This window comes from Panthera tigris, chromosome F3 (genome assembly GCF_018350195.1).
Source record: "Panthera tigris isolate Pti1 chromosome F3, P.tigris_Pti1_mat1.1, whole genome shotgun sequence".
NCBI lineage: Eukaryota > Metazoa > Chordata > Mammalia > Carnivora > Felidae > Panthera > Panthera tigris.
This window is the reverse complement of record NC_056678.1, coordinates 58795542-58867126: the sequence shown is the minus strand read 5'-3', so window position 1 is coordinate 58867126 and position 71585 is coordinate 58795542. Positions and strand designations below refer to the sequence as shown.

General features: G+C 46.2%; 1 protein-coding gene across 1 annotated transcript; it reads left to right on the top strand.

Moving 5' to 3' along the window:
* Window positions 1-29892: 29892 nt before the first annotated feature.
* On the top strand, window positions 29893-68678 carry DUSP10 (dual specificity phosphatase 10). The gene is made up of 4 exons (XM_007078119.3): window positions 29893-30392; window positions 32599-33437; window positions 64178-64549; window positions 68126-68678. Exons 2-4 carry the CDS (start codon window positions 32642-32644, stop codon window positions 68389-68391), a joined length of 1434 nt encoding a protein of 477 aa, XP_007078181.1. The 5' UTR covers window positions 29893-30392; window positions 32599-32641; the 3' UTR covers window positions 68392-68678.
* The last annotated feature ends 2907 nt before the right edge of the window (window positions 68679-71585 follow it).

Here is a 71585-nt window from a genome sequence, read left to right as displayed (position 1 = left end):
GGTTGGACAAGTGTGCATTATACAAGATGCATGCATATATATGTGCGAAGCAAATTCTTTCTAGGTCTCATTTGATATATATAGGCTATAAATCCACATTCAGAATAATGGGAGATTAATAATTACTTCTGCAATGTTGATATTTGCAAAGTGACCTGCTGTTATTTATTACCTGGTTCCTTTACATAGAGCAGTATTTTTCCTAGTGAAGGGAGCACAGGAAATGAATAATGGGCTGTTTTAAAGGTTTAGAAAGATGTCTTTCTCATCTTCTGTTGTGTGTCCACTGTGGAGCTGTCTCTGAAAGAGACCACGGTGTAAAGAAAGCCACATTCTCTTTGGTGTCTCTGGCTAAGCACGTATGAAATAGATAGGACAAGCTGTTGCAAAGTTTTCATTGCATAGCTATGAGGCAGGTCTTCTTTCTTGACACAATAATAAAGATTTGGAGTTGGGGAGACCTAGGTCCTGGCTCTACGGCCTTACTAACTTGATCTTAGTCAAGCCATTTTGCTATTCTTGGTCTCTGAGTTCTTTATTTATCACACTGGAGTGACAGCATCCGACGTATCAGGGTATAACAAGGTCTGTTGCGAGATTAAAATGATGGGTACGAAAGTACTTTAAACATATTGAAAGCCCCCAAGGTGATGTTAGCTTTACTGTTCTTCACACAAAATCTTCTCCCTATCCCCTTCCTATCTGAAAATTGAAATTCCTTGGTCTGCATCCCTGATCTAGATTTTAATGATGCACTTTGTCCTACCCCACTATTTATAGGTTTCAACTTCTTTTGCCTTATACTAAGAGGCAAAATTGCACAGGGCTGAGATGACTACTTCTGGATTCAGATGGACAAGGATTTAAACTCAAGGATTTTTTTTTTTTTTTTTTTTATTATTAAACTCAAGGATTTAATTTCTTTTTGAATGTTTATTTACTTATTGAGAGAAAGAGAGAAAGCGCGTACAGGTGAGGGAGGGGCAGAGTGAGGGGCAGAGAGAGAATCCCAAGCAGGCTCCCTGCCAACAGCACAGATCCCGACGCGGGGCTCGATCTCGTGAACTGTGAGATCACAACCAAGGCCGGAATCAAGAGGCGGTCACTTAACTGACTGAACGACCCATGTGCCCCATAAATTCAAGGATTTCCTTTAATCAAGACATCTAACTCTGGCCACGTTAAATTAACCATTACCGGACTAGTTCTCCTCCCATAAATAAATATTCAACAGAACAAAATATGTGAGACATTTTTTCAGCCATTGAGCAGCAGACGGCCCCAGACTATGATCCCCGAGAAGAGGGAAACTCACAAGGTCACATTTGCCCCAGCAATCTTCTTGTGGAAAACGTCTCCAGTGCAGCACAGAGACCTGGAGTAAAAACAGACCACGGAGGAGTCTGTCAGCTAACGATCAGCCTCTGAAACTGTTAAAAGGACTAGCATCTGTGGGACAGGACCCAGGAGAGGAGGGGGCTATGAAGAGAGGGTCGCAACTCTATTTGGGGGTTTCCCATGAGTGAGGAATGGTTGAGCCTGCACATGGTTGAGCCTGCACAGAAAGAGACAAAAGGAAACTTACCAGATAGCAGCTGATGGAGGGCTGTAAGCAGAACAAACATACTTGAGGTCTAGCTGTGCTGGAAGGTATTGGAGTACGAGGTGCCTTGCTGACTCCCCTACATCCCCAGCTGAGATACTAGGAAAAACAAATATTGGAGCTAAGGGGCACAACCTAAAATTTTTTAAATTTTTAAAAATATTCATTCATTTGTTTTGAGTGACAGTATGAACGGGGCAGGGACAGAGAGAGAGGGAGACACAGAATCCAAAGCAGGCTCCAACCTCTGAGCTGTCAGCACAGAGCCTGACATGGGGCTCGAACTCACGAGCTGTAAGATCATGACCTGCGCTGAAGTCAGACGCTTCACCGACTGAGCCACCCCGGTGCCCTGAGTGAGACCTATTCTATTTCATCAAATCTCAAATACAAATCTCAAAACGAAGCCTTGGCAAGATCTGCATGGGGAGCTGAGTCAGTAGTTTGAAATGCACCAAGCTAAAAAAGGTTGGGAAACAACTTGATCTCTCCATAGACCTTCCCTAACAAAGCCTAAAATAAAGCTTAAACAAGTTCAAAGTTATTAGCTGGTGATTCAATGTCTGCCAGGAAGAAAAGCTCAACCTTCAGAGAATGACAGAATCCAGAATCTCTACAATAGGTAATTAACAGTGTATGGCATATGATACAAAATACTAAACATGAAAGGAAATAGGAAACTGTGATCTATGATCAATAGAAACTGAAACTGACATCAGGATTGCCCAATGTTGGCTTTGGCAGTCAGATATTTTAAAGCATTTACTTATAACGTAACCAAGAATTAAAGGAAAATATGCTCTTAATGAGTAAACAGATAGAAAATACTAGCAGAGGAAAAAAAACTATAACATAGAAAAAAATTAGATTCATTTAGAAGTGAAAAATAAAATAATTGAAATGAAAAATTACCTGAAGATCTTAACATGAAATTAAAGATAACAGAAAAAAGGGACTGACTTGAAGTATAGATATAAAATGTTCAATTAGCATAACAAAAGGAGGGAAATGGTGAAAGAAAAAGGAACAGAGCCTAGAACCTGTAATACAATATGAAATACTATAGAAGACATGTAATGGCAGTTTCAGAATGAGAAAGGAGGGATAAAGAAGCAGAAAAAAACATTTTAAGAAAGAGTGGCTGCAAAATGTGCAAATTTAGAGAAAAATATCACCTATAAACGTGAGAAGCTTGAGAAACCTTAAGCATAATTAACACAAAGGAAACCGCATACAGGCACATCATAGTTACATTGTTGTAAGCTAAAACTAAAGAGAAAATCTTTAAAGCAAAGAGGAAAAGGAAAGGAAGGGAAAAGAAAGGGAAGGGAAGGGAAGGGAAGGGAAGGGAAGGGAAGGGAAGGGGAGGGGAGAGGGGAGGAGGGGAGGAAAGAGAGGAGAGGAAAGCAGAGGAGAGGAGAGCAGAGGAGAGGAAAGAAGAGAGCTATCAAGCCCAACAAAGATAAGGAGGAAACTTAAATTCATTCTGCTTACAGAAATCAGCCTAGAAAGGCTGAATACTGTATGATTCTGCAGGGAAAGGTATAATTATGGGGATAGTAAAAAAAGATCAGCGATTGCCAAGGGTTTGAGGGGAGGTGAAAAAGGATGGGTGGGTTGAACAAGGGATTTTTAAGGCAGTGAAGCTATTCTATATAATACTGTAACAGAGGATACATGACATTGTGCATTTGTCAAAACACGTAGAATATAAACAGGAAGAGTGGACCCTAATGTGGACTATGGATTTAGTTAATAATAATGTATTGGTATAGATTCACCAACTGTAATAAGTGTGTCAGGTCAATGCAAGATATCAATAATGAGGTAGGGGTGAGCAGAAAAGGGAAGGGATATACAGGAACTCTACGTACTATCTGTTCATTTCTCAGCTACTCTAAAAATTAAACTCTTAGATTTTTAAAACGATGTGCTATATACAAGAGAAAACAAGAAATTTATACTACTCTTCAGAAACAACGGAGGCCAGAAGGCACCAGAATAATGCCTTTAAAGTGGTACAAGGAGGGGCGCCTAGGTGGCTCAGTTAGGTAAGCGTCCACCTCTTGGTTTCAGCTCAGATCACGATCTCACAGTTTGTGAATCTGAGCCCCACGTCGGGCTCTGTGCTGGCAGTGAGGAGCCTGCTTGGGATTCTCTCTCTCCCTCCCTCTTTGCCTCTCCCCCACTTGCACTGTATCTCTCTCAAAATAAATGAATAAATAAATAAATAAATAAATTGTGCTACAAGAAAAATAAAAATCCTATAAACCAAGATTTCTATATCCCAAAGAAAAATATCTTTCATAAAAGAGAATATAAAAATGAGGATACTTTGTTCAAATAAACAAAAGGTGACACATAGACTAAGAAGTTAACACTGGAAAGGAAATAGAGTATCAAAATTACTCAACTGAAAACAAATTAAAAAATAGGGAAGTAGAGAAACAAAAAAAAAAAAAGAAGGAAAAAATAGAAGTCAAAGAGCAAGATGGTAAACTCAATCATATCAATAATTTCATTCAATGTAAATGGACTGAACAGTTCAATTGAAAGAGTTATTTCCAGACTGAATAGAAAAAGTAATATCCAATTATATGCTGTTTAAATGCAACGAAGTATACAGTACAAAGAGGATGCATAAAAATTTGTGTGTCTATATTAATAACCAAAGTAGATTTCAGACAAAGTATTAATGTTAAAGATTGCACAATAAAAAAAGGGAAATTCATCAGGAAGAGATAACAATCTAAATATAAAAGTAACTAACAACAGAGCTGTTAAAGGTATAGGAAGCTAAAATGGATAGAATTAAAGGAAGAAATAGGTAAATTCATTACATTAGAGATTTTAACACACCCTGCATCAGTCAGGAATCTTCAAAGAAACGGAACGTATGTGTGTACGTGTGCATGTGTGTAAAGAGGTTTATTTTCAACGAACTTGACCTAAATGACAGCTATAGAACACAACACCCAACATCTTCAGAGTAAGCACACTTTTCAAGTGCCAGTTGAACACGTATCAAAATGGACCATATGCTGCTGTGAGTTCGAGCCCCGTGTCGGGCTCTGTGCTGACAGCTCAGAGCCCGGAGCCTGCTTCAGATTCTGTGTCTTTCTCTCTCTGCCCCTCCCCTGTTCATGCTCTGTCTCTCTCTGTCTCAAACGTAAATAAACATTAAAAAAATTTTTTTAAAAAAAATAGACCATATGCTGGACCATAAAATAAGTCTCAGTAATTTGCCAGACTACATGCTTGATCGCTTAATGGTTAACCACTTACTGACTGTGAACTTGGGCAAGTTAGTAGGCTTCTGTAAGTCATTTTTCCTCATCTGTAACATGGGCACAGCAAGAGACTCTACCGTACACGTTGTGCGGTTATGCAGTTGACAAGGATTAATTGAGTTAATTTATGACAAGCCCTTCTCAGAGTGTCAAGTAAATGCTCAATAAAGAGCATTGAAATGGCAACGATGATGATGATATGATGATGATGCAGATGCACTGGCCCAAAGTAAACATAGAATTCCATGGAAGCCAGCCTATAGTCGATGATTAATCCTAGTAATAATCCCTTTCATCAGCAAGTACTGTTGAAGTTTTAGTACATGCCAAGATCTCTGCAAGAGAAAAAGAATGGTGGTAAAAAGCATCCACTTGCCCCTGCTTTCGTGAGGCTCAACATCTTGCCGGGGAAAGAAATACTAATCAAATAATCGCTTTGAGGTGAGTGAGGTGAAGAAAAGATTAGGACTCCAAGCAGGGCAAAGGGGACTCAACACAGTTGGGGAGGAGAGGGTTGCAGGACATAATGAGTGAAGGCTCATCTGACGCACTGAGAGAAGCCCAGCGTGGCTTCAGTGAGCAGAGGCAGGGAGGCCTGTGCGTGATGAGGTCACGATGCATGGTGACCACAGGGCACGGACCATAGACTCCATTCCGGCCACTGTGCTTGAGTCCCTCCCGTCCGCTCTGAATAAACACTTGAGCGAAACTACTGGTTTGACTGTTTTCAGGAATAGGCAAGAATTTCCCTACAGCCAGGATGGATTAACCAGTAGAGTTTTTGTTCTTGCTGCTCAGTGACATGTCAAGAATCACGGAGGAGGCAATGATTTTGCCAAAACACAGAAAACGAAACCAGGCAAAACTTTAACAGAAGGTTTTTCCAAGCGAAAACATCTGTTTCACTTGTTCACATTCCTCCAAGTTCAAGGCCTGCCACAAATGCTTCCACCTGAACAGCAACAGCCCAAACTGGACCAACACCCTAGCTTACCTTAGAACGTTCTTCCACTCTCCTCCCAGTACAATTTTCTTTATTTTTATCCTCATGAGCAGTGCAGAAAAAAGACATAGAGGGGCGCCTGGGTGGCTCAGTCAGTTAAGTGTCCGACTTCAGCTCAGGTCACGATCTCATGGTTTGTGAGTTCGAGCCCCGCATCAGGTTCTGCACTGACAGTGCGGAGCCTGCGTGGGATTCTCTCTCTCTCCCCACTTGCTCCCTTTCTCTCTCTCAAAATAAATACATAAACTTTTTTTAAAAAAGAAAAGGAAATAGACTTTTCTTTTGGGGATGATTTTGAAAACACTGTGCGTTTGCACACGCATGTGCACACACACACACATGCACACACATACATACACATTTCTACCGAATGAAATGGAACAGTGTCAAGAGCTATTACTATGGAATAATAATAATAACAAAAAAAAAGACAGTAAAGCACATGCAAATCTGCAAATGTGAGTGTTAAAGTGTGGAAGAAGGGATATGGGTACAAATTAGAAATAAGAGGTGATATTATCATGAAAATCTACGATCTGCTGCTTCTCCCGGTGAGGAACAGGAACATGGCTACCAGCATCTCATCATAGAAAGTTCCAGAAAGCTGTGGTGGGGACATCAACCAAGTGGTCAGAAAGTGGCTGACATCATATGCTATGAGAAGGTATGTCTATTTATTTTTGTTTCTTCAAATTTTTAGGAGGATGAAAAAATGACATTTAAAACTACTTTGGAGAATGTAATTCTGTTCAGAAAGGAAGAAGATGACATTGGATGAAATGACGGAAATTGTGTAGAAAGTAATCCTGTCATCTTACCTTTGTAATGACCTGTAAAGGAAATTCTGAGAAAATATCATGTACCGACCCTAGGTTTTTGGAAATCAATTTTCAAGAAGTTCAAAGAAAAGACATTTATGATGTTATTTCCAGAGAAACTGAAAGGGAAGTCACCAGGGAGAGAGCCTTGACTGTTGACAATACAGTAGGGTCCTGGTGACCAGGAATGGGTGCAAGACAGATGGCATTCTGAGGGTAGGACAAAGCATGACATGTTGCCTACAAGGGGACCGTGATAATGGGGGTGGGGGGATAGGGATCTGGGTGGGTGTGAATGGAGAGGAGCCTATGGAAGCCACACGGGATGGTGGTGATGTTTCATGAATGTATACATATCCCTCAATTCATTGAGTTGTATATTTCAGACGATTTTTTTTAAAGAATGATACAGTCAGGTATAAAAGAAGAATGCCCATGTGGTATGAGAAATACTATATAAATAGGGGTAAACAACTGTCAAAAGATAGTAAGGTAGAGATGTCAGCAGGTGGAGACGGGAGGTTCTAGAAGGCAGGGAGGCAGTTGGGAAGTGAGGGGTTTGGGCAATCCCCAAACACCTGGGCTAAGGCTGCAAGCAGACCCACTGACCCGGAATAGGGGTCAAGGGCAACAGTTCTAGAGTCACATGGGCACCTCAGGTTTGTGGAGCTTGAAGCTTATACAGTTTGGGTCTTCAATTTAAGAAAAACAGTACAAAATTACATGCACGATGTTAAATACACAAGTGACTTCATTTAGAATGAGAAACCACAATGCATTATGTAACTGGAAAAGTTGGTGTTTGACGAAATAAAGAAAAATAATTCAATTTCACAACTATACTTGGCTCTCAACTCTATGATCTCTAAAACAAATGGCCTGATACATCTCTAAAATGCTTTCTTTTTATGTGTTTTGACTACACATTCTTTGATCACCTTTTCATATTACAATGACTCTGTAATATTATTTTTCTATAGAGTGAAAAGATAGTTCAGTCTTTCCTCTAACATGTCTGATCGAAATTTTTTAGAACAGATTTAGATTTGCAGAAACACTGTGTAGGTAGTTCCCCATACACATCGTACCCAGTTTCCCCTCTTACTAGCCTCTTACTTTAATATGGTACATTTGCTACAATTAATTTACGGATATTAATACATTGTGGTTAAGTGAAGTCAATACGTTACTCGGATTTCCTTAGATCGCCGAATGTTCTTTTTCTGTTCCAGGATCCCTTCCAAGACCCCACGTTGCCCTCGGTCGTCCTGTCTCTTTAGGCTCCTCTTGGCTGTGACAGTTTCCCAGACTTGTCTTGTTTTTGAGGGCCGTTTTTGAGGGGGACCGGTCAGGCATTTTGTAGAATGTCCTTTAACTGAGTTCTATCTAATGTTTGTCTCATGATTAGGCTGAGGTTGTAGGTTTGGGGGAGGAAAGCCACAGAGGTCAAGCGTTACTGTCCTCACATCTCCTCAGAGGCACAGATGGCTCTTCCCCTTCCTCCCTCTCCTCATTTTGTCTTCTTTGAAAGAAAACCATTATTCATGGCCCACGCTTAGGAAGCAGGGAGTTATGGTCCACCTTGGGGGCAGAGCGTCTCCATAAATCACTTTGAGATCCTCGGCATGAAAGACTTCTCTCCTTCCCTCCACTGATTTATTTACTCAATAATTTATTTATATCATTATAGATACATGGACATTTATTTCATACTTTGGATGATAATCCAATACTGTTTTCTTGATTTTGTTGCTCAAATCGTTTCCACCTGAACCATTAGGTGCTGTTTCAGTTGGCTTCTGTGCCTCTTTGAAATACTCCTGTCCATGTTTGTATGAGTATTAGTGTTAAATACCTCTTTGCTTTCTAACCCTATAGGATACACCAGGATCAGCGTGTGTATTTCCTTCCCCAGTTACTAAGATGCTGAGTTACTAAGATGCTACTAAGATGTAGCTGTTCTATAGAGTCTCTTGGATCATCATTCCAGCTTCTTCTCCATGCTTCTCTGTAACCTTCCACCTCACCAGTGAGAAAGCGGGTGCCCACCATCCACTATCCTTTGCTTACCTATCCAATTCCAGATATACATGTACAGTATGTAAGAATTGCTAACCCTTACCCCTGTGAGACACAACTTTATCGACTAGAGTATAGTGCTTACGTACAGCTTCTTTGGCCTTGAGTCTTATAGACTCCACCAATTTCCAAAGTTACTGAGGTCAGCACCTTTTCCCCCAGCCCCTTCAGGACGGTCATTTCATACTTCATACAGTTAGATTATTTTGTTGCATTCTGCGTTACATCCTTAGATCCCCTGACCACCTAAATGATTTTTAAAATTTTGTGTGCGTTAGAGCTCTCTCCGTGCTATAAAATGAACAGGATGATGAGTCCATGGTAACGGACTTTGTTTTGCCTAATAATGGTTCAGAGAGGTTTCTTTCAGATTTGTTACTCATTCTTAGCAATTTCAAATACAATTTTTAGGATTTACCAAAACTGGGAAAACTCTATCGAGGTTCCATCAATGAGCTGTAAGATTTGAAAGAACTTTCCACAGACTGCCAGCTCGTGCCATGCATTGCAAGCCCGGCGTCTTCCCCACACCCACATATTTCTGATGCCACAGCCCCGCGTATTTGTGTCACAGCACCAAGTGAGCCCACAGAGTGAGCAGTAGAAGTATTCTTGGAAACCAATCTTGCTAGTAGTGTCTTAACTATACATGGAAGTATTTAGAACCACATAAAACACCTCTGTGGTTGTAAATTATTGTAGCTCCAATATCTACTTTTACAAATTTTTCAAAAATATGTGACCATGTGGACATGATCCTATGACCCTTAGGAAATGAGGGACCCCAACGATTAAATTTATTGGCTTCATGGCAAATCTCCCTCTGAGTCAGACAGATCATGCATTCGACAAATATTTACCGAGCACCTAATATGTAAAGAGCTGTGTGTTCTGTGATAAATGAGACAGAGTCCCTGCCCTCCTGCCCTCATCATAAGCCCATGCCAGTACAAAGAAACAGTACAGCTTATCAACGAGTAAACAAGTAATTTCAAAGCCTTATTTGCCATGAAGAAAATCAACAGGGTGATCGGAGGCAGAATAAGACGAGTACCCGGTTTAGAAAAACTTCTAGGGAGGTGACATTTAAGCTCAGACGTGACGGAAGGAAAGGAGTCAGGAAGGCAAAGAGCTCGGGAAGAGCCTTCAGGAGGGGAAATGGCAGACTGAAATATATTACGGCCGGAAAGAGGACAAGCTCCTCCGGGAGTTGATGGGGCCAGAATTTAAAGACAGAAGAGAAAGGGCTACGATTGAGGCCGTACAATGAGATGGGTCGGACGCTACAGCACCTTCCTGTAGACCAAGAAAGAGTGAGTTTTATTCAAAAGGCAGAGATAGCGCTGAAGCCGTTTTAACAAGGGAGTGACTGGTTGAGACTTTATTCTTTTATTTATTTTTAAAATTTTTTAAATATTAAAACATTGAAACAAGACAGAGCGAGAGAGAGAGCGAGTGGGAAGGGGAAGAGAGCGAGGGAGACACAGACTCCGAAGTAGGCTCCAGGCACTGAGCTGTCAGCACAGAGCCCGACGTGGGGCTCGAACTCACGGACCACGAGATCGGGACCTGAACTGAAGTCGGATGCTTCACGGACTGAGCCACCCAGGCGCCCCTGAGACTCCTCTTTTAAAGAAAATGTCAGTGAGGGGAATAGATGGGCAGAGGAAATTATAAAGGAAGCAGGGAGACCAGTTCCCATTCCCAGCCGTTGGGGAAGTTATTTAACCTCTCTTAGACTCAGTGTCCTGATCTGTGAAATGGGCAGACACGGTTCCAGTGTCTATTTTTGTGAAGACTGGATGAAGCTATGTGAGCACAGCATTTGTGTAACACCATGGCCGGCATACTGTCAATGCTCGGAAACGGTTAGCTCTTACGACCCTTGGTATCGTAATTGTTAGGAGCAAAGCAGGGTGTAGCGCTAGGGGGGAACTGGGAGTTGAAGGGGCGAGCACTGAGGGGTAAGGGGCCAGAGCCCAAGCCGAGTTGTATGAAGGCAGCCTCCGCCGGGAAAGGACCCGTGTTCTGGGCAGCGTGGGTGATGGGGGGCCGGCGTGCAGTGGGGTCAGTAACTCCTGCTCGAGGTCAGATTTATGCCAGGAACAGTGCTCACGGCATCGCAGCCGATGGCCTGGGGGCCGAGTTGGGGTGCAGCAAGAAGCCGGGTCTCTCGGCCCGCCCTCTGTCGGCCCAGGGAGTCCCCTGATGAGGCACACACCACCTGGGACACAAAAGAGTGACTGGAACTTGGGGACCCGAAGGGGACAGCGTCAGCCCTAAGCGTTCTCTCTCGCCGAGCCAGGCGCGCCGTTGAGCGGACCCACGGACAGGAGGCCAACATCCCAAATGAACTGAAGTTGAGGAAGATACACATTCAGCTTTGACTTCATTTATTTCATTTGCTGTGTTTACGGCAAGGGCAGCGAGGGAAGGAAGGAAGCCCTGGAGCCTCTGGGGTTATCGTTTCTGAGTCAGGGATTTGAGGCTCCAACTTTGGCAGAAGATGGCAAGGGACCCCGGGCTGCTTCCTCTGCAGTGAGACGTCCCATCTGGAAGAGGCCAGACCCCGGGATCCACCCGTGAGCAAGACTGGAGAGTAGCTGCTGTCACAGAGTTTCCAGCCCTGGTGACAAATTATAAAGCGACAAGACAAGAGGAAGGCTGTACGTTCTCTTAGTCCAAGGGACAGGAACATACCCTTGTCCGGGGGATGATGAGGGCTGGCAGGGAAAGTTGCTGACGAAATGCAGAAAGTTCTCTTTCCTGGGAAGCTTGGTGCACCCCCTTCTTCTCTTATGCCTCCGAGACGCCCCTCTTCTCTCTCCAATTCCTCACCTTCCTTCCCTCCAAACCTGGCCAAACTCTCTCCTCCCTTTGCCTCCGCCTCATCCAGTCTCAAACCCGGCCCCACAGCCCGCTTGCTTCTCATACGGAGTGTCTGACCCTCCCTCAACTTCTCCAGCTCACACCTCCATCCTCTGGAAATAATATATTTTTTTTCCCCTCTCAGACAGAGAAACCATTTATTGAGCATTTCTCAGATGTACCACGCACCGAGCAAATTTTCACATTTACTTTTTCACTTCTACCTTATGAGATATGTTCCGGTATTTTCCTGATTTTACAAATAAGAAAGCTGAGTTGTAGGGAGATGAAGTCACTTGCCCAAGGTTACACAGGAAGTAGAAACTACCAGACTTGATCTGGGGTCGGTTGATTCCCAAGGCCACTCTCTTGACTGTTACACCATCCTGTCTTCAAGTGACTGTGATACACCCTGTAACTCTGGATGACCTTCACGTGGGGAAAGGGCATTTATGACTTAACAGGGGTCACAAGAGACTGAGCTGCACCCGCCCACACAGGGCAGCTCTGTCCCCTGGTGGGCTCGACAGGGCCAGGGTGCCTGCCCCCGGGAATGTGGTGCTTACACTCCTTGGTGATGGATGGGGATGTTCCCCCCAAGGTGAGGATGGCCTTAGGAAGAACGCACTTGGAGAAGACCTAGAAGGTGGTTCGAGGACCCACGGAGCATCGGAAGCAGGCCTCTGACCCACTGGGCTGGTGGACTGTTTGCTCAGGTCCGGAGAAGGAGAAGGCAAAGCCACGTTGTCTTAGGTGCCAGGGCGGAAGGGAAGGGGTCATCTGCAGTTTCGTAGCCACACTCCTCACAGGCAAGGGAGCGTCTGTGAAGGTAGATATGGTGACAGAAGTGAGCCAAGGCTAGACATTCCCTCTCTGAAAATTTATTTATTTACTTCAGTCATCAAATATGCATAGCGCTCCTCCTGTGTCCCAGGCTGAGGCTAAGTACTGGGTGTCCAGGACCGAACAGGAGAGACAAATGCCCCTGCCCGTAGAGGTTTAATTTGAGAGCCTCTTGCAGCACGTGAATGAATCAGCCACCAACAGGCACCAGATCGTGCTGGTGACGTGGGATGCCGGCTCTGAAGGTGAGCACTGTTCGAGCTGTCAAAGGAATGGATCCGACAGCAAATATTCACTGTAAGAAGCTTCTTGGCTACACAGCAGAAGTTTATTCGGAAGTCTTTTCAAAGGTGCACCAGAGAGAGATCCCTGAGAACCTGCAAAATAGAATCTAAATAATCAGAAGTGTATTTATGCCCAACGTTTCAGAACAGGATGTTCCAGTGAGCAGGTACTAATCAGGTGGCCTAATTTCCACAACTGACTCTATTAATACCTGGCGGAGTCACTAGTTCTGCAAGTCGTTTGATAGTAAGGTTATTCCAAACATTGCAATTAACGCGCATCTAGTGATGACAACCAGAAATTATAGTTTTTAATATTCACTTTGTAACTAACCTTTTTTGTGACCTTGAATAAGTCATTTAATTTAAAAAAAGTTTTAATGTTTATTTATTTTTGAGAGAGAGAGAGAGAGAGAGAGAGAGTGTGCGCGCGCGCGTGTGTGTGAGCGGGGGAGGGGCAGAGAGAGAGGGGGATACAGAATCCGTAGCAGGTTCCAGGCTCTGAACTGTCAGCACAGAGCCCGACGTGGGGATCGAACTTACGAACTGTGAGATCATGACCTGAGCCAAAGTCGGAAGCTTAACCGACAGAGCCACCCAGGTACCCCAAGTCATTTAATTTTTATAAATTCCATGTTCCTCTCCTGAAAGAAAGGAGGGGCGTGCATTACATAATTTGTATGTTGCCTTCCCACCTCACATAGTATCTCTGTAAGGTTTCATGAAAGAAATCATCACAGGGGATTATGGACCGGAATGGAACCGAGCGGATGCTGGCACGTTGCGTGCCAGGTGCACGAGAAAAGCACCCCATCAACCAGAGAGGGGGTCAGTGCTGACAGCCTGGACCTGGGCATCCTCTTGTATCGGGAGCCCTGGATGAGTGGTTATATAGACTATAGGCATCACTCACTCGGGAGATATTTTGTTCTTCTCCCCTTAGTTCACGGGCACGCTGTTCGTGACCATTTGTATAAATGCTGGAGGTGACTCAAAAGCAGCTGCACCCGGACGGGGCCCTCGGAGAAGGAGGCACTCTGCATGAGTGAAGTCCCAGAACACCCAAGCTTACTTCTGCAGGCATCCACACTCTTTTCTAGCATCTAACCTACTTCCTCAGGGCCAGCATGAGGAACACCTACTACTGTTCTGTGTTGAGCTTTTGCAACACGCTGTGGCTTTTGCACCGGGGTTAGGTCTGCCCCCCAGATCACTGGGCACTTTTTATCTTGAAAGCTTTTATGTGTCTGTTTGCTTGCTTGCTGATTTCTTTTCGTTCTTCCCTCTGCAACCCCCTCTCTTATCGCCCTTGATTTTTTTTTTTTTGTTTCATTTTGCGTTTCTTTTACATGTTATCTTTATTGCTTGTATGAGGTCCCCGAAGGCACTCTTGCTTCCCGAATGTTACCTGTTTCTCAGAATGAGGCTTTTTAAACTCTCTATCAGGGTGATCTACAAGGCTGATCTTCATGTGGTTACAGGGTATTAAAAAAAATGTATTTAGCGATAAAGACTTAATTCAGGAAATAAACAATCATTTGCTTTAATGAATCAGTTTTAAATACGGAGGATGTGGGCACTGGGGATAAGACCTGGAGGGAAAATCAGATGTTGTCAAGCCAGGACAAGCTCTTGCTCTGTGAAATGTGAAAGACTGCCTCCTTCCTTGCCTGTCACGCTTTTTTATCTGCAAAATGAGAATAGGAACGTGCACCGCAAGAGCTGTTGCAAAGTTCATATGTGGTAAAAGTGTCTGAAATCACTTTGCAAAGGACAACAGGAAATACAGTTGTAACCATTCTTATGAGACTGCATTACACTATCCTTGTTCCTGGGCATACCTCATCCTGTAAACTGTAAGCTATTTTAGGACAGAAAGTTTGCCTTATATCCAAGGGTGACATTCAAAATATTTAACAACTGGTGGGGCATCAGCCAATTAGACGCTGGCTATAAACAGCCAGAAAGCCTAAGCCGATGCTCAGACCAGCCCTACTCGCACGCATGGGAATCCCACGAAGGAACTGGTACAGTGCCTTAACATAAGGGATGCTCAGTGAATGAATTTAAAATATGTGAAACTTTGTGAAACTTTATTTCACTAGCAAAATTTTTAGAGGAACTTCAAAATAAAAATGAGCCACATCCTCTCCATTTCCCCCTGATTTCTTAGGGGCGTGTGATCTCCCCCTGCCCTACTTGACTCCCCAACAGAATTGTTTTTTTTTTTTTTTCCAAGTTCAGTTCCAGGTACTAATCCCTGAACACCTGAAGCCTCTTTTCTTTTACCTGAGTTACAGATTCATTAACCCAGACTTTTTAGAAATGTTATTATTAGAACTTTAATCACCCATGTCCTCCTTTTAAGGTCTTTCTAAAATTACTTTCTGGCAATAATAATTATGTCAATCAGGGGCCAGCCAAATATAGCTGTGGCCCTTGAGCCAAATCAAGACGGAGTTTCCAGCTATTATCTATTATTTGGCTCTGAAAGCTGTGCTAGTTTCCCTCCACCCCTTCTCTGTCCTACTATCATTCTTTTGGCATAAAATGACAATGTGACAGCATAACAAACAGAGTCCTGAAGACCAGGGTAGAATGTTCGACCTCAGCCTTCTTACCAGCTAGTGCTATGTTGGAATCTGGGGCCAGATTCTGCAAGCCATATATTACAGGAATGCAAAGGAGGCCATGGGATGTTAAGTAACAGGATCTAAGTCAAGGGCAAAAGCCCAAAGGTAGTGGTGTTGGTGGGGCTTGGGAGGAGGGTGCCACTTGGGTTGCAAGAGAAACCAGGAAGCCTAGACATGAAAAGTAGCCGATGATATGCACAGGGGGTAAGAATCTCATTGACAAAGAGATGGTACTTTTCAGAGGTCCAGGAGACTTTTCATGAATGTACCAGAGTCAGTGAGAGAAGCCACAGCCAGTGGCAGCATTGCGGGGAGAGCCCCCACCTCTACTGCTGGAGTTCTAGGACTCCATCTACATACAGGTTTAGTCCAGCCCCAGCTCTGAGACCACCTGGACCATAGTCAGGTAGCATTTCATGACCCCGCTTCCAGCACCTCTGCTCAGTACAAGGTCAACTAAGTTGTCCTTTTCTGCTTGATCCATTCGTTCATTCAACAAACATGTACGGGCTGTTTACTATTTTATGGGGACTGGGCTAAGTGTTGGTATTGCAAAGATTCTAAGGGACTGAGGTCACAGACACCCACGCCAATGATCACATGTGAAGGGAGCAGCATGCATGAAAACTTGGAGGTCAATCAAATGGCCAATGCCAGGGGTTCAGAATGCCTGGCTGAAGGGGAGGGGCCGTGAGCCACCCCAGGGTGTTCATGTGGGCTAGAAGGAGCCACTGGAGGGGTTAGCCAAGGGAGTGAAGGGTTTAGCTGTTGGTAGCGGTGTGGAGGATGGCTTGCCTAACACCTGCGGAGATATCCAGGCAAGATGTTCGTGGTCTCGACTGGATCCTTCCAACAAGGATGGAGAGAAAAGTGGATTTGAGAACTATGTGTATATGTAGGCGGAGGGGGGCGGGGGGAGCAGGTTCTACCCGGCTGATGAGTGACCATGACCGGTCAAGGTTGGAGAGGGAGATGTGAGATAAAATACCCTCCCTGACATTTCTGGCTTGGAGACCCGGTCGAGGGAGATACCGACTCACGGAGGACAATGAGGGAACAGGAGCAAGTTTGGAGCTAAAGGTGAATTCAGTGTGGTGAGAGGCGCCTGTGGGGCACGGAGACTGAACTGCCAGTAGGAGACTGCGCAGATCAGTGCTACCCAGGAGCACCTTCTCTGTGCACCGTGATGAGCAAAGGAGCCCAGCCAGAAGGTATAATAATGCTCTGCTTCATCCAGACAGAGGAAAACAATTCAGCTGAACTAAACAGCGTGCTCAGCGATGCTGTTTATTTGCATCCGAACACAAGCTCCTTCTCTGAATTCAGACCAGCAGCAAACAGCGTGTGGTCCGGCACTGGTCCTCAGACCAGACTTCTAGAAGCCTAGGTCTGGGTTGTAAGTTCAGGAGAGCCTGGGCTGGAAGTCCTCTGGGCTGGAACACCAACCTCTGATGCCCTCCTCACTCTCCCTAGAGGGTCCTGCCTCCTTCTTCACTTCATAACGGTCCTTCTCTCCCCTCAACATAGAACTGAATATTTATCACGCTCCCTTTTCATCTCAGAAGGAAAGGTGCCCCCTCACTTTCTAAGGCTACCGATCGCCCCTGTTCTGCTGACCCACTCGTCCCTCTCTCTTCTGCCAGGACTTGGGGCTCACAGCTGCTCTCGTCCTCTCTTGTACCTCTCTTGTACCTCTGCCTCCTTTTAACCAGCGGCTCAGCTCAGCTCAGCCTCCACTCCACTCTTGTCTTCGGTTCTAAAACAAAACAAACGGGCATTTGGGTGGCTCAGTCAGTTAAGCGTCAGACTCTTGGTTTCAGCTCAGGTCACAATCTCCCAGCTTCATGGATTCGAGCCCCACATGGAGCTCTGTGTGGGCACTGCAGAGCCTGCTTGGGATTCTCTCTCTCTCTCCCTCTCTCTCTCTCTCTCCCCCCCCCCCGCCCTTCCCCTACTTGTGCTGTCTCAGTCTCTCTCAAAGGAAATTAATAAACTTTCAGAAACAAGCCAACGAAAAGCTCCCTGGTGCTACTGCTTCCTCCGTGAGGCTCTTGGCTCCCTCCTTTTCTTAACCACAAAACATCCTGGAAGAAGAGTCCTTGACATTGTCTCCAGTTCCTCACCTCCACTGCCCCTGGGTCCCCACCTCCCGGCCTCTCTACAAGCTGCTCCCAGCTCTCCTCTGGCTCCAGGCACCTGCTCTCTTCTCCGTCTGCTTTTCCACAAACTCTCCTCCTCTCCTTCCACAAGAGCCTGGCAGGTGTGACCAGTGTGTTCTCTCCCAAGAGGGATTGTCGGAACTGTGTTCCCGGATAAGCTGCATCAACTCTGGCTTCTATCACCTTCTGCAGATGAGGAGGTTTGTGCCAGGACTCTTGGAAGGTCTGTTCCAGGTATAGTTGGACTCAAGAAATGTTGACTGAATGCTTCTTATGTGCAAAGAGTTGAGTTAGGAAATGTCGCCAAGAAGTTTGAATTCCATCGGGAGTCAAGATTCACCTACCATCTGCAATGTGACAACAGCCTACCCAGTTCCTACAGAACGCTTCGTAGAATGAGGCATCGTCCTACTCACGGTTCTCCAGAGAGACAGAATTGACAGGATATATACAGATATCCAGAAAAGGAGATTTACGTTTGTAATTGGCTCACATGGTTATGGAAGGGAGGCCGAAAAGTCCACGAAGTGCAAGCTGGAGAACCCAGGAAAGCCGGTGATATAGTACAATTGAGTCCAAGTTCAAAAGCCTGAGAACCCACCTGGCAGCGGGGATGGGGAGGTTGGGGAATCATCACTGGTGTAGGTCCTGGAGTTCTGAGGCCAGAGAATCAGAAGCTGTGATGTCTGAGAGCTTTTTCACCTGTTGGGTTCTGTTTGGACCCTCACTGGATTGGATGAGGCGTACCCATGATGCTGAGGGCTATCTTCTTTCCTATCTACTGATTCAAATCTAATCTCTTCTGGAAACAGCTCACAGACCACACCCAGACATAATGTTTATCAGCTATCTGGGCATCCCGTGTCTCAGTCGAATTGACACATGAACTTGCCCATCACAGGCTAGCATATAAATAAGCAAACAAATAAATATGATCTGGGCTGCTCAATTTTATTTAGCCAGCCAGCAACTGTTTGCTGAGCACCTACTCTGGGTCAGACGAATGCTAGCTATGCAAATGTAATCGCGATATCTAGTCCTCACAAAACCCTGGAAGGGGGTGCCTTATTCCCGATCCAAAAATCAAACTGAGGCTCAGAAAGGATAAGGAATGTTTCACATGAAAATGAGAGATGCTGGGATTGTATTTTGTCGTCTCTTTATTATATGCTTTCTAGCTTAATGTCTGTTTTCTCTTTTGAACGTTAAGCTCTTTGGGGGCAGAGAAGGTGATACTTTTGCATTGAATCCCTAGCACCTAAAAGACAAGCGTAGTATAGCTTATTGGATTAACTAATTAATAAATTGATCAAATTAAACTCCAGAGTCTCTTGGTTCTAAAGCCCAGGCTCTTTTTGCTAAGAGGCTCGGTCCCTTATAAAGAAAGTTTGTATGCCACAGACTTTTGGGGGAACACAAGAGAGCCCCATTAATGAATTTTTAAGAGTGTTTCCATGTCATTTTGGGCGAGGCCCTGCCAGAGAGCACTCACCCTGACTGATGGGACCCAAGATGGCCAAGCTGGCAGATGACCCAACTTTGAAAGGGGTGGGGAGCGGGGTGCCGGGGGAAACACTAGAGCAACAGTCCTGAGGCACCACAGAGACGGATCAAGAGATGAATTCAGTGCCTGGTGAAAAGGAACCAAAAGAGTAGGGGATTCACTCCCTCACACATGTCTCCAGGGCCGGCTCTGTTGATCTGGAGCTGTTCCCTCCGAAAGACACTCAATGCAAGCCACAAATGCAAGCAATGCATGTAATTGAAAATTTTCGAGTAACTCCATTTTTAAAAAGTAATTGGTATTGGGGCACCTGGGTGGCTGAGTCGGTTAAGCGGCCGACTTTGACTCAGGTCATGATCTCACGGTCCGTGAGTTCGAGCCCCACGTCAGGCTCTGTGCTGACAGCTCGGAGCCTGGAGCCTGCTTCCGATTCTGTGTCTCCCTCTCTCTCTGGCCCTCCCCCATTTGCGCTCTGTCTCTGTCTTTCAAAAATGAATAAATGTTTAAAAAAACTTTTCTTAAAAGTAATTGTTATTAAAGACAGTAAAAGTAGTTGTAATATGTTATTTAACCCCTTCTTTCTTTTTTTTTTTTAAACGTTTATTTCTGAGACAGAGAGAGACAGAGCATGAATGGGGGAGGGTCAGAGAGAGGGAGACACAGAATCCGAAACAGGCTCCAGGCTCTGAGCTGTCAGCACAGAGCCCGACGCGGGGCTCAAACTCACGGACCGCGAGATCATGACCTGAGCCGAAGTCGGCCGCCCAACCGACTGAGCCACCCAGGCGCCCCTTAACCCCTTATTTCTAAAATGTCATGTCAACATGTAACTATTATGAACATGAAACTATTAATTTGATATTTTGTCTTTTTTTTTGCTACTGAACCTTCAAAACCTGGTATGTGTTTTATATTTAGAGTAAATGTTAATGCAGACTAGCCCCAATTCAAATGCCCAAATGGCCACACGTGGCTGGTGGCTTCTGAATTGGATGGTCTGGGTCCAGATGTGTGATCTGTGGACCAGCTCCATCAAAATCAATGGGAAGAGTGTTAGGCAATGTAGACTCTTCAGTCCTAGCCTCGACCTGCTGAGTCAGAACCAGCATTTTAACAAGATACCCTGGTGATCTGTGGGTACTCAGAGTTGGAGAAGCTCTGGTCTAGAGAACGGGCTTCCAGTCGACTAGAAACCCGGGAGGGTGAGGCGGAGTCATAGATTCACAGCCCAGCTCCTCACACATTCCCGATAAAGAGCCAGGGAAACCGAAAACACGAGGCAGCTGCGAAAACAGAGTACATCTTTGTCTCCAAGGCGGTTTTGTAAACTGTGACCTCTTCGTGTTGAGAAGTCCACTCTTTAGACCCTTGCACTGAGATCTTATAATAACCTAATTGCATGTCGATTACCTTGGAAAAGCAAAAGTAACAAGAAATACGTAACTGCAACATTAAGTCTGCGATTTAAAGTGGTTCTTTCTTAACACATGATGGAAAATTGGGACTGCAATCTGTATTTACTATGGAAACTCCTGACAGGCTCTAAATTCAGGATGTTTAGCTAAAAGATTAAATATGCATTTGGGGGAAAGCAAACATATTCATATCTTTCTTCCTTCAGGCTAAATGGACACAAATAGGGGCTCAGAAACATGACTCGGGGTTATTTTTATCTTTCCAGTCTCTGGATTGCTTTAGAATCCCAAAGCCAGAAGACTCACTGGGATTTACTAGTTTTTCCTAATAAATTGTGGGGGGGGGGGGGGGTGAAGTGGGATATTTGTTTTCCTTCTGTATCAGTAATCTTATCTTAGATTAGATTTAAAAAGAATTTCTGTTTTTAGATTTATCTAGTGTATCCTCATCACCCTTTCACCAGTTTTAAACTCTTATACCTAGAGGCACTGAGACAAAGATGCTCTCAATTCAGTGTCTTGAGTAATTCAGGACAGGAATGGAGATGTGTTAACATGTGATACAATGTTTCATTTCCCAAGCTTTCCTCTGCTTTGTCCACAAAAGGAAAGAAAGATATATTGGTCAGGGTTCTCCAGAGAAACAGAACCAAAGGATGTGTGTGTGTGTGTGTGTGTGTGTGTGTGTGTATACCCAGAGATACAGAGCGATTTATTTTAAGGAATTGGCTCATGTAATTATGAAGGCTGGCAAGTCCAAATTCTTCAGGATGGGCAGGCAGGCTGGAGACCTAGAAAAAGCCGATGTTGCACTTCAAATGCAAAGGCCATCTGCTGGTGGCATTCTTTCTTGCCTGGGTGAGATCAATCTTTGTTCTATTGATGCCATCAACTGATTAGGTGAGGCCCACCCATGTTATGGAGAGCAATCTGCTTTACTCAAAGTCTATCAGTTTCAGGGTCAGTGTTATCCAAAAAACAACCCTCCTGGAAACATCCAGAATAATGTTTGACGAACCAGCTTGGCACCATGGCCCAGTCAAGTTGACACATGAAATTAACCAACAGAGACCAAGATCATAGTAGCTTAAACACACAGAGGGAAAAGCTCTGCGTCCTCTTAGGAGAGAGGCACCATCTGCTCCTCCTATTGTGGGATCAGAGAAACTTGCCTTTGGGGTTTCCCTGGGCTTCAATAGAGTGACTCTCCATTCCCTTCAACTTCACTGAGCTTCCCTTCGCTCAGCAAGGCAGGGACTGGCTTCTTTCATCTTTGAGGCCCCGTGGCCGGGCACAGCATCCGTCAGCTGCTGCCTGAGTCAGCATCTCAGAGAGATGCATCGAGACCAAAGCCCGACCGCCTCCTTGCCATCCCAGTGTCTGCTGGGGACAGCCAGGCTCAGCTTTGGTGCTGTGCGTGATCTGGCTGCACAGCATCCCACAACCCCTTGCAGCAGCCAGATTCTGTTTGCGTCTCTGTCTTGCTTATGAAAACAAAAATGTCTGGAACCAGCAACATTTCCTCTATTTGTCCACTCTTTGCTTTATCTCTCTCTCCAGGTGTACCCTTCCCGACCCTGTAGTCAAAAATACAAGCAGAAAAAAAAAATATATATGTATATATATATATATATATATATGTATATACATATATACACACACACACATATAGATACACACACACACACACACACACGCGCATATATATATGTATGTATATAATCTCTGTCTTCCTTTTGCCTTCTTTCTTTCCTTCTTTTGGTCCTTCCTTCTTTCTTCCACAACTGAGTTTGATGATTGGAGGGCAGGAAGAGGGAAGGCAAAAGTTTGACCTTTTGGAAAATAGTCACGAATGCTAGATGGGCTGGGAGCAACCCTCGGTGCAATGTGTTGGATGATCTTGGTGGGTAAAATGTCTAAGTCTCTATGCATATTCTGGAGAACGCATGTAATACATGAGGATTGGGACTGTGCATGGAAAAGGGAATCAGAGCCTGCCGGTGTTTCTGTTCTGTGAAGAATACAGAGGAAACACTTCAATGGACGGGTTGTTGTTACTCACCTAATTTAAAGTTCACAATAGCAATTTCAAGTAGTATCCATTTTCCTAGTTCCTAGGAATAGGAATTGCAAAAGGAAGCACTGGAGGAGGCTTAGAATTCCCTGCAAATTACACGTTAATGCGTTCCTTCGAAAGGGGACACAGTCGCTCAGCCGTGCGCACCTGCTACGTCCCACGCTCTGGGCTCTGGCAGGTGAGTGAGATGCAGCTCCGACTCTGTGTGGCTGCCTTCGGATCCAATCCATTTATCTTCCTTGAATTCTGAATTTTTGTGAACACTGGAAGTGTATGCATCGGTAACATTTTCTTCTTCTCTGAGATTCCTACTTGAACTAAAAATGTAGTCAACTTCAATAGGGATCTTACTCTGACCCATTGAATAACTTGAAGTGACATGACCTGACCTGACCTGCATTCATTTGGGCACCTATTATTATTATTATTCAGGGTGTTACAGTGGGCTCGGTCGTCAGCCCACAGTGGATGCTTCAATTCACCCAGAAGGGGACTTCTCCACCACATTTCTATATTCGTGGCACTCGGAAGCCAAGAGCGTAATTCTAAAGTGGTTGCTTTATGCACCACATAAATCAGGGGCAAAACTGAACACCCACCACCCGCCCCCTCTGGCAGGTGTCTAGGGGGACATGGGCCACATTATCACAGAACACTAGAACCAGGACTTTTCAGGTTGGAATAATGCCAGAATATCTTTTTTTCTTTCTTTTCTTTTCTTTTCTTTCTTTCTTTCTTTCTTTCTTTCTTTCTTTCTTTTTCTTATTTTTATTTATTTATTTTTTTCTGAGCACATCACCGACTCCCAGGAGAAGGCAAAGTGAGCCTCCAGGCACCGGTCTGGATGCAATGCCTCTTTCTGAAAAAAGCGATTCATCAGCATCAGTCACATGCTGGAAAATAAACACTGGCCAGGCGGCTGGTCCGGGAGAGGAGCACACAGAAACGGATGCCTTTGGATGCTAAAAAAGGGAAGATGTTGAAAGTGAAAAAGAACGTGCCTTCCTTCTGGTCAAACTCAAGCGAGCAGGAAGGGCGAAATTTTCCCGAGCGTGAAAGTATCACAACACACGGGGCGGCCACATATGAAAGTTTGAGGATGGACCAGAGTGAGATGTGTGCTAACGGAGATGTGCGCTATGGACCAGAGTGAGATGTGCACTCACGAGAAAGATGCTGATGTTTGCGTGGAGGCCAGGAGAAAAAGAAACTGAAGTCAAACTATGAATGGAAGACTGAGGAGCCAACGCGGCGATCCACAAGCAACGGGGCTCCCGTGGTTAATATCTGCGTTAAGTATTTCAAAAGAGGACTGAATTTAGGGACTTCACAGGGGCCTTGACTTCCCCCTACCGCGGAAGGCCCAGATTGGTAGCTTCAAAGGCGTCAGCCCAGCCAAGCTGCGCATCTAGGGAAAAAGAGTTCAAGGGGCTGAGTTAAGAAAAATGCGCAGTGGGGCCGTCCCCTCGCGTGGAACGTTCTGCGCTCCCGCTGCGCGCTAGCTCTGGGGCCAGGCGCTGGGATGGGAGCCTGAGCGAGACGCCGTCGGGGTGATGGAGTTGTCCTAGCCTCTTCCTGGACTCTGGCAGCATAGCCTGAAGCGGGGACCAAAACACTGACTGAGTTTAGAGCACTCTTTGGGAGGATTCTGGAAACACAGCGGAGGTTTTGATCCCGTCCCAAACGTGGCGGATCCAGCAGTGAGAGAGACCATGTGAGGACATAACGGCCTGCAAGCAGCGCAGGAGAAAGCAGGGGAAAAAACAGCGAAGTCTCACAAGCAGGCAATTAAAAGTACGCTGGCAGTCTGGAGGCTGAAGGGGATGTGATAGAAGTTTATAAAATCACAGAGAGAGTGAATTAAATCACACAGAGTGGTTAAAAGCAGATGTTGTGGCGCCCGGTTGTCTGGGTTCAAATGTTGCCTCTGCTGCTTTGTAGCTGTGTGACCTGGGGCAGATTCTTGCCCGGTCTGTATTTCTGTTGCCTTCTCTTCCAATTAAGGCTAATAAAAGCAGTGCTTCCTTATAGCTTCAGGGTGGATGGGAAGGTTTCAGCGAGTGGATGCGCGTAGATCACCGACAACAGCAGTGGGCCCAGAGCAAAAGGCTCCTTGCCTGTTAACCCGTTACGATTATGTTTCCAACTGCCAGATCCTGAAAGTCAGTGCGGTCAATGCTGAATCGTAAAGAAAAGCGAGGCGCATCGTGACACGTTGGGCAAAAGGGAAAGGAGTTTATTCTATCCAGGGGCGGTACTGTCCTCAGCCACAGAGGGTGTTAGATTAACGCCTTCTTCACTCGTTAGACCTGAGGCAAGCCGGGAGGGGCTCTAGGAACGCTGAGCGGGAGTGTTTGCCTTTCGTCTTTGCAGCCGGCACTCACAGCCTCCTGGGCTTGAGCCACTGTGGGTCCAAGAGCATTTTCTAATGAGAGAATGATTGCTCAGCCTGGCAAACGGGAAAACGGGAAGTCTTTGATGTAGCAGCTCATAATAATAATAGGCCATCCACTGCAGAGCAAGGCATTGCTGGAAACCTACCGCCAGTGAGTTTTTTGTTTGGTATTTTCAGAAGGAAAATTGTGTCAGTGATCCACACACTCGGGCCTAGCCAGAATTCTCTTTTGACAAAGAGCAGTAGACACCTCTGAGGTCACAAACAGAGGGACGAGCCGAGGGGGACGAACAGGTAACTGCTCGGGAAGGGGACCGGCTTGCCTCAGTTGACACAGGGAGTTTATTAATTCCCCCAACGGGGCACTCGCTGCCTGCACTGTAGAGACCACGCTGGACCTTCAAGTGATGTTGAGGTCAAGTCCTGAGGTCAAGCATGGCTTTGACTCGTTTATTGCCATTCGCCGGACCTCAGATTGCCTTACGGGCAAAGTGATGGGCCCTGAGTAAAACACAACAAAAGAAAACAAAACACCAGCCAGAATCCTTTCTTCAAAAGCAATCTGACTTTGGAGTCTCAGGAATAAAACAATACATCTCCAGTGTGTGAGGAAGGAGGAGTGGTCCCAGAGCTCCTTCAGCTCACCCCTCAGGACTTTTTCTTTTCTTTGTTTTTTCTTTTTAATATGTATATATTTTTTAACGTTTATTTATTATTGAGAGACAGAGAGAGATAGAGCATGAGAACGGGAGGGGCAGAGAGAGGTGGGGACACAGAATCCAAAGCAGGCTCCAGGCTCAGAGCTGTCAGCACAGAGCCCGACGCAGGGCTCGAACTCACAAACCACGAGCCGGTGACCTGAGCTGAAGCCGTAGGCTTAACCGACTGAGCCCCCCCAGGAGCCCCCCAGGGCTCTTTCTTTAATCTTCCCCTGGCCTGGGCGTCTCTATTCCATGTGGCTCATCCTCACAAGGTTTGAAAAACACCAGCCTAGATAAGCTCTAAGTCCAGTTCAGATCTAACACTGAGTGGTTCTGGTCCCTTTGGCCCCAAAGTGACCTTAAATCAAAGGAGAAATTGCAGGTTCTAGAACGGCACTGCCCACAAACCTATGTCAAGTGCATAAGTCTTTTTGAATTTTCTAATAGCTCTATTCGAAGAAGGAAAATAAACAAATACAAAAATAGGGAAAATTAATTTCATCAACATATTTTATTGAACCAAACATATCTGCACAGTTCCACATGTGGTTGATATAAAAATAATTGAGATATTTCACATTTTTACGTGAAATTTTCAAAATCCGGCTTGTATTTTGTTATTTTATTTGTAAAGTTTGTTTGGGAAAGAAGACAGAGAGAGAGAGCATGAGAGAGGGACAGGGAAGGGCAGAAAGAGAGGGAGAGAGAGAGAGAGAGAGAGAGAGAGAGAGAGAATCCCAAGCAGGCTCCATACTCAGCATGGAGCCTGACTTGGGGCTTGATCCCATGAACCATGAGATACTGACCTGAGCCAGAATCAAGAGTTGAAAACTTAGCCAACAGTGTCACCCAGGCACCCTCGGCATTTACTTTAAACGCACAGCACATTTTAATTCCTGTTTGCCACGTCGCCAGTGTTCAGTGGTCTCATGTGGCAAATGGCTACCCTACCGGAAAGCACAGAAGCACAGAATCTTAAATGGCTCGGGCATAGGTCCATCCTATCCATGACTTTACCGGGAAACATCTGCGGGCTCCCCGTTTCCAAACTCATGGAGAGAGACAAGCAGATGGTCCCGCTTGTGTTTCCACGGCCACACCAGATGCTGCGGGAGCCACTCTTCTTCTGGGCCTGGAAAGTGCTGCACAACGTTTCATCAGGCTGGCCTCGGTGACCTCAGCTGCTCGACACCTCACCTTTCTGTCACTCAGCTCATGCTCCACCTCTTGTGGATCCGCTGTCACCTTTACCCTGGGATTTATTACTTCTAAGTTTTCCTTAAGCCTTTCTCTACCTTCATTCTAGTACCTCCAGGAATCCACCTTGACCCGGAGGAGTATTTTGAAAACTCGGCTGTCACACCCATCCCTACCTTCTGCCGTCATCATCTCACACTCATCGCCATTTGAGTGCGCATTAAGGAAGTCGTTTAATTAGTACGTGTTTTTTTTCCCGACGTTATCCATATTATATCTTCTGTGTCAGTCTAAGTCATCTCCATCTTTTGGCTTTAACACATAGTGCTTTGCGCTGAAACAGTATTTTCCTTATGATGTTTGTCGGAACAAAGATATGGCTCAGCATAATCACGTTAGAACACTCAAATACGGCGAAGATGTTTTGCTGTTTCTTTGGTACTAAAACTGAACATTAAGGCTTTGCTGGTTATTTGTGTACGGATCAGGTTCATAGCCATCGACTGGCTGGTATTACAGATAGCGTTCTCACATTTATGACTCAAAACAAAAAATTAAAGGAACACAATCACCTCTGTTTGTACAAAAGAAGCTCAGAAGTGTAACGAGTGAAACAACATCCACCTGTAAACTGTTTCCTACCATTCTATAATTTGAACATAAGCTGTACCTTCAGAGATGCTTAGTTAAAAAAAAAATTACATGTTTGTGTGTGAATGATCTGGTAATTCTTCCATGTTTCATGTTTGATAAATGAGGAGGAATGTTGCCATTTTTCCTAATTTTGCAACTTGGATGGCTTCGATTCTTAGTCAACTAAATTATAATAATCCACTAGTTTGAAACTATAATAAAATAATCATCTCATTAAATGGGTTACATTTGTTTTTGAAGTGACATTCCCCTTCTGGGCCTGTGGGAGAAGCTGTTATAAACTCCTCTGTAATTGTATAAAGCCTACTTTGTTTGGGCTTAGATCGTGAGGCATTAGCAATGAATTCATAATCTAGAGATCACAAGTGCTTTGAAACAGAGGCACCCAGTTATCAGCACAAGTGTTCGGTTCCCCGGCCCCTCCCCACCAGGACTTTTCCTTCTTCCTTCTGGGCTGGGGTATTACCGTTTTACAGATAAACAAATGAACACAGTGACTCTGGATGAACAGACACAACAGATGTGTGTCAGAATCAGGACTTCTATCCAGAACTCTCTGACCCTGAATTAGTGAACGCTTATTCAATAGTCTTCTATGGTTAGGGAAAAGCAAGCTATTAAAGCTCCAAATAGATCCAGGGTAGACCCTCTGGGAACTTCTTCTCTGATGTCTATGGAAATTACCCAAAACCAACTTCCTCAGCCAGGACCTGCTGATCCCCAAGGTGTAAGGACGAACGGGCTTGCCCTAAGTACTCAGTTATCATTAAGGGTGTAGGTGCCTTGGTGTGTGAATGCAGAAGGGTTACACAAAAGATGATCACATGATTTTTTAAGATGATTGTATTCACTTACTGCACGTTGAAACCCTGGAGTGAAAGCTGGACTGTGTATGTGGACGCACCTATGTGAAAAACTATACAGGTATTTTCCCTCCAGAGGAACCCGAAGGGGTTGCTCATAGTAGCTCTTGGAGCACAGCCGGCCATCGTATGGCATCTTCTGATTTCCGATCTGCACTTAAGGCAATTATAAGAATATGTCACCGCCACTTAGCTTACTTAATAGGCCTGGAGCCTGAAGAATGTCTCCAAACACCTTCAAGCTCCTAAGAGAAAAATCATCACCAAATGTCTGCAGTGCTCCTAATGCAATGTCCTCCACTGTAATTATTTCACTCCTTCGCTCCCGTCTGAGACCAGTGAGGGGAACGGAAAAAGCTCTTTTCTCTTTAGGGCTCTGTGACGCAAGGCTCTCCGCAGTCCATTTCGTCATCTCCACCCCTTTTCGCACCCCAAGAAAACCTTCCCGCAGTGGCCCTGATATTTTCCCGACCAGGCGCGAGCCGGCTTCTCGCCCCCCACTCTTTTTCTCCGGACGCGTGCCTGGGCCCGCGACTTTCGCGGGCGGCAAAAGTCTGGAAAACCCAGAGGGTCGGCGCCGCCTCCTCGACGCTCCGCGAGCTGCACGCAATCTGGTTGTTTACTCTCAACTCCAGCTCCTGTCCGCCAGCGGCGGGGTTCCAGCAGCGCCGGGCTGACTGTCCGAGGCTCGCCTGGGGCCTTGCGGGGTGGCGGGGCGGCTGCCCAGGACGCGGGGAGGAGGGCGGCAGGCAAGGCGCGGGGATGCCGCGCGCCGGGCGGCAGACGGGTCCCCGGGGGTGTGGCGAGCGCACTGCGAGCCCGGTCGCGACGCCGGGCCTCGTGGGCGCGCACCCTGTAGCTTCTGGCCTGGACGCAGGCCGCCGCCACCTCTGAGCAGCCCTCCGCAGCGCCGCCTCGGCCGAGCCCCGGGACGCGGGCGGGGGGACGGCGGGGGCGTGACCAGGGCGCAGATGCAGGCGAGCCAGAGGGCGCCGCGCCACCGCCGCGCGGGGTAGCAGCAGGGCAGCCGGAGGGGCAGCGACATCTGCGGGCGGGCGGGCGGGCGGCCGACGCTTCCCGGAGACGCAGAGCCGAGTCGCGCGGCCCGAAGACGCGGGGCGCAGCTCGGCTGGGTGGGCCTCGCTCCCCGGGGCCGGCCCGCCCGCCCTCTCGCCAGCCGCGCCCGCGCCCCGGCCCCCAGCGCGCGGCGGGTGCTCGCGGGCCGCCGCCGAAGCGACGCCCCCGGCAGCGCGCTCACGTCGGTCCCACGGCTGGCGGCTCGGCGACGTCCGTGGCTCTCGGGTTCGCGTTTGTCAAAGCACCTCGAGCGACTCGGAGAACCCGGTTTGCCCACTGGGGACGGTGATTGTTCTTGTTTCTTGCCTGGAGAAAGTTACTCCGACACTTTTGATCTTCCGTCCCGAGTGAGAAGGAAAAGGAAAGCGTGGTCTGCCCACCGGGAGCGGGGGTGCAGGGGGCGGGGGGGGGGGGATCCTGGCAGACGGACCCAGCCAGTTTTAGCCGGAGCGGCGAGTCCAGCCCACTGACACTTCAGCCCCGGAAAGGGTTAACCGCATCCAGCCGGTTCGGTTTACATGTAAATAGAGAGCAGCTGCTCCGCGCGGGCCCCGGCTGGCCCTTTTAAGTTTTTGATTGGTTGCCAATGACATCACCGCCCGTGTTCTAACTCTGAGGACCCGGAGCCGCGTCGGATAAACCCTCCTTAAAGAGACGAGGCCACGCCCCCGGCTCCTCCCCCCAGGCTGCCCATTGGCCGCGGGCCGCTGTGAGGCCGCGGTCGACTTTCTCCGGATCCCTATTGGCCCAACGTGCCGTCGGTCGGCAGCCGGCCCGCCCCCCCAGAACCTTACATTTACAGTGTAGCAAAAGAGAAAGTAACTATGTTGCTGCTGGAGATCAATGAAGCCAAGTGAATGGGGGCTGAATGGGCGAATCCCTAGCTGAAGCGGAGCGCCAGATGGTGGAGGGCTACGCTTATTTATGAAGTAAGTGGAAGTCACCGCGGCTGCTCCCGAGAGCCTGGGAGTGTAAGGCGGTGTGAGTGTGAGTGTGAGTGAGTGTGTGCGATGCGATGCTCACGGGGGAGCCACAGCAGGTGAGGTTAGAGGGTTCCGGCTGTTGGCTCACGCTGCCCTGTGCGTTTACTCTGTCTGCAGTCTAGTTGGGTTTGGAAAGAAGAAAAAATGAGGTTTGTTGGGATGCTTTGCGGCAGTTTTAAATGCCAGGGGCTTGTTCGTGCGCTCTGTTGCGAAGGGGGATAAGCGCCCAGGAGTGGGGAAGTAGCATTCTCGAACGACTTAATTTTCTTTCCAGCCCCTGCCTTGAGGTGGAAGGACGACTAGCAAGGGAGAGGGGGTAGCTCCGTGTTTCGCTGGGAGGTTTCCTGGGCCAGTCTGGATGGTTTCACGGGCAATATATACGCCCGACCCTCTGCTGCAGGGATGCAGATCTCTTTATACACTCCGTGCGCGCGCGTGTGTATGTGTGTGTGTGTGTGTGTGCGCGCGTGTGAGCCGCGCACTCCGTGTGGAGGTGGGGTCCCAGCCTGTGTCTCCGTGAAACACGCTTCTGCGTCCCTCGCAAAGGAAACGGGCTGTTGATCCCGGGACGAGCCCTACCTGGTAACACAATAGCAAAGACTTTCCCAGCTTGGTCCAGCTGGGAAACAGTTATAGCTTCTGGAATAGTACTTGCTCTTCAAAAAAAAAAAAAAAAAAAATACTACGCAAGGGAGGGAGGGAGGAAGAAGAGAGGGAGGGGGGAGGGAAGGGGATGGAACCTTCTCTCCCATCCAAAGGTGGGAGAGAGAAACCTGAGTCGGTGGGGATCTGTGGACGTGTTGGGTGGGTGCCTCTGTGTGTATGCGTGTGCGCGCGCGTGTGGATTCTGCCTGTGACACTTTGGCTCTGTGTCAGAGAATGGTGACGGTCGTGTGTAGAGGGATGATAGATGACATTTTTCCAGCCATCTCTTAAAGTTCCTTTAGGTGAGCGATTCTTGCATGGGGTTTGGTTTCTTTTCTCTGTGCATGTCTAATAGCAGAGGACCCAGAAGGGTCTGGTCAGAGAGTGCCCCTGTGCCCACGAGAAGGAAGGAACTGTTCCTTTGCAGGCGTCCTCTCATGAAACAGGAGGTGGACCTAGCGGGCAACCCTTCCCTGCGCCCTTTAACAGGGACCGGCTAATTGGGAAGTCCTTTCTACGGAGTTCATCCTCTTCAAGGGGCAAGGGTCTATCTGTGGGGGATTGAAATGTCCTCTATGGTGGCTGCCTGCCATTGAGAGAAGCTCTGGGATGCACAGTGTGTGCCAATAGAGAAATGAAGGAGGGAGGAGAGTCGAAGTGGTCCTTTCCTTAAAGGCAGGAGTGGGGGTGGGGGGGGCGATGAGGTCGGCAGCAGAGGAGCAAAGGGTGATGGGTCCGCCAGAGCTGGGGGGTTACAAGACTTGGCTCCTTGGCCCGAGGCTTTGTTTTGGGACATCTTGTTCGTAACAAAAGGGGAAATGCAGATTAATTTATAGGAGACTGACAGGAAACATGGGGGGGGGGGGTTTAATGTGACCGTGCTGTGCCTCTCAAAGGAGTGGGAAGCGAGACTAGCTGCTGTTAAAGAGATTCACGAAGGGGGACACTTTCATTCTGATGTGCAGAAAGTTGCCATCCGCCCCCGATGTATATTTAGCTGCTGTATATTTTGGTGAGCCATGCCAGCGCTCTCGCTCTTGGTCATTGCTTTGCCTTTGCAGCGGGTGAGGGGATGAAATGGAAAGTATGTAAGGGTGGACAAGTGGCTCTTTCTCAGATGGCTCCCCGATGCTTCTGCCCAGGAGATGAGGCCCAGAACAGATGCCTCTGAAGAGCCTTCCTTTCTGTCTTCAGCTTGTCTGAGTCTTCGTGCCTTTGCTGTCTCCGAGGCCGACCTTTGCTGTGGGTCCGCGGAAGGTCGTTCGTCAGCGTTGGTGTAGATGGTCCATGCAGCCGTGGACTTGGTGACCACGTAGGCGGGGGCCCTCAGGTTGACATCCTCTTGGCAGCTCTAAGGACGAGCTCCAGGCTTGGAGAGTGGCGTGGTAGAGGGCCCTTGGGACCCCTTCCCTCAGAGGGAAGCGGAGACCTTGCCCAGGTTTTGGAGCCGACTGCCTTTTGTGTCACGTGACTTTATTCTCTCTTTCCCCCCTCCCCTTCTTTACAGACTGTCTTGAGTTCTTCTTGAATTGCCAGTTTTCAGCCTCCTCATGCCTCCGTCTCCTTTAGACGACAGGTTAGTGGTGGCATTGTCTAGGCCCGTCCGACCTCAGGACCTCAACCTTTGTTTAGACTCAGGCTACCTTGGCCCTGCCGCCCCCGGCAGTAGCAGCCGCCCTCCGGTCATTGCCACCACCGTCGTGTCCCTCAAGGCTGCGAATCTGACGTATATGCCCTCATCCAGCGGCTCTGCCCGCTCCCTGAATTGTGGATGCAGCAGTGCCAGCTGCTGCACTGTGGCAACCTACGACAAGGACAGTCAGGCCCCGACCCAGGCCGTCGCCGCTGCCATCGGAACCTCTACCGCCTGCCCTGCCAGCCAGATGGTCAACAGCAATGAGAACGCAGGCCCTTTAAGTCCGTCAGGTGGGGTGGGAAGCCCTGTGTCAGGGACCCCCAAGCAGCTAGCCAGCATCAAAATAATCTACCCCAATGACCTGGCGAAGAAGATGGCCAAAGGCAGCAAGAGCCACCTGCCGAGCCAGGGCCCCGTCATCATTGACTGCAGGCCCTTCATGGAGTACAACAAGAGTCACATCCAAGGAGCTGTCCACATTAACTGTGCCGACAAGATCAGCCGGCGGCGACTGCAGCAGGGCAAGATCACTGTCTTAGACTTGATTTCCTGTAGGGAAGGCAAGGACTCTTTCAAGAGGATCTTTTCCAAAGAAATTATAGTTTATGATGAGAATACCAATGAGCCGAGCCGAGTGATGCCCTCCCAGCCTCTTCACATAGTCCTCGAGTCCCTGAAGAGAGAAGGCAAAGAGCCTCTGGTGTTGAAAGGTAATGCCCTCCCTGCCCCCTTCCCCAGCGCAGTCCTGGTCAGCCTGGGTCCAGTGCGGGTTCGGTCTTAGAAGTTCCGGCAGCCTCCTTACCCTGGCGACCCGAGGCCAAGCCAGACTTTCTTCTTCTCGTCTTCCCTTCTTTGCCCTTCGTTGTTCTGGTAAGAGTGAGAAAAGCCCAGTAACACAGAACTGGAAGCCAGAAGCCCTGGGTTCTAGTCTCGATTCAGCCGCTCAGTTGCGTGGTGCAAGCATCTCACCTCTCTGAGACTGTTTTCTCATCTTTCTAAAGAGGGGCTTTGTGCCACCAGATGGTTTCTCAAGTCCTAACTGGGCTGGTAGCACCATTCCAGTCAATAACCAGCTGGAAAGGTATTGTCTCTCAGATTTAACCCAAGTTGATGGAACGGAGGCAGCAGCAACTATGGTGAACTACAAGTAAACCTACAGGTACCGGTTCTTTTGGTGGGGAAGCTTCTTCCTCACCTCTCTGGCCAGCTGGGCTTTTAGGTGGTTTATAAAGTGACCTTCAAGAAGGGCAGAGACCCTTATTATAAGGCCCCACAGAAAGCGTTAAGTGTAGCCAAAACAGGCATTCTTCTGCCAAAGCTCCAGGGGGACAGAGACATTTTTATGAAATACCTCCCCAGCCCGTTGTTCTTTCTGGCCTCACCTGGCAACTGTTGGCATCATGGCTTCTTCCAGGATGGAGTGGTGGGTCACTTGCCCACGTACCCTGGATGCGTAATAACTGTGAGGTCAGCGTTGCTGAGCCCTGGCAGGAAGAGTTAGTTACCCACTCTTTCCTGAGCTCCTTTTCACCCAGGGTTGCCGAACCCAGCAGGGGAGCCCTCATCTGGGATCTTTCCCGGTTGCTCCTCCTTGGCGTCCGATATTGTCCTTTGGGGCACTACGCACTGCTGTGCGTCTTCGGTGTCTTCTGTCCTTTGGTGATCGTGAGAGACAGTCATCCTCTCTCTTTTCTTCTCTTGTATTTAGAGCTAAGGTATACGGTTTCTGGGCCACATCACCACCAAGTCTCCTGAAGTGTGTTGACCAAAGGCATTGCTGGGTTCCTTTAAATACCTTCCATATTTCACTTGCAGCAGGCCACTGGGACGAGCAAGTCGGTTGTTCTGTCTTTGTGTGACAGTTCCGCCATTCTCCTTGTCTTCCCAGTGACGCATTCTGCCTTTTCTTAAGTAGTGTTGTTGGAAATACGGTTCTGAATGGCTCTGATATTGTCCCCCGATCCCATCCTCTCCTGAGCTCCTCAAGCTTGCTGTCATTGTGCTCCCACAAAGGCACAACTTTTCTTAGGGTCGGTGGGGTCTGGTGGGAAGGAGAACATAATGGAGGTCACATCCAGAGAGTTTCAGCAGGGCCCAGACTTTTTTGTTGTGGTTGATGGGTTTTCTCAGGGTTACGGATATATTCAGATTTCCTCTGTGGAGGAAAATCTGTGTATTTTATCGTTCCCTATTCTGGTTTGGTTGACTTTGAGTAATTCCCAGTAGGCTCACCCAGCTAGTGTTCTCTCACCACGGTCATGGCTTGTCTTGTCTTTTTTCAGGTGGGAAAAAATACGACCTACAAATTTCCCATTTGTAATAGTGGGGAGCAAAGAGAGGGGCTAGCCGGTGGTCGTGCGGGGCATCTCTTTGCTCGCGTAGAGGAGATGTTGTTAAGAGACAGTAGACCTTTTATGTCTGTATGATCTGAGGGCAGGCATCAAACAATAGAAATGAAGATGACCCTGACCTTGAACACTTGGGTGATTAGGAGGAGTTGTAGATCCTACCCTCTCGTTTGCAGCGGACACTGTTGTGTTTGGGGGTCGCTTGTCGATCGCTGGAAAATGAGTCTCCTGGGTGCTATGATGAAAGTGGGGTTCCTCTCTGGTGGATGCAGCTTGAGAGTCCAAGCAGCCTGGGCTTGTTCCTCGGTGTCACTGAGTAAGACTGCCTCAGTGGGGCGGGGCCGGACATGCTGCTGACCTCACCACTGGGCACCCTGGGCGGCCGCCCCGAGGGCTCGTCATTTTCGGGTTGGTGAGACACAGCGGCGGTCGACCTGGAAGACGCGCTGGTGGTAGAGGTTGGATTATTTGTAGTTTTGGGGGCTTTTTCTTCAAGAATCTGGGAAGTTGGTTGAAAATACATAGTTTAGGAGCAAAAGGGCGTGTAATCTCATTAATTTATTATTGTCGTCATTACCGTTTTGGTCTCTTTTGGGGGAACGGCTTAACATTGGGACCAAGATGGGAAAGAAAGGAAAGCGATCGTGATGAGAACCCCCCGCCTTTACCTACGCTTTCATCTGGGTAAATAAACCAAAGGTTAATCCCGTAGCACCACTGAGGTGAAGAATGGGGTGGGCCTCTCGCAGAAGCGCATGGCCAGCAACTTCTCCCAAGTTCTCGAGTGGGTCAAGCCGACCACTCTGGTCTGGGTTCTCTGCTGGGGTTCATTCTACTAACCCCTCCCTTGGTGATGTAAGATTTTATTTTAGCGAGGTGGGAGCGGTACCATTTTGGAATGAGCGATTTTTGCAGGGAAGCTATGGGGGTGAAGGTGGTTGGAAGTCTAAGGCGGAAACTTCTGGGGCCTCATTAATTTCTCTTCAGAGATTTCGGTACAATCTTGGGTAATTTATGGCTGGCCCAACTGATTCTCCGGGTTGTGTTTGTAAACACTGGTTGCTACCCTTCCTGTCCAAGTTTTATGTCCCCCTATTTCAATGACATGTTCTCCATTTTTGGTGCTATCAAATAGAGTGGCTGCTCAGTTACCATTTTAGTAATGCTGTGTCAGGTTGGGAAGAAACCGATCAGAGGCGCAGAAGCCCCTGGGATTAAGTTACTGTTCTAATTTACAGTCCCCTCCCTGTGGTGACCTATGTCTGAATCTATGTTTTATTCTCAGCTTCCGAAGAATAAATGGCATCAGACCATGAGCTTCTGCTCATCCTGGTGAAAATGATCCAAACGAATAAATATGTAGGGATTTGCAAAGTCTCTGAAAGGGCCACAATCTGTTTCACCCCAAGTTGCTTTTTGGTATAATTTCTAACCAAACGGAGTAAGAAGACTAGACCGTTCCGGTCCCTTCCTTAATGGGAGCTACCGCCTTTGTCATGGTGTTTATAGGGTACCCTTACTTTTCAGGAAAGCTGGATTCAGGGAACTATTTTATTACCGATAGGCCTATGTTGGAAAGGATAGTCTATGGCTTTGCTCCTCTCGAAAGACGGTGTGTGCCTTTAAAACTTTAGTAACGATTTTCAAATAGATAGAAAAGTAGTCAAGAGGTTAACGAGCACCCACATGCCTATCACCTAGAGTAAACAGTTGTCACTATTTTCCCAGTTGGCTCTCTTTTCCTTTTTCGGTTGCTGAAATATTTCCTAGCATAGACCATAATGTATTCAAATATGTTTCACGTTGGAACTCAGTGTCTTAGCCTTGAGAAGGCTGGGGATATTTTATAGTCTAGCGTGGACAACATTTGCACTCCTAAAACCTTCAGGGTCTTGTGACCATTTTTGAGAGTTTTTCAAACTCAGAATTCCACTCTGGCTAGGTAGCTCTCAGGTCTGTGGAGAAGCGAGTGGGGGAGGGGGCTCTAGGCACTTCCTTGGGGGTCTGTAGGGCCCATGCCCATACTTGCTCTGTGCTGTCAGGATACAAAGACTGACCGACTGCCTCGGTCCCCCACAGGCCTGCTGCCCTGGCTACAGGTGTTGAGTGGGGAGCAGGGGAAGAGAGGAAATCACGTCAGGAAGGCTGATCCATAAGGAAGATTTGATAACATAGAGAGTTAGATTGTTATACCATAAAACCTTCCATCATGATTCCTGAGGAATGAACAACATAGATTGCACATTTTTCCATAATCACAAAGGATTCTGAAGTTAACACTTCTGGGCAATACTGAGTTTGACAACAAAATAAACGTCTGTGCTTGGAAATCAGGGACCCTGTGACAATATTCTATTCCTGCTTTGTTTTGGGGGGGAACAAACAGGCTTCCTCTTGTCTCTCAGGGTGTTAGGAGGATTTTTTTTTAAGATATGTGAAATCAAGACATACCTACATGCACGAACTTACCGTTGTTATTCTGAACCTCCGCTTACCATCCAAATGTGCCGAACGTTTGCCTTGTAGCAAATGGTGGAGACATTCAGGCGGGATTTGGGATCCGGTCTGTCTGAAGCTAGTCTTGGTCCCCTCTTACCGGCCATGCGCCCTTGGGCAAATTGCTTAATCCCTTACTTCCTTAGTTTCTGCACTTATAAAAGAGGATATAACAGTAGCTAGCTCATAGTGTTAGATTAGGAATCGAATGAATTCATGTGTGCAAACTGTCTAGACCGGTTTTCATATGTGGTAAGCATTCAGTAAATGTGGCTTCACATTGTTATTACTATTGGTTGGGGAGAAATGGTGGTGCCAGTAAAAAGGCAGTCTGTGCTCCTTTGGCAAAGGAGTGCAAATAGCAAACTAGATATAACAGAGAGGGAGAGAGAGAGAGAGAGAGAGAGAGAGAGAGAGAGAGAGAGAGACTGTGTGTGTGTGTGTGTGTGTGTGTGTGTGTGTGTGCGCGCGTGTGTGTGTGTGGTGTTATGGCCTAAAAATAACTTGGTGACTGTTACCTAATTTAAGTAGCATACGATTGGAGTGCCAAATAATTATAAAAACATGTTAGGTCAAGAGGCCAGGGTTATTTGGGCATATCCTAGAGTTATTTATTTGTAGGGGAATCTGTAAAAATGTGATGATAAATCTGTCCAACTAGCATCCCATAACTAAATGATGAAAGTATAAAACCATTAAGCATCGCTTTTTCTGGCCTCTCGGGCTGATTTATTTTTGGAAGAAGGATTGTAGTCTGACTATAAAAGGGTAGGTGGAAGGAGGGGGGGAATGTGCTTCATTTTCAAAGGTTCTCAAAGCTTTGAGTTGTGAGGAGATGGCATGTGAAGGAAAGGCGGGGAATCGTGGGAAGGCCTGTTCTTGAAGCGAGACCTGGGTCTTTGCTCTCAACTGGTTCACGGTTGCCTGTATTTTGAGCTCTTGGATATCCTGTCCTTCTTCCTAATTAAGATGTAAGTGAAAGGATGTAAGTGAGTTCCCCGCCCCCCATCCCTGTCCTTGCTTTATCTGTTCCCCATTCACTGTGTGCTCAGCAAAGTGTGGTTTAGCCCACTTACACCTGAGCTCAGTTCTAGGCTTTTCTATTGACCAACTGTGGGTGTCCTTAGGGAGCTCAGGTCACCTCCCAGAGCCCCGGTTGTTTCTCTGCTGTGAAACAGGAGTAATTCCAACATCACAGGATGAACTGAGACAGCGGAAATCAAGTGCCTGGTGCATGGCTCTCAATCAAGCAGCCCCTGGGCCCTGTTCCCCTACCCCTGTGCCCTTGCAGATCCTCTGAGGTTAGACACTGGTCACTGGGGAGGATGGCAAGTTGCTCTAAGCACGGTACTATGGGAGCATGTTAAATATCAACCACTTATCCTTACCAATTCAGATCAGTTAAGTTAACCATCTGGCTTGTCAAGGACAAGTTCAAGAAACTCCTTTCCTGGCAGTAGTAGATCATGATTTTAGATTAGAAAAAGGAGGGTAAGGGGAGGGAGTTTTGACAAAATCACAGGAGCAGAAAAACTCTGCACAGCCTAGGTGTGAGCCTTTGACCAGGAGCAGACCCACTCCTCACTCCGTAGGCTCAGCATTGCCACCAGCCAGGCCCTCCTGCCCCAGTCTGGGGGAGCAGTTTGGGCATAAAAATGTGTCGATTTGCAGTGCTTTGGCGATTTAACTCAAGTAGGTAGGCAAAGATACACTCCACATTAGGGAGAGAAATTCTGAACCCAGGAGAGGTCTTCTCATGTTCTTTGAGCTCAAGATCCCAGTTTTTAGAACAGGAAGGGACTTTAGACGACCCCTAGTCCCACAGTCGTCCCTGCAGGCTGCCCAGTGGAATCCACTGGGGTGATTTAAAACCTGCAATGCTCTGTTCCCACCTCTGGAGATCCTGGTTAAATTGGTCTGGGGTACAGCCTGTGCATAACACTTCCCTGGTGATTCTGACGTGCAGGAAAGTGTGAGAACCATTGATCTAGTCCAGTCTCATTATGCAGTTACTGAAATGGGGCCTAGAGAGATTTAACTTGCCCAAGGTCACATGCATGATTAATTTTAGAGCCTTGGTCCTCAGTGCTAAAATAGGTCTTGCCAGGTTGGTAGAGTGTGTGTGTGTGTGTGTGTGTGGTTACCTAATGATAACAGGATCTACTGTATAGCTTACAAATATGAAGTAACATTTAATCATTCATTTTTCCTATTGATACCATTTTTGTTGAATTTTGAGATTTCAGTCTAGAACTATAGGGACCTAAGTCTAAGCTCTTTTGAAAACCAGCAGCTCATGGGCCCGATATTTGCCTGGGTCCTAGATTAATAGGTCAAATATTGACATTGACTTAAACCCATCTTCTAGGGAACTTAATGGTTTATGAAAGAGCTGGAAAACATGTATCAAAATGCACCCTTGTCCCAAAGTATCTCAGGTTTCTAGGGACTTTTTGATGTGTTGGTCTCCATGGATATACAGCCCGTGGGTAGAGGAGATGCATTCATTTATTCAACAAATATTACTGAATGCCTTCTATGTGCTGGGCACTAATTTTTGAGCTGCGGAATCTGTAGCTGTAACCCTCAAAATCTAAATGCTAGCATGGGAGAATATACAGACCAGGCCAGTATATTCCAGATCCTTTCTACCTTGAAGATCATGCACCTGTCTGTTTTCTTCATCCTCTCGTGCTACACAATCTTGTTTAGGGAGCAGTTCATCTTTAGAAATGCCATTCTCCTGGGAAGTACATGTTTGTGAAGCATTTGGCATTTTTCTCCTTTATTTCTCCTTTGCAAGATAAAGTCTGGCCTTTTCTAAGCACATCTTCATGGGCCAACAGGATTTCTTTCTAAGACTTGATCCAAAAAGAAATGACTTTTTAAAAAAATGTGTTGGTTTTTAATGGAAAAGGGAATATGCACTCTCTCTCTGCCTTAGGAGCTCAGGGCTGACAGGCCTTCTCCAAGCATTAGAGTGGAACTTTGTAATTTGGACCTAATTTTGGACATGTTGCTGATAGGAATGGACTGGTGTTTATTTTTTCCTGTATGCTCTTGACGAAAAGAGGGCATGCTAAGCAAACAAGCATTGTAAATGATATTTCAAAGACAAGGTTTTAGCCTGCTCAGGGAAAAAAAAAGAAGATGAAGATGAAGATGAAGAAGAAGAAGAAGAAGAAGAAGAAGAAGAAGAAGAAGAAGAAGTAGAAGAAGAAGAAGAAGAAGAAGTTTGCAAGTACAATTAAAAACCACTCTAAGAGGCAGGGCTGGGGTAAAAACACAAGTCTCTGTCATTTCAAAGCCTGCGTTATTTCCCCTAAACCATATGGGTCCCTCTTGGGCAAATGTTCATTGGCTGCGTTTCCATATACTATTTACTCTTCATTCATATTGTATGACCTTACTAATTCAGAAAAATTGGAGGGAAGAGAAAATGACGAGTATGAATCACAGCCTGAATTTTGCCGTACATTTTCGAAATGTACATTTTATATTGAAGTTGATGTGTGTTTTCTAATTATGACGTCTTTAACTCTTGAGATGTTTTCATCCATAAGCCAAGAGGAAGATAATAATATCTTTTTTTTCTAGCATGTGCCTCATCTCATCTATTACTTATAAGTGTATACACACACATACACACACACACACACATATATATATATATATATATTTATACACACACACACATACACACACACACACTTTCCAATCTTTCACCCCAGCAAGACCCCTATTTTATATGTAAATGAAAGGGAAAAAACCTTGAGCCTCTGCTCTTGGAGAAGGAAATGAGCCACACAGCCTGGTACTTACATATAAGATAAAGGCTGTGACCCCAAGCCCTGCCTCTGGCAAAGGGGAACATCACTAACAGGAAGAAAAGAGTTTATGGATTCATCAAATTATCTGCATTGCCTTTGAGGTTTTATTTGCAGTGAAGGCCTACATATATATATATATATATGTATATATATATATATATATATATATTTTTTTTTTTTTTTTTTTAAATTCACCTTCTAAGACTCGAATTTCATGGAAAACAAAACAAGGCCGAACATCCTCAGGGCTCCACCAAAGGGTTTCATCTTCTTTGTCTCACCACCCCAACAAGACCCCCGTGGGGCATCTGTTGCCAAATTTCTCCACCAGGTAAATAGATAAAGCTGTCTGGTCCAGGGGTAACGCCCAGCTGGTGTCCCCTTTGAGGCACATCCACTCCTCAGCTCATAATGGGAGCTCAGCTCACCTTCTGTGGTGTCCCCAGGTGATGAGGCAATCACCTCTTTGCGTCAGAACATCAGTAGCTACTTCTTTAATACTTCATATTTATTCTATGGAAGGAATCATCCCACATAGTTTGAATCACGGCCCCAAGGTCCACAACCACTGGGCTAAATATCTGCAGCTGTTGCTACTGGCAGGTGAAAAGAAAACACAGATTGGGAGGTGCATAAGGAGAGGCAGTGGAGAAAAGGGGACACGACAGTATGAGGACAGAGGGTACCTTCAGGGTTATGGTGACAGGATCATCCAGGACCTGGACTTGAGTCCTGGGTTCTAGTGTTTAAGACAGTGAATTGTTGTCATTAGTTATTAGAGCATCTGCTTCCCTCTTATGAGAGGAAGTCTAGACGCAAACTTCTAAGAGGGGGGCTTCTTTGGAGGGATAGGGGACATTTTCTTGGGACTTGTATTTCTAGTCTTATTAAAATAGCACATTTTTATGATAAGACTTTATAAGGATGGTTTTATGGTTCCCATGAAGTGATATTTTAATCTGACCGCAGAACACCATTTAATCACATATAACTACCCTGGGTCTGGCCAATCTATCATCCCTGAAATTAAAAAAAAAAAAAAAAGATTTTCCCGATAGTCTGGGACAAAAATTAAGAGCTCTTGAATGCTTTCTGTGTGCTGGGCATCAGGCCGTCCTTTCTGTGTCTTATTTCTTTCTCAGAGCAGCTTCATCAGAGCGGTTTCAGATCCCCAGTTTTACAGATGCAGAATCTGAGGAACAGATTCAATATTTTCTCCCATGTTATTGACCAGTGAGCTGGCGAACAAGAACAGAAACCCAGTTCTTACAATGTTGGGGCCCAAGTTCCTTCCAAGCTGGCCACATGCTTAATTATCAGGGAGCATGTATCTCATTCCCAGTGGTCGCCTTAACTGTGTTTTATTCTCTGATGCGCCCTAAGTTATATTTTACCTCCTCATCCCCTCTATTTGCTTGTATATCCTCAATTGAAAATGCTACTGGTGAGAATATTGGCCCCCTCTGTGTCCTCAGAGAAGAGCCGTCTTCTCCGTGACCTCACCCTGGGTTCTATCTCAGCTTTTGGCAACTTCAAACTTTTTAAGCTTGAAGCTTTTTAAGGAGTAACAGATTGATTAAAGAAACTTTGAAAACCGCAACAATTATCTCCAACATTATGCGATGTTTATTGCCTACCAGACTCTGTGCTTGAAGCATTATAGCTCATGATAACACTCCAGTTTCTATACGAGTGCCTGAGACCCAGAGAGGCCCAGGCACCTGTCCAAGGTCATTGGACTGCGAGAGCCTGGGCACAACACTGTTGGGTTTCTGTCAATGGGGAGAACTTTAGGATACCTGTAGATGTGAGGGTGATGTTCTTTCTGCAAGTATTAATCTATTCACTTTCTAGAGTGGAATTAGAGCAGGAAGAAAGACGGGGACAAAGTTAGATCTAGGAAGTAAGAAGGAATAGATGATACACTATCTGATACGAGGTGTGTATAAAATGAGATAATGTGTGATGACAGCCCAAAGACCCTAACGTATCCATTATCCATTCTGTTAGTGTGAATAATAAACATTAACTATAGATTTCCCTCCCCCCCCACCCCCTGCCCTGAATTGTGTGAAGAAGGAACTTCTAGTAGGTTCTCCTTATCCTTTGGGAAAGCTAATTCTCTGGGATAAGGGAACAGAGTTCTTACCAAACTATTTACTTTTTATTCTTTTTCCCCTCTGCTTTCTTTCTCCTTTCTTATCTTTCTTCTTCCCTTCTACAGCCTAAGTGTACAAACACAGCTCAGATAATCAGGGAGTGTGGCAGGGACGGACCCTGGAAAAAGCATAACTGACACCCTTGAAGGCTAGCAGAATGGCCCCCTGGGAACCTGGGCCGGAAGCATCATTCATTCAGGTGGTACTACTGAGCATTTGTTCCAACTATCCCATTTTACCGATGGGGACGCTGATTATTTACCCAAAAGCATCTAAGTAACTGGTCGCAGAACTGGTATAGGATTCGTGTTTCCTAACTCTAGTTCAGTAACAAATTATTTATTATTATTTAAAGTTTATTTATTTATTTTTAGAGAGAGAGGGTAGAGGGGCAGAGAGAGAAGGAGAGACAGAATCCCAAGCAGGCTCTGCACTGTCAGCATGGACCCAACGCAGGGCTCTGTCCCACAAACTGAGAGACCGTCATGACCTGAGCTGAAATCAACAGTCAGACACTTAACCTACTGAGCCACCCCCCCAGGTGCCCCGTGATTTTTTTTTTAACCCCAGTGGGAATGTAATCCTTTGGTTTGTATCTGAGTTGTTATTAAATATGAAAATCTCAGGGGTTCAAGTGTTTGGCCAGATCACTCCATGTTTTCGTTCCCTTTCCCTTTGCAGTGACTTGGTAGCTGACTTCTCAATGAGTTGGTCCGCTGATCTGTATTTGTAGGCACTGTTCTTTTTCAGAATTTATATCTCTTCCAGCAGGCAGAGTGTAGAATGGAGGTTGACAGCACAGGTCCCACGGCCAGGCTGGCTGAGTTGGAAATCTGACTTGGCCACCTATTAGAAGCATGCACTCGAGCACATTAAATGCGGTGTGCCTCAGTTTTCTTATCCATGGAATGGGGAGGGCAAGGACACTTTCCTCGTGGAATTAATGGAGGATTAAATTAGATAATACATGTACAGGTGCTTTGAACAGTGCCAGACATATAATGACTAGCATTTATTAAAAAGGTTTCATGATTATAATATCAAATACCCACAAATAATTCATCATTAGCCACTTGTGTCCAGGGGATACAGGAGTGCTATAATTCAGAAAAATGACATTGCCACTGGTACAATATAAATAGAAACGACTCTCTGTTGCTTCGTTTAAAGGTTTGAGACAACCCAGTGTTTCTGGTGGGGTGGATAGATACCTACATCGTATTTTTTTCTGAATCAGTGCCATCCTGGAAAATTATATACTATTTCTATGTAAGGAAATCTTACAAAATTAAGTCTTAGCAGAGACTCAATTGTATACCCATTGTTGGAATATCAAGGACGTTTTAGAAAGGAGAAAACAGATCATCTACTAATCTCCCTGACCGGCCTAGTTTCATTTTTATATCTTCTCTTCATTCTTTACCCATATATGTGCATATTTTGCAGCATTTCTCGTATAGAAACTGAAATTCATTTTCCCTTTATATCGTGTGTCTTTTTGATTCCTGTATTGGCCATCAGATTTTCTTTTCATGTTGTAACATGTCTTATTTTATGGATGCCTCACGTTGTACTTAACTAATTTGCCTATTAATGAGGTTAAGGTTATCTCCAAATTTTCGGTATTATAAGAGAAATCTCTTAGGAGACTCCCTTGCCTGGAATCTTCTTCACCCCTGCCCCCACCTTGAGGAATGGTGGCTGGGGCCAGCTACCTTGGCTTTATGGTTCCCCCTCTACCGTGATTCCCTTCCACTTGTCTATTCCTGTTTTTCTCTTGAGGATACAAGAGCCAACTACCTATCAAAGTTACTGATTTTTAGAGAGGTCTTTGTCCTCGATCGTAGGTCTCCCTGCACATTCCAGCTGCCTGTATGGCACCCGCACCCTAGAGGGATATGTTGTAAATCTTGGACTTCTGCTTTGGTGGGCAGAGCGAGGAAGTATCGAGGCACCACTCAGCACTATGAAAATAACAGAAGCGTTTGTGGACGCGAACGGTCCGGCAGGGCCAACCCTATGTTGTGTCATAAATATGAGTCACTCCCAGTTTCATGCTGCTGATAAGACACTTTGGAAGGGACATCATTACAATACCACAAAGAGTTAGACTTTGGGAGATGCTGAGTGATACGTGTTTCTGTGTTCCTCCCTCCCCCTTTCTTTCTTTTTTTTTTTTTTTTAATTTTTTTAACGTTTATTTATTTTTGAGACAGAGAGAGAGCATGAACAGGGGAGGGGCAGAGAGAGAGGGAGACACAGAATCTGAAACGGGCTCCAGGCTCTGAGCTGTCAGCACAGAGCCCGATGCGGGGCTCGAACTCGCGGACCGTGAGATCATGACCTGAGCCGAAGTGGGCCGCTTAACCGACTGAGCCACCCAGGCGCCCCCCTCCCTCCCCCTTTCTTAAGCCCTGGGGTTTCAGGGCAGTGTTCAAGTCTTCTGAGCCCTGAAGCTGGTGCAGCCAAAAGAATGCATCAGAATGGAAAGACTATTCCCATTAGTTCTTTTTGCCAAATTGAGGTAAAATGCCCTTTAAATAGGAGCTAATTCTCCAACAGATAATTAGCTTGTCTTCCTTGATAAGGTATGTGAATTGGATTGCATTTATTATAATTAATCTTGCATATTATGTAAAAAGTGCATCCGCCTGCCCTTCTTAGGGGCCCTTTATTCCTACCTTGAGGGTGGCTGGCACCCCCCACCACAACTCCAGTGAGAACTGAATGAATTGGAGGAACGCCAAAGTGACGGCCACTCTCCCTTATAAAAGCTGGGAGAAGCTGAATGTGGGGCACCACGATTAAGACACAGAGCTTTCATATTAATATCGGCATCGTTTCCACCCACCCCCCAAAAAAACCCAAAACCAAAAAACAAACCGTGGAGAATGTTTTGGGGCCTGAGAATCTCCTGCTACAAAGCTGCCTGAATAATTGCTTGAAATCGGTCTCCTGCTAAGTGATATTCTTCTGGATTTACAGGACACAGCTTTTTCTAGGAAGTGAAGGGGGTGGGGGGGTAACCGGTTTGGTAGACTTAGCTGGTGGCTGGGCAGTGACTCTGGGAGGTGGCCTGGGGTGAGGAGGGGCTGCTCAGTGACTCAAGAAGCCAAAACTCCTCCCTATGGTTTTTCTCCCCCTGCCCCCCTTTAGTCCCCAGCCATTCACACTTGCCCCTTGCAAGTGGCACTTCTTCATCTGGCCGCGCCGTGATTTTGGGCATCTTTCCCCATTGAAAGCTGTTGCCCACAGTCCCTTGATTTTGCCGTATGAAACGTACATTGGGGGAACGCCTGGGTGGCTTGGTCAGTTGAGCGTCCAGCTCTTGATTTCGGCTAGGTCATGATCTCACAGTCGTGGGATTGAGTCCCGCGTCACGCTTCTGGCAGAGTGTGGAGCCTGCTTGGGATTCTCTCTCTCCCTCTCTCTCTGTCCCTCCCCTGCTCGCGCTCTCTCTCTCTCTCTCTCTCTCTCTCTCTCTCTCAAAATGAATAAACATTTAAAAAACAATGAACACGTGTTGGGGAGACATGGGAGCATGGGAGTAGAAGAGCCCACTAGGGATGATCTATCCGAAAACCTCTCTATTCCAAGTTACAGTGGTTCTTTTCTGAGAAAAGAGGGGCTCTTTCCTGTTCTGTGAAGCTGACCGACAGTGTGGCTTTTAGCATTTCAGATTTTAGTCATTTGCCACTGCCTCTACCTACGTGTGACATGTGCACATACATATTTGAGTTAACATTTATAAAAGGGGATGGGATGGCACCAAGCACTAACTCATTTAATGGAAATAACAACGGCTGTTATCTCTGTCTGTGCTATCCACTACGGGAGCCATGAGTCCCATGTGGCTACTGAGCCTTTGAAATGGGGCTAGCCCAAACTGAGATGTGCTGCACGTGTAAAATAACACCGGGTTTCAAAGACGTCGTGTTAAGAAAAAAAGTAAAATATTTCACGAACTGTTTTAACATTGATTGCATGTTGAAATGATACGATTTGAGGCATGTTGAAGTAAGCAAAATGTATTGTTACGGTTAATTTCATCAGTTCCTCTTTACTTTTTTACATGCAGCTACTAGAAAAGAATCTTGTTACATAGTAGCCAGCATTACATTTCTTTCCAGTGGTGTTGATCACTGTATAACAGTAACAGTATTATCTGGATCTACTTCTTAGATGAGGAAACCGAGAGCCAGGTTAGGTCGATAGCCCAAAGTCGCATAGCAGGAAGTCAAACTCAAGAGCCGTCTGATTCCAGGGCCCATGCTCTTCCCCACTAGTGAACTATACTATAGAGAACTTGTCTGGCTTTTGTCCTTGGTTCCTGGGTCATAACCTCTAATGGCAACCAAGCTTATGCTAATGAGATGACTTATGCTAATGAGACAGCTTATGCTAATGGGATAGTTTTTGCTAGTGAGATGATTCACAATAGGGGTAGGCCATTGGAAAGACAAAGAATGCCATTAGAGGATGGGGGCTTTGTATTAGTTAGACCTCCTCCTGGTAAGAAAGGGGAGCTGGCAATTGAGTTCAGTCATGTGACCAAATGGTTGAATCAGTCAGGCCTATGTGATGAAACCCCAGCAAAAACTCTGAACACAAGAGCTCAGTTCAGCTTCCCTATTAATGAATGCACTGATGTGTTTGGAGGGTGATGGGGTCCTCAGGGCATAGAAACTCCCGTGTTTAGGACCCTCCCAGACCTTGCTCTCTGTGTCTCTTCATTTGGCTGGTTCTTATTTGCATCCTTAGAATAAAACTGTAAGAGTAAGTATGGGCATTTTTCCTGAGTCCTATGAGTCATTCTAGTGAATTATCCAACCTGTGGGGTTTGAGTGTGGGAATCCCACAACTTTTGCCTATCGGTCAGAAGTGTGAGTGGCCTGGGACTCCCAAAATTATGGCTGGCATCTGAAGTGAGGGCAGTTTTGGGGGGACTATGCCCTTAACTTGTGGAATCTGTGCTGATTCTGTTGTTAGTGTCAGAGTTGTGCTGTAGCCTTACAAGAATAGACACCTTTCATCTGGATATATATTTTCAGGGCACAGTGACTGGGAAAGCAAGGTTCCGTACCTTCACTTGCTGATCTCCCTAACCCCATTTCATGGGTGATGGTGGCTAGTTCCATTCTAGACACGCAGAATGACTCAGCCTTTGAGTCATTAACCACTAGCCAATGCTTTTGACCACTAGGTTCAGCCCAGAGACGGGAGACGGGGAAGTCTCTGAGACCAGCACAACCAGTCCCCTCCAGCCTGCAACTCGTAGGGTCCCCTCTGTGTCTTCGTTTCCCAGACAGCACCACTCGAGTGCTGGGGACATACGTGCTGGCATCTCCTTGATGCTGGAGACTTTTAAATATTGATGTTGGGATGGAGATCCTTTTGGAAACTGATGTAGGTTGATGCTGTGAGTAAGGAGTGTTTTCCATGGCATGTTTTTTTTAACAGTTTGCATCGTCTAGAACCATACTTTTGTAGTCTGTGTTCTGCTACATCTCATAAATGCTGTGCTCAAATCAGCTGTTGTCTTTTCTTTGGAAACTTTTGTTTGGATTTTTAAGCCACGATCCTGTGTGCCTTATCTACTGATTTTTGTTTGGTTTCTCCTCCCCTGCCTAAAATAGACCCTGTCTCTTGCCTGCGGTCCTACTAACCATTACCCTTCTGTTCATACTCAGGCCTGGCCCCAGTCCTGCAAGGCCCTCTGAGGTCACCAGCTCCTGGAAAGTGGAATCCTGCAAGGGCATCTTGGGGCTGCCCTCAAAGGCACATTTCTAAGAAAAGACAAACTTAAACTCTGTATTGTTATATTGCAATGTATATGTATATATATATTGCCTATATATATTGCCTGTATATACATTCAGGTTTGTGGTTCCGGGAACAGGTTACTCTCAGGCACCTCTCCCTGCCGCTCTCAGCGACTGTGGGGGTGTCAGCCAGTCCTGGTTTCTAAAAGGGAAGTGGGTTCATCAGAAACAAGTAAAGAGGTACAGAAAGTTAGGCGTTCCATTCTCACTCCCTGCCCCTGAGCCTCTCACCTTCCAGAAAACCAGAGGCCCCTTGTCTGCCTTTCGAGAGCACCCACAATGTTATTCCTGGGAGAGATCCCCCCCTTTTTTTAGGGAAGAGGAAGCTCCTATGTTTGAAGAAAAAGTTCTTGTGATGTAATCATGCTTTACAATGGCCTTAAGATTAAGTAACTTACCCAAAAGTGCATGGTTAATGAGAGGGGTAAGAGGAACCCAGAATTCCTGATTTTAGATCCAGCGTTGTCTCCCTTCAACAGGAAGCAGAAGAAATAGCCCCCAGGGGTGGTGAGACTGGCCCAGTGGGAGGGCCAGTCTGTTTGCTCAGTACCAGCCTCCAGCTCATATTCAGTGCTTAGTGAACGTGTGTAGAACTGAACTGGGGACCCCTTCCACTGTCCCACGATGTCCCACAGGCTGCTGTGCCCTCCTGAGCCTTTTTTCCTCCTTTCCATCAATCTCCACTTCGTCTTTCTTTTTTTTCTTTTTTCTTTTTTTTAATGTTTGTTTCTTTTTGAGAGACAGACAGAGTGAGAGCGGGGGGGGGGGGGGGGGGCGGGGAGCAGAGAGTGAGGCAGACACAGAATTGGAAGCAGGCTCCAGGCTCCGAGCTGTCAGCACAGAGCCCGATGCAGGGCTCAAACTCACGGACCTTGAGATCATGACTGATCATGACTGACTGAGCCACCCAGGTGCCCCCATCCTCTCTACTTCTCACCACTCAGATAGAATGTCCAAGGGAGAGGCATGGAGAGAGGAGAAAGCGTTAGAAGCCACCAGATATAAACTGTCTTGGGTCCCAGCCCTCCCACATCATAGCCGGTCCCCCGTAGGCTGTTCATCTCCAAGAGACTTGTTGGCCCTCCTTCCTAGCCAGAGAGTGACAAGATTTCTGTGTCCTCATGCTGAATTCACCTGTTTGGTCCTACACTGCCTCCCATGAGTCACAGCTTGATGGTGTCATTTCAGGTTACTCTTTAGTAGGTTCTTCAGATTTCTGCCCGTCCCTTTGTTTTCTCTACTGTTCCTTTATCCTTCCTTCTTTGTCTCATTAGATTTATCTTCAGAGACATATGTCTGTTTTTTAATCCCTCGAATCCCTAACATTATGCTGAACCACCCATAATAGGTGCTTGCCAACTAAACGGCCTTTTCTCATCTCAAGCCAAAGGTCATGTAATCTAGAAACATTTAATGAGCATCTATACAAATCAGGTATTGCTCCAGGTGCTAAACAGTCAACCCCTTTATAATTTCTTTTCATAACTCCCAGTATTAGCTCATTAAGAGTCGCAGTAACTCCCTTGTTCCCCGTTGGCACTATTATTAGCCCCATTTGACAAATGAGGGAACTAGGGTACAAAAAGGGTAAGGCAGCTTTGCTAAGATCATACTAGAAAGTGGTGGAGGCAGCCTGAGCCCCCGCACAGTGAACTGTTAGGCTCTGTTTCCTCAAAAACAAACAGCATATGGACATTCTCTGGTGGGGTGAGGGTGGGAGAAACTACATTTTACCAACAACAACCCACTGGCAAAGAAATAAGAAGCAACTTCAGATTGTGATAAGTGTTTTGAAGACAACAAAACTTTGAAATTGGATGATGTCACGAAAGAGTGCCATCAGAGGTCGGCGGTAAATTGGAGGCCGGGATGACCCCCGTGAGGAGATCACATCCGACCTGCGTTCTGAGCCACCTACGTGAGAAACGAGGGGAAGAGGGTTCCGGGAGGAGGGAACAGCGTGTGCTAAGGGAGGCAGACCCCCCAGGCCTGGCACACTCCGAGACCGCTGCCCTCGTCCTTGCCATCGTCCATCCATATCTGGTTTATGGAAGCTGTGTTGAAGTTATAGAGTGCCAGACCTTGGGGCACAGATTATCCACACTCCCGACTTCATAGAAGTGGCAACAGGGGCCCCAAGCTAGAACCCAGGATCACTTCAGCGCAGGAAGAAGGGCTGCGTTTCGAGCGCTGGCCGTTGGGACTTCTGTCGCCCTGAGCAGTGGTGGGCATTGGCATCGCATTCAAGGGCGTGTGGCCGGGAAGTCCGATGGTGTCCAATGTTGGGGGGCATCCCAGGCTGGCTCTCCATTGCACATGTCCCAGGTTGAACCGACCACTACTCGGCTGGCCCTCCACTTAGCCACAAGTCCGCGTCCCTGTACCCTCCCAGCCCACCTCCTCAGAGATGTACTGGCCTCTTGGTTGTTTCCCCCTTAATTTCAGAAGGTGGTCCACTAGGTGGAGACGTGCTAGCTTTTGACCTGGTGTGACCTCCTGTGTCTCTCAGTGCTCCAATGAGGTCTTCCCTGGCTGCCGGCTGACCTTCCCAAGCTCAGCCCTCACTCTGTGATCTAACTGTTGGGCACGGGCGGCTGGGCGAATCCATTGCAAGTGGAGCTCACGCCCGCTCTTTCTGGCAGTTGATCGCTAATGCTCAGGCTTGCTGAGTATTCTTGCCAAATATAGAATTCGGCTCCGTGACTTGAGGAACTTGTTGCTATGCCTTTGGCGAACTGAAAACATTGGTTCTGTAAAACAATTCAGATTTTGATGTTGACATTTAATCTTTTCCCCTACCACTTCCTGAATTCCCTAAGCTAGAGCCTTTGACCTCCAGATCATATTAAAGCATCGTCATACAAGCAGTCCGGACGCAGGCTTTCATTCAAAGCAAGCTAAGAGGCACACAGGATTTTTGGCCGGGCACTTCTTCCAAACACGATGATAGTGAACCCCCACCCCCACCCCCCTGGGGCTTTATTTGTGTAACTTTGCCTTGCTTCCTGCCTTTCCTCCCCTCCTCTTGTCATGGATGTTTCCAGATGACCTTTTGTGAATGTAATTTCCAATGAGAATGTTTCCCAGTAGAAATATGCTCTCCCTTGAGGCTTGCTCTTGATATTTCTAGAGGTTTATTTAATTGGACTCTACCGAAATCCCATTGGGAAACATGCTTTTGCTGTGAAGTTGTGATGTGTTTAATTTGGGGTCTTAGACAAATGTCGGTCCTCAGGGGAGGTGGACCGCTAAGCAGCCGTGTTCCTTGTGTCCAGTGGGGTTGTTTAATGAACAGCTTCACTGGGCTTTCCTCTGTTTGTTTGTTTAGCAATGCTTCATTATTTAAACTTCTGCACTGAAAAGCAAAGAATGTTTTCCCTCTCTTCAGAGAATTAAACAATAATGGAGAGTATCTGGTTGAGCTCTTGGGAAAAATATGGCTTTGTGTTTTATAGCACTCTCCTATTAACATTCTTCCCTCTGCAGCCTTCCAGTATGATCTCATGGATTTTTTTTTTCCCCTCCCTTAATCCATCTTGATGGATTAACGGGTATTGAGCTTTTTAGGGAACAGAGAAGGTGGAGCCCTCGCATGGTATAGAGTAGCCTCCCAAATACACGGCAATTCTCCAGCAAAAATGTTCTTTGGCCCAGAAGGATGTAGCACGGAGGGCATTGGGTCAATGCTGATCTGCAGGGAGGTCGGTATCTTTGGGAAAGGAATGGGCTTCTCTGCTTGCAGCTGGTTCATGGAACTAAGGTTCTGGGAGGCTCCATGGACTTGCTTCTGATGGCTATGCTGGTTCTTCAGGCACCGTCTTCCTCCTACCTTGGAACATTTCTGGCTCGATTTTAAGATCTTAAAATATGGTACCAACTTGGTTTGGCTCCCAGGGGCCAGGGTCTCAGGTAATTGATAGGTTTGGGTGTGGTTCTTCAAAAGTAGGAGTTATAATTTATATTTTTAAAAAGAAAGCCTTACTGGGAATTTAAAATACTGTATTAGTCTGCAAAATACCACAGACGGAGTCACTTAAACAACAGAAGTGTATTTTCTTACGGTGCTAGAGGCTGGAGGTCTGAGATCTGGGGGCCAGGATGGTCAGGTTCTGGTGAGGGTCCTCTTTTCCTGGCTTGCAGATGCTCGCTGTGTCCTCAGTGGTCACAAGAGAGTCACCAAGCTCTCCGGTGCCCCTTCTTACAAGAGCATTAATCTCATCATGAGGACGGCACCTCCGTAACCTCCTCTAAACCAAATTATCCCTCAAAGGCCCCATCTCCAAATACCACCATGCTGGGGGGTCGGGCTTCAGCATGTGAATTTGTGGGGTGGGGTAGGGGACACAATTCAATCCACAGTAGGTGCAAAAGATGTAGTTTGGGAATGAAAAGTCATGATTTGGGCCCAGGTTTTAGAGTATAGGTAAATTGCACCATCTGGTAAATTAATTTTTTTCCCTTTCTCTTTTGATCCCCTTTTCTTTTCAAACACATATTAATCCCCTATTATGGACTTCTGAACACTCAAGAGCTTCCCACTGAACTTAGAATAAAATCCTCGCTGCTGAATGTCCCTAAGAGGCCCTCTGCAGACTTCTTTGACCTCCACTGGTCACTCCCTCCCCCCATCCCTCCACCTGCTCATTAGGCTTTAAGCATTGGGCTCCCTTGAGTCACCGCAGACCTAGCAAATGTCCTGCCCTTGCCAATGGTGTGGTTCTCCCTGCCTCGTCTGCCCTTCTGGGCCCCCTCCCCTCTACCCCTTTCCCAAACCAGCTAATGCCTTCTCATCCCCAGAGAGGCCCTGCCTGGACCCCGTCTAATTAGTTCCCTCTCCTAGCACCCGGGAACTGGAGGGCGCCCCATGCCCTCATCATAATTAATCATTACCTTTTTCCTTGTGTGTTTTAATGTTTATCCTCCATCTCTTCCCACTGGACCCTGACCTGTGGGCAGGGAGAGAGGTGGAGAGAGGGAAGGGGCATCTGTGGCACGTCTCTCCAATCCCAAAATGTTGGGGAGGGCTTGCTCTTAGAGAAAAGAGATTATAAAAGTGAAACGTACGTAATATCTCTGGTGTGTCCGTTTAGAACAATCCAGAGACTTGAGCTGAGTGTTTGCGATGCGCCTTTCTCCCTGGGAACCGGTTGGTCTGTGCTGAGGCTTTGACACAGTTCAGGGCTGGACGGTCAGAGAAACGAGAAGGGAATCTGAACTTGCAAGTTTCCGGGGACATGGGGCTCGAACTTGGCTGTCCTTCTTCCTGTGCATTTCCCTCCGTATACCCAGCCTGTATTTTGATAGGCACAATTCCTTTTTCTTTTAGGTTTAGTTATTTACTATTTTGAGAGGAGAGCGCACAGGCGCGGCGATCAAGGGGGGGAGGGGCAGAGAGAGAGGGAGAGAGAATATCCCAAGCAGGCTCCCCACCATCAGCCCGGAGCCCAACGTGGGGCTCGAACTCACAAACCACGAGGTCATGAACTGAGCCCATGTCGGACGGACGCTCAACAGACTGGGCTCAACAGACAGGCGCCCCGATAGGCACACTTCTTCGTGGAAAGCTATTCACTTGATTGGATTCCAAAGCCCTGTCATGAAAAGAAGACAATCACTTTCACTCTCTTTCATTGGCATTTTTGTTAGTGGGAGTGAAGCTCGATGTAGAGGCAGGCGAACTCCCCATGAACATGAGATTCCACAGGCTGGTCTTCCCATGGTGCCAGAGTGGGCACCCGGACCCATCAGGCATGGCTGCTCAGACCAGTCCAGACCAGGCTGAAGGGTGAACAGAAGGCTTCTCCCAGCCCCTCAGGCAAAGGGATCGACCCCTAGGAGTCAATGATGCCCACCCCTGCCTTCCAGATGGTTCTTCCGACAGAATGGGGAGAGTGAGTGTGAAGGTGGGGTTCTCCATTAACAGGGCCTCGCTATGTGGGGGTGGGGTAAGGGGGCCTGACCACTTTTCCCACCCTTACCCTGGATTCTTTAAAAATAGGTTTCAGGGGCGCCTGGGTGGCTCAGTCGGTTGAGCGTCTGACTCTTGACTTCCGCTCAGGTCATGATCTCACGATTCATGAGTTTGAGCCCTGCATCGGGCTCTGTGCTGCCAGTGCAGACCCTGCCTGCGATTCTCTCTCTCCCTCTCTCTCTCTCTTTCTGCCCCTCTCCCACGGGCTTGCTCTCTTTCTCAAAATAAAAATATAAAGTTTTAAAACATAATAAAGATAAAAATCGGTTTCAAAAATATTCTGTGGATTCATTGGCAGTCCAAGCAGAAACCAGTTCTGGGTAGAACCTCTCCCTCTCCTGTTTCCTTCCCCTGTTCTCCTGTCGGGTTTCTGAGAGAGGGAGGAGGTAGGGAGGGAGGCAGAGAGAGGGAGAGGAGAGAGAGAGGGAGAGAGAGAGCTGGCTGTGAGGGAGAGGGACCCAAAGCTTGGTCTTCCTTCAAGTCCCAGGGACTCTGGCAGATACCTGAGGGGGGTCCCGGCTGTGGGAAGTCTGAAATCTTACAGTTTGATTCCCACTCACTCCGAAAAGTCATCTGCTCGCTAAAATAACACAAAGCTGTTTAATTGTTGTCTTTGTGGAAAATTACATGACTGTCATCAGCTGTTGCTTCTGGCGGTGCTTTCTGTTCTAATGTAAATAAATGAGGTAACAGATTTAAAGAAACAGGCTGTATTTACATACTTGTGAAGCGGCCTCCCAAACCAGCTGCTTGTGGTATTCAAGTACACACAAATGAGACTGGTGGTATCCTGATCGCTGGGTCCCCGTGAAAGCCTTAAAGTTGGGGGTGGTAGGAAGGGGACATGAGAAGGGCGCCTCCCCTCCTGGGAGAAGGTGCCCCTTTGGTGCATTTGAGTGACTTCAGCGGGCTGAAGTGGAATCCCCAGCCCTTTTCTGACCAGTTCTGGCGCGAGGGCACGTGTCTACACCAGAGGCCACTTCCGAGCTAGGCGGTGTGGGGTGCTGGGGACACAGGGAGAATCTTTTCAACTTGGACAGAAACATGCCGGGATCAGCGTTTCTTGGAAGGTGTGCAACCAAAGCTTCGTCTTCAACGTTTAAAAAAAAATTTTTTTTTAATGTTTATATTTGAGAGAGACAAAGTGCGAGCGAGGGAGGGGCACAGAGAGAGGGGGGACACAGAATCCAAAGCGGGCTCCAGGCTCCGAGCTGTCAGCACAGAGCCCGACGCGGGGCTCGAACTCACGAACCGTGAGATCCTGACCTGAGCTGAAGTCAGACGCTTAACGGACTGAGCCACCCAGGCGCCCCTTCTTCTTCAGTTGTCGGAAGTCGCAGTTCCTCAGTCATTGGATCTTTCCGACTCCGTTCACTTTTTTTGAGGTAAATATTTAGGCAGGGATTTATTAGAAGTTCTTTCTGTTGAGGACATTACAAAGATTTTATCAATCAGAGAGCAGCGTGTCTTAAAACATAAGAAAGAAGAGCCCCCAAGCAAATTATATACAGAAGTATCTAGAGATAAAAATGAAGCTAAGAGCTCGTTGCCAATTATACAAAGATTAGGAAGGAGCAAAAGTGGAATTTTGTTCTTGGTATATATTATAATCAAGTATTAGCTTATTTGCAGAATGCTAGATTTTATAATCTACCAAGCTGTTTTGCTGGGAGCAATGGCATGTCATCTGAGGGGTACACAAATAAGTAAATTACTCGAGTTATAATGACTATACAAGCAATGTCTTGCCGGTAGATTATACATGTGTATATATGTACATATACGTGTGTGTATACATGTGTGTATATATATATATATATATATATATATATATATATCCAGAAAATTTGCCAGAAATGCATGTATTTTATGCTTGTTTCACAACCCTATGTATCTCCCCCTCCCATTCTATTGAAATCTTAGAACGTGAATAACTAAATATAATGAAGTTTCCAATGGAGACCACCAACCACAAGACCCGCCCCCGTTCTGCACGCCACTTCCTCCTGCGTTTGTCTAAGCTGGGACCCAACAGCACTGAACCTGACCTTTACAAGAGCAGAGCTGCAGGCCGGCAGCCCGGTGGCATCTTCCAGCACCCTTTCCCTTGGGACTGGCGCTGGAAGATGATCTCCGATTCCCTCCACGTACCTTTCTTCAAGGTCCCCCCTCCAGCTAAACCTATGACAGCTCTAGAGCAAGGAAACCCCCCCCAACGTCTCCCCTCCCCCCCCCGAAGTGCTCCTCATCTTTGTCCCCCGCTGACAATTCTTCTCCAAATAGCCACAGGGTTTGAATACCTTCTTAAAGATACCAGGATGGATGTTTTACATACAGTTTCACTGAATCCCTACCACCCACCTGAACAGAAGTATTCCAGATTTATACTTATGGAAAACTCATCCAGGAGCACCCAGTAACGTTCACAAAGCCCCACAGCTGGCACCCGACAGAGTCATTTTTCTGAATCAAGGCAAAGCTTTGCCCCTCTGCCTTATATATCACAGATGGCCTTCTAGAGCTGGGTTTTAAGATATATCTGTAGATAACGTGTATCTCCTACCAAAGAGATCAGACAATAAACAAACAGATAAAAACAAAAACCCGTGAGGCAACATGTATCTATCTTTCTGGAACACTTAACGGTATTTACCCAAATAATCAACATGTACTCAGTTGGCGTCAAGATACTGATTTGTTAAGAATTTTAAGCTTAACGTACCTCTTATATATGTGTTGTGTTCTTTTTTCACACTTGGACATTTCACATGTAGGCGATGATGTGATAGGATTGTAGGGATCCTAGGGAGACTCATCTCTGACTCGTGGTCCCGGCCACCATGGCTGCTGGACCCAACCTCCTAAGTCTCTCTCTTCCCTGGGTAACAAAAGTGTTTCTTAATCCCTTTGTGTCCTCGTCTACCTAGTGACACAGTGCTCTCACTTGACTCATCCTCTCTAAGATAGCCTCCCCACGTTGCCTGGGGACAGGATCATATGACAGCTTAGGTGACACCACCTGGCATTGAACTTGAAATCATTCCTACTATGAAATCCTCAGTTGTGTCTGTGGACTATGAAGACTGTTTCATGTGAAACAAGCCAGGGACAGTAACCTCTGTGGTTCTAGCTGGCATCCCCAATACTTCCCCTGTGAGGGTGGGTGATTTTCTGCCTCGAAAAGTATGAATTGACTGTGACTTCCGCTCTATGAGAGTTTCAGTGCTAGAAGCCTGACGTCCACTCTGGTTTCTCCAAGCTTTGTTTCTTCCACAAGGATCCTTGTGTGTATAGAATCTGGAGAGTCTGCTTCGATATACTGCAGTTTCCTTGGAGGACCCCCAAAATAGGATCCATTAGGGCCCATTTTACACCGATATCTTTCTCATTTGTCGTAATATCTAACTCATATAGCATCGTATCCATATGAAGAGACCTATGAGATAGATACTAGAGCTAACTACGTGGATGTGGACACCGAGGGGCAGGGACGTTACGTAACTTGCCCAAGGTAACATAGCTAGCTAGTGATGGCAGCCAGAGGTTTAAACCCAAGCAGCCTGGCTCCAGAGTCTGTGTTCTTAACCACGGTCATCAGAGCACCAGTTTGCTTTAAAAGACTCATCACCCAGTAAGGAAAAGTAGACAACAAAAAGGAGTGATCAGCATGCTGTCAGCAAGCTTCTAGAAGAGTTCCATTTTCATCCCCCTCCACCTTCCTTTGGGGGTTAATTCCATTTGCTGACCTTCAGTGAGGGTTTTCCTTCAATTTCTGGAAAGTGCTCACTTTCCGGCCTAGCATGAAACGAAAAAAGCGTGTGCGCGAAAGTGCTGTCCATCCCCAGAATACGGAAATCTCTTGCTTGTAGATTCTGCATTTGGATGTGGTTCTTTAATTTGCCGCCCAGAGCCCTGCTTCTGAATCACATTACAGAAGGCTCCTCTGTTTCTAGGACGGCGATAGTCAACACGGCAACAGGAACTGAAACAAATCTACCAGGAGGTTTCCCACTCACACTGGGATCCATTGCTTCAGCGGGACAGTCGCCTTGCTGTTGGGGGAAACCAAGGCGACCTGTATTCCTACATATTTTTCTCTAGGGGTTGGGTATTCTTGGTTGTTGCCATTCGGAATCAAAGTGCTGACCATGCTCATTTTGGCAGAGAACCTAGTTTTGCCGATAAGGTTTGAAATGTATGCCCCCAGCAATGGTGCTCCTGCCTAGAAAATATTTGCACGGTTAACTGCAAGCAATTGTGTGCATAAGAAGATCAAGATTGCTCAGCCCGGTGGGGACTGGGGAGGCGTGGGGGGTGGGGGCAGGGATGGGTGTAGAGCACTTTTATTTAAAACACCATCCTCCTCTGGAAAAAATAAAATAAAACCAAACAGGAAGTCAAAAACTATGCAGTCGTTATTGGGAAAGCTAGGGCCAACAAATGAAATCAGATATATTTGTTTAGGCAGGATAGAGAGCTATTTGTTTTCTTTATGATAAAAGTATATTATTTCAGTGTTAAAACTGCTCAGATATGTTTGTCCCTGGTTCTTTTTAAGTAAAAATTTAAAAGGAAAAGCTCTGGAATATTAGCTTCCTGATCGTTGTTTAGGGTCTTCTTTTTTTTTTTTTAATTTATTATAATTTATTGTCAAATTGGCTACCTATAACACCCAGTGCTCATCCCAGTAGGATCTTTATATTAAGAAATTTGGGGGAGGTGGCACCTGGGTGGCTGGGTCGGGTAAGAGTCCAACCTCGGCTCAGGTCATGATCTCGCAGTTCGTGGGTTCGAGCCCCGCGTCGGGCTCTGTGCTGACACCTCAGAGCCTGGAGCCTGCTTCGGATTCAGTGTCCCCCCTCTCTCTCTGCTCCCCCACCCCCCACTAGTGCTCTGTCTCTCAAAAATGAATAAACTTTTAAAAAATTAAAAAAAGATTTTTTTTAAAGATCTTTAAAATGGTAGTTTCCCAAAGTAATAGATGTAGAAAAGTGCTTACCATGGATAGTTGTTTTCAAGTACTTTATTTTTACTAAGCAGTTTAATCCTCAAAACAGTAGTGTGAGGTACTCTTATTGCCCCTGTGTTCTATCTGGGGGAAAGAAATTTGCTCGGGGTCCGGAAGCTAGTGTTGGCGGTGCTGGCGCTCAGACCCAAGGCGGCCGGCCTGAGGACCACGCACAGCACTTAGAGTTCTCGCGAAATGCAGTGCAGACGATCAAAGGGAGATAAGGACAAGGAGGGTAATGATTGTGGGGTGAGAAGACATTACGTATCAGATGCCTGGCTATATATCAACATGCTTACCTAGGCTGCTCAGACCACAGCCCTGTGGGCAGGTGACATTACGTCCACTTCACAGATCAGTAAGCCGAAACTTAATGAGGGGCAGTGATTTGCATCAAGACTCACTGCTCTGATGGGGCAGAATCAACATCACACCCTGGGTCTGTCTGCCTCTATCAACTGCTCTTAACCACCAGCTACTTTGTCTCTACTTTGCTTGTCAGTTATCCTGCTGTAATGTTCTTATGTAGTGAAGGACCAACAGGATGGAATCAAAGCTCCTCGCTAGGTGATCAGGCAGTTCAGCCTCTAGTGATACATGGTAGCGTAGGGTCCGGGGAAGGTGGTTGGAAGAGAAAACCATATCAGCCTTAGTCTTCCCTCTCCTCCTTCCCCGGCTTCCCATTCCAATTCCCTAAGAGAAGAAAAACCATCCTCCCCGCAGACATCTCTCTGAAGAACCACCACGGTGAGATTCGACCCGTTCATTTTGCTGGAAGCTCCCTCCCAGGAGAGTTGTGTAACTGCGGCGTGTGGATGTGCATGACCCGTAGGGGGACTGATGCTGAAGCTGGTCAGCAGACTGACGAGTGAACAGGAGGCGATTTCTTCGTACCCCTCAATGTGAATTCCCTTGTCCAACTAATGTATTTGAGTCCGTGGCGTTTCCTTTTCTAGCCTCGTCATCTTCCAATATTCTATGAACGGAGTCCCCACATGGCTGCAACATACAACATACACGTAGTTTTACACGTGAGCACCCCCTGTGAGTCGGAGCCTTCTGTGTCTGTCTGTCTCACATTCCCTCCTCCCCTCCCCCATGGGTTTTTTCCCCCATTAGGCAAATGCAAGGCCCATGCCACCTGTTAGCATTACATCATTGGCTCCCCAGAACACAGTTGCACCAAAGGCCTTAAACAAAGTAGTTCTTCTTGTATTGTTTGTACTCAAAGAGCTGATATCATGCCAACTGATGTCATTGTATGTCTTTGTGTAACTGCTATGGCAACTGGGCAGGTGGGGAGCCTCCAGCTGATGTCATTGGGAAAGGAGGTATAGAGACAGAATTTTAAAAAGCTGTACGGTGCTTTTTTTCTGTGTGTGGGTTTTTTTTTTTTTTCTTTTTTGGCGTGCGTTTTTTTTTTTTTTAAACTAGCCGCTTTTAAGACAAATTACAGCTTGAGAACCCTAAATAAGAACAGAGAAAAGTCCCCTCCCCACCCCTTCGAGACTTCTTTTGAGTTTATTTGGTTCTTTCCTCTCATCTTAGATGAAAAAGTGTAACGACTGCCTTTTTCTTAAGGGGAAAAACAAAGTGAATTAGGTTCCCATCACAGAATCAGTGTAAATCATTTACTTGGATTTTATGGAGGCAAAGCTGAGCAGATTTTAAAATAACTCTTTAAAGTCTCTTTCGTGGCATTTGTGATGGTAACAGTGGGTGATTTCAATTTGCTTTTTTTTTTTTTTTTTAAGTTGTCACTAGTGAAGTCTTTCTGGCTTTCCATTTCCTCTGTCTAGTTGACAAATAATCTCTTAGGGCCCAAACTTTTTAATCATGATTTCGTAGCAGAGTACGCTAATAATATGTAAGGGCAGAGTTTAATTCTAGAAATCCACCAAAATGACTCTACAGCTCCTGTTTTCCTTTTTGAAAAGCAAAGATAGGTTTTGACACTTACAGATGAATGAAATCACCATAATATTACCCTGTTTGAATGATCTTTGTGTCATCGCTGGGCCTTGATGAAAATATGACTTAGCCTGTTGTCACGCCTGGCTGTGTGTGTTTGGGGCAAGAACAACCTGAGACTGTCTAGGTTGTGGCCTGGAGATCCCTGCCCTAGTTGCCAAAGATGAGACTTGAAATGGAGGAGGGCATATGTTAGGTTCAGAAACTAGAGGACAGATAGACTTCCTGTGTTTATTTCAACACAACGGTATCCTGTTCACGCTTTGTGTTTCCTGCCTTATCTCCTGAAACTATCAAGACAGATGTAAGGCCTGTATCAGGAGGCATAAATGTCGTGTTCCGGAGGCTTTCAGCTTCTAGGAGGTCTCTAACTTCCCCCTCCTTTTAAAAGGAAGGCCGGGGTATCTGGTTGTTTGATTAGAATGGGAGCCCACACAGCGGTAATCATATCAACTCAGGTTTCATAGCCCTTACACGTATATCATGTAATTCGACTGTTGTAACAATCCTTTGGGCTTAACCATGTGTGCGATGTATCTAACAAATATTAAAGGAAAAACTTAAACGATACTCTGCGATCCATACATTTCCTAACTCAAATTCTTTTTTGCATGGTCCTTTAGCTTTTCGTCACGTGTATGGTGAATGTTTTTGGATTGGTTTTGTTTTGCTTAACGTTAAACAGAAACATTTTCTTTGTTTTCAGATCCCTTTCACAACTTTCAATGGCTGCGTCACATTCCCTGGGATGAACATATTAACTTTTCCTTTTTTATTTTATTTATTTATTTTTTTTTTTGTAATTTATTTTGGTTCCTGGCCTTTCCTATAAAACAATAATGCTGTGGTCAACGTCTTGCCACATCTAGCTGGATATGTTTGGTTAGGTGATTTTCTTAAGATACATTCCCATAAGTGACGCTGCAGTTGTTGATGGGGACGTTTGCACACTGCCCGTGTGCATTCATTCCAGACCCCCAATCACGCTCAGGGGTAGATGCCGTTACCCTCAGTTTGCAGATAGGGAACCGAGACACAGAGAGAGAAATTAACTTGCCTAAGTCACAGAGCCAAGAAGTTGTGTTACTGGGACCATAGCCAAGGGAATCCGGGCCTTCCAAGGTCCCTGTTCATAGCCACTTTGCCATGTTGGGAGCAAACTTCTCATTCTGGGTTAGGTAAGCATATGGAAGAGTGCAAGGCACGTGCCTCCAGTGCCTGGGGTGGTCGGCCATGCTTTCCCTGGCTCTCGAAGTACAAGGTTCTATGTAGGCCACTGAGCATATGGCTCTTTGAAACAGATCAAATCTGCTGCTGATAAAATTGCCTGATGCTGCACGGAACTCTTTCCAGGGGAACATGCCACAGTTTGTAGAAAGAGCACATTTCCAAAGTACTGCCTGCCATGGGATCATCTGAAGCTTGTCCTGGATCTCCAAAAGGACTCACATTGTTGTTCTCTCTCTCTCTCTCTCTCAAGTTTATTTATTTTGAGAGCGAGAGAGAGAGAACATGGGCGGGGAAGGGACAGAGAGAGGGAGGAGAGAGAGAATCCCAAGCAGGCTCCCCACTGTCAGTGCAGAGCCCAGTGGGGGGCTTGAACCCACGAACCGTGAGATTATGACCCAAGCCCAAATCAAGAGTCGACACCCAACCGGCTGAGCCACTGGGGACGCCCCCGGGCTGACACTTGGGGTCCGATTTTATTTTCTAAGAGGTGCCTAGGCAGCAAAGCATAGTTTATTTCCCGGGGGGGGAAGGGGGGCAGGGGACGGTGGCACCTTCTTTCCGCCGGCTCTGAAGTTCTAGAAGTGGTCACTCTCACCTTCTGTGTGTCTGCTCCAGGTGGACTTAGCAGTTTTAAGCAGAACCATGAAAACCTCTGTGACAACTCCCTCCAGCTCCAGGAGTGCCGGGAGGTGGGGGGCGGCGCGTCTGCAGCGTCCAGCGTGCTACCTCAGTCTCTCCCCACCACCCCTGACATCGAGAACGCGGAGCTGACGCCCATCCTGCCTTTCCTGTTCCTCGGCAACGAGCAGGACGCTCAGGACCTGGACACGATGCAGCGGCTGAACATAGGCTACGTCATCAACGTCACCACTCACCTGCCCCTCTACCACTACGAGAAAGGCCTGTTCAACTACAAGCGGCTGCCGGCCACCGACAGCAATAAGCAGAACCTGCGGCAGTACTTCGAAGAGGCCTTCGAGTTCATTGGTAACTATCTCCCGCGGGCGCGGCTCGTCTTCAGCCTTCCTTTCCCCCTGCAGCTTTCGCTTTGATAGCGAGTCCAAGGCTGATGCTTGGGCTGCAAAAAAAAAAAAAAAAAAAAAAAAGGCGGCTCAGAGGTGTTTTCAGGCCTCCCCCACCTGGACCAGCCAAAGTATTCTCCCAAGTCATGGCCCACAGAATGCATGGGAACCCCTGGGATGGGTTGTAACGAATCGGTGATTCCCTTTGGTGGGGATCTGGTCAATCAGAAAGCTGCATCCTTGTGGTTCTCCAGGAAAAAGACAGTAGGGCTTGGCGTAGGTAGGTTCTGGCACGTCATTTCAAAAGAAGTAACGAGGAGGAAGGCATAGGAGGACAGAGCTGCTGCCATGGCCATCTGGTCGACCATGGCTGTGGGTGCCTTTCGGGAAATGAAGTGCGAGGAAAATGACACCGCCTCCAAACTCGCCCCCACCTCCCTTACCTCAGGTTAAATGAATTTGCAGTCGGTATAGCTTCTCTACATGAGGTTGAGGCACAGGTAGCATTTGCTGAAAGGCCGCTTCTGAAGAATGTTCTTCAGGAAAGCGGTGCTGTAGCGAACATCCTCGGGTATCACATCGGTGCGGAGGAGAGGGAGGAGAGCGGAGGGATGAGTTGGTTTTTTTCCCCTTCTACTTGCTTTGTGTCAGTTCGTAGACATGGGGTAGCGGAAGCATATGAACATGTTAGCAAAATGGTACTAGGTTTCGTGAGACAGCTTACCCCAAACCCACTAAAGTAGGAAAGATCAGGTTGTGTAGCCTGAGCAGTTCCCAAGGAGGGGAATTCTAACCACAGCAGACTTTAGTCTCCAGAAGGAGGTAACCGCCAGCCTCACCCTGATCCCAACGGAACCTTTTGCTGCTCCCAGAGCCTCGAACTGTTTTAAGGCTCTAATGATCATTTGGGGGAATACCTAGCCCATAACCAACAATTTTTTTTCAAGTGACTCCAGCCTTCATTAACCACAACAAGGTGATTGAGTTCTTTCCCTAAATACTGTAGCAGGTTGTTACTGGCCTCTGTCCCAGGAAGAATGCACTCATATTTGGCGATCCTTTTTCAGAAAAAAAAAGCCCTGGGTCTGATAGGTTAGCTGTGGATTTGGCGGTTCTGGCCACATCACCCAGCTGTTTTCCTGGCCGATTGTGCCTTCAATGCAGGACCATGGAATATGCAGTCTGGAAGGAAATTCTGAGTGGTCCCTGAACTCAGAAAAGTAAAGTGACTTCTCTAAGATTATAAGAATTTTAGTGGCCAAGAAAGGACCAGAACGCAAGGCTCTTGACGCTGAGGCAGGAGCCTTTCTACGATATGCTAGGGCGATGTTTCCACTGCTCAGTTGGTTCCTGAATGGCAACACTTGTGGATGCAAAGGTGTCTTAGATATTTTATTCATAATATTCGAGTCAAACCTTGAGACCCGAGGAAGAAATGTATGTCACCAAGTTGACGAGGAACTTTCCGGTTGATATATGGTGTTATGACTGCAATTTTATCTGATTTAATTCCAGTTGGGGGAAGTTAAGAGATTGTTTCCCATTTAAGGAGTAGCATAAGACATGCTTGTTCCAACAGGATTTCAATCCAAGCACCTGCATTCCTTACAGGTTATTCAGGCTTATCTGATTTTTTAGAAGGAAAACAAAGCAAATAACAACTAGCATTTAACCTGAAGAACAACTCAGCATCACAGCCTGCAGAGGCACAATTTCATTTTTGTCCTTGTATCATTAGATAAACTGAAATTGTGTAGTCTTGCTTTGGGGAAAACAATAGGCTTTATAAACATAATAACATTCACTGAGAGTCTCATATAAACTGAGCAGAGTTTAGGGTTTCACGGTGCCAATTTATTTATTCCCGAATTGGGGGATATTATTCCCAGATTCCCTGAGCCTTGTTAGTTAGTATTATTCCCATTACGCAGACAGGAGGATTGAGGCTCTCGGGAGTTAGTTGATTCACACGCGGTGTTCATCTAGTGTGCCGTGAAACCAGTGGTCAAACCTAGCACTTTGCAGCTCATTTTCCTACAACCATGCTTCCCAGTCTTAGTGTGGAGGTGAATAAATAGCGTGTGCTGAGGAGCAGAAACTAGAAAAGGGAGCTGCTTTCTTCAGCTACTGTCATCTAGGAGAAGTAAGCTTCATTCATAGATGTTTAAGATGGAATTTTGTGTGAGGTTTCTTTTCGCAGTTCGCCGGAGGGTAACCCATAGAAGTGGTTTAAATTAGGGGAGCCTTGGCTGGCTCAATCAGAAGACCATGCCACTCTTGGTCTAGGGGTTATGGGTTCGAGCCCTATGTCAGGTGTAGAGATTACTTACATAAATAAATAGACTTTTTTTTAAAAAAAGTGGTTTAAGTTAGATCACTCCTCTTTACACCCCTCCCCTACTCCTCATCTAATTGATATCCCTTCAGAGAAACTTTCTTTGGGATGCCTTTTGGTCTAGAATTGTCATTAAGAATCCATGTAGGCAGTGCCCACAAAGCTATTCTCCCGGGCTTCTAATATATCTGAAAACTTACAAAGTATTGCTTCTTTCAATCGTTCTGGGTCCTGGACCATCACTAGAATTCCTCCATCTTGCTCCCCATCGCCATGTTGGAACAGCATACATGGATGCGGGGAGGGATTGGACAGTCACACGTAGGTGATGCCCCCTGTGCCCGAGCACTGCAACTCTTTAGCTACATTTGCAACAATAGACTTTTCTGGTAAGAAGCCGCACATAGCAACTTTCTCGTTGCGTTTTGTTTCTTTGGCCTCGGAGTTTAGCAGGACGGAAACCCTCATCGATTTAACACCAGTTCCTACAGATCAATCCTATAATAGAAAGAAAGAAATGCAGGGCTTTTTTTTTCTTTTCCCTCTCTGTCACAGCTGGGACGGACATTGTTAAGAACACTAGTGTTGAAAAGCGACACAACCTTGAGATCGGAATTAACATCCTTGATCCAAAGGGTCTCCTTCATCAGTGGCTTGCTTCACGGGCAAGTTAGCTGTGTTGTGACTCTGGCTGTAAGTAGGTTGTCACCACCTGTGATGTGAACGGTTCCTTTAAATGATTCTTTTACCTCGTCCTCTATTTATTTATTGTTTTTTAAGTTTACGTATTTATTCTGAGAGAGAGAGAGAGAGAGCGCACAAGTGAGGGAGGGGCAGAGAGCAAGAGAGAGAATCCCAAGCAGGCTTCACACCGTCAGTGCAGAATCCAGCGTGGGGCTGGAACCCACGAACTGTGAAGTCATAACCCGAGCCGGAGTCGGACCCTTAACCCGCTGAGCCACTCGTTCTCTCTTTAAGTGTAGACGTGTGGCATCTTATTCACGTTCATATTGCTGTCAGCCAGTTCTGGAGGTTGTGCCATAAACACACACAATTAACTAGCAAATTCTAACTGAGCTCTACAACCGCTGGAATTTATTCTTTTCTCAACAAAATATAGCCTTGTGACGTCTGGATAAAAGCTAATCTCTCTTTTCCCATCTCTCCCTTCTTTCCTGCACCTGTTGCCTCCCTCCCTTTTCCCAGAGGAAGCTCACCAGTGTGGGAAGGGGCTTCTCATCCATTGCCAGGCGGGGGTGTCCCGGTCCGCCACCATCGTCATCGCGTACTTGATGAAGCACACTCGGATGACCATGACTGACGCTTATAAGTTTGTCAAAGGCAAACGGCCAATTATTTCCCCAAACCTTAACTTCATGGGGCAGTTACTGGAGTTTGAGGAAGACCTGAACAACGGTGTAACACCACGGATCCTTACGCCAAAGCTGATGGGTGTGGAAACGGTGGTGTGACAGAGGTCTGGATGGAAAGGATTACTGTTCTCCACTAGGAGACGAAGAGAAAGGAGGATGGATTCTGTCTTTTTCTCTCTTTTTCTTTCTTTCTTTCTCGTTTTTTTTTTTTAGATGGGGGTAACGTTTGTGAATGGAAACAAAACTTGTTTAAAAACTCTTTATTTTTAACAAGTGTGAGAAGAATTTAACTTTTGATGCCCATTGAGCTTTACTTCCCGTGAACTGACGAAGCAGGGAGGCTAAAGGAGTAATTTTTTTAAGCCAACAATAAAAATATAATAAAAGCTGTTTCTTCCCCCTTTTCCTTTTAAGCTATTTGTAGAGTTTATGATTACATAGTCTGTGCAGGTTCATAGACCGAAGATACTACTACAATTGCAACAAATTAAAAAGAACCAAAAGGAAGCGGCAGAAAAAGACATCGAATCACAAAGGCCCGACATCTGTCTGGGTCATCCACGCAGAAAACAAACACCCAATCAAACCAAGCCCTGGCGTGCTCACTGGTGCAAAGAGAAAAATCAGGGCAACTTAAGTGGTCTAAGAACCCTTCACATTCTTTAAAGAGACAAAAGATACTGTTGATTTTGTGTGTTTCATACTCTGGATTATTTTTTTCCCCCCTCTTGGGTTTAAGAGATTTTTGAAATAGCAAGGGACTGACCATGTTACCATAAGCCTTTACTGGCTTCTCGTGCAATAATATGGGGTTTTGAGTGTGCAAACCAGTGAGAGCTGGCAGCCAAATAATAGGCAAATAGTGTAAATTTGCCAGCTTGGAGATAGAAAGGAATTCAATAAAAATCAGTTACTTTCCTCCCCACCTTTTTTCCTTTATTATTATTATTATCATTTTTTGGATTTGATTCTGGTTACAGTGCCATAAACCTTGTTACATATGTATATCAGAATGTAAAAAAAAAAAAAAAAAGACAAAAATTTATTTAAAAATATTTTTCGCAAAAAACAAAACAAAACAAACTTGATGTGTTTCTGTTGATTGTGTAAAAATTTATTTTCATTATATAAATGAAACTCATTTGGGGATGTGTCTTTTTTCCTCAACTCAGGTTCAAGCATCTCTTACCTCCGGTACCTTGTGTATGTAACATAATTTGGAAAGAAACACATGTTTTTATATGGGGAAAGAAAGATGAGGAAGGGAAAACATTCTGTGTTCTCAGGGCGAAGCGCAGAGAATTAGCAAGGAACCCAAAGACCCCCGGTCATCGGCGTGCCCAGTCGTCACCCCCTCTTCTACCAACGAAATTCTCTCCAAATTAGGGGAAATGTCAGGTGAAGTCACCTTTGAGGTTTGGGGGCGGGGGTTCCACTCCAGCCTTTGAGTTTTGATGATCAGGTCACTGCTAGATTGATTAGTTAGAATTCTGTGATCTTTTGCAGTGGCGATCTGATAAATATGTGTGAGCATCTGCCATTTAGGGGTCTTGACGGTCCCTCCCCTGCCCCATTGCCACTTTCTCACTTGGCATCTTTGGTAACATTAACCACAGAGAGTACAGAGCAGCAAAGTGCAATTTCCTGCTCTTTTGACAGCAAACTGAACTCAGCTCCCTGGGTACAGTGGCTTTCCCATCACACCTGGTTAACCCATAGCTGGTATCCCGGGGGTTCCCAATCCACAGAAAAGAGGGTGTCGGGGGAGGGGAAGAACACGATCTCAAGGTTTTCTGCGTGTTATTAAAATACATGTCTAGAGGGAGCTGGCCATAGGGAAGAGTCACAGCAAATTGGAAACACGCCTGGCGTGAGTCGCCGAATCGAAGAATCCTGCCATGTCCTGTTCTAGATGACTACGCTTGACGTATTTTTGTGAGCACTGCTTAGAACTGTTGTAACAAACTATTTTTGCCAGTTATTTTTTTAAATAGCTTTTCTACTAGAAGTGAAAAAGAAAGTGAACACTGGATTTAATGGGAATTAGCTGAGAGCTGTTTGAATTATTTTTACTACGAAGTGTTAATCAGGTGAAAAGTAAATTTCTCTTTTGGTGTTTTCTCTTCTTCAGACTAGTACTTTTCTTGGTGTCAGAACATATTTAAGGAGTCAAGTTGTTATATCATTAGTGATTTAAAATACATGGTGATTTCCTAGGTGTTTCTTTTTGTTTACTCTAAATCCAAAAGTTAAATTTCTGATAGAGTGTAAGGCTTTTTTCCCTTTATTTCTTTATCTTTTCTCCCCCCCCCCTTTCTTTTTTGTAACAAAACAAGGAGAAGAATCAATACAATTTCTCTTCTTTAGCTACGTGGAAATGATTGATGGTCTTTGAACTTGATGATTTTGAGAAAAAGACTGTCCTGGGACCGACAGGAATCCTGCCAACCCACATACCAAGAATTCTGAGAGACCCAGGACTTTTTTGCTAATCTGTTTTGAGTCACTTAGCCTCTATTTCTTCATGAGGAATGTTAACCACTTCATGAAAATAAAGTGGATTAACCCAACTATGGCTCTAAAAACCAGACTTCCCAGGTTTCTGGGCCTTGCTAGGTGCCTCAGCTGACTGGGAAATAATTGAGTGTTGTCTTCCTGAGAAAGCAGAGCTTCTGACCGACCAGTGCATGCGTCATTCTCAGCATCCAGCAAGGGTTGCTTTGTGCTGAATGGGTGTAATGATTTAATAGCAGGAGTCTGTTATGTACAGATTCAGCAGATACAGCTGCCATCGTTAACCTTTAGTTGAACAGCCCAACGGGTCTAGCCCCTCGATATACATTACAACAGTTGATACTTTTCCAATCAATGCATATTAACCAAGAGATGGAGGTTGCATTTCTTTTTTTAATTTTTTAAATGTTTATTAATTCTTAAGAGACAGAGCATCAGTGGGGGGGAGGGGCAGAGAGAGAGGGAGACACAGAATCTGAAGCAGGCTCCAGGCTCCGAGCTGTCAGCACAGAGCCCGATGCGGGGCTCAAACCCACGAACTGTGAGATCATGACCTGAGCCAAAGTCTTATGCTTAATGGACTGAGCCACCCAGGCGCCCCTGGAGCTCACATTGCAATGAACAGCTTGTGCTAACTGCTTTGGGATCAGGACAAGCAGGAGGGAGGTGGGGCATGAAAGCTGTCAGATGCAGAAATATGAAAGAAGAAACATACACAACCCAGCAATCACATGTTGACAGTAAATGAGGAAAGGCGACCTTCTGGAAAGGTAATAAAG

Bases quoted from the DNA above. Each gene is read 5' to 3' on its own strand.
- DUSP10 (XM_007078119.3), top strand. From the start codon at position 32,642: ATGCCTCCGTCTCCTTTAGACGACAGGTTAGTGGTGGCATTGTCTAGG. The intron at 33,438-64,177 runs GTAATGCCCTCC...TGTCTGCTCCAG, and splicing joins AGAGCCTCTGGTGTTGAAAG to GTGGACTTAGCAGTTTTAAG. The intron at 64,550-68,125 runs GTAACTATCTCC...CCCTTTTCCCAG, and splicing joins AGAGGCCTTCGAGTTCATTG to AGGAAGCTCACCAGTGTGGG.